This window comes from Pinus tabuliformis, chromosome 9, assembly GCF_031772625.1.
Source record: "Pinus tabuliformis cultivar Carrire ecotype Pingquan chromosome 9, CPIR1, whole genome shotgun sequence".
Classification (NCBI taxonomy): domain Eukaryota; kingdom Viridiplantae; phylum Streptophyta; class Pinopsida; order Pinales; family Pinaceae; genus Pinus; species Pinus tabuliformis.
This window is the reverse complement of record NC_142307.1, coordinates 251401705-251473793: the sequence shown is the minus strand read 5'-3', so window position 1 is coordinate 251473793 and position 72089 is coordinate 251401705.

The window sequence follows — 72089 nt, the reverse complement described above, 5'->3', positions numbered from 1 at the left end:
TGTCATGTAGAGGGGCCCTGTCTAGAGGTCGCGGCCACTGTCTTCTTCTTTCCTTGAGGGCGTATCATCAGGAAAAAAAATTTCCTGGTTTTGGAAATGAGCTTACTGCATTTTTTTGCAGTAATCAAAGAGATGGCGGTAGGTGGTGCTACCTCTGGTATCCTGTACAACTTATTTCCCAATGTAATAATAACAGCACGGGGCCTTTATTCATACATAGCGTGTCGCTTCCACAAGTATGGCTGTCCTAATAATACATCACAAACTTCAAGGGGAGAAATGTCACACAATGTTATATACATTTTTGTGCCTTGCAGCATTGAGCATGAAATTTCCATAATATAAGGGATCCAATGTCCCTAAACATGTTGTTCCTACCCCTAGAGGAACAAGGCTAAAAAACCACAACAATTCACAAAAGTTCTCCACCTGAAAATGCTCAAAAACAAGTCAATTCAGGATCATGTCAACTGCTCCACTGACCATCTGCGTTGAATGTCAATGGCTCCACTGGCTACCTGTGTTGAATGTCAACTCCAACACTGGCTACCTCTGCTGAGCGAGATTGGACAAATGGCAGACTCATTCCTCAAGGTGTCAGAACCCAGGAAGCTTCCAAAATGACACTTGCCTCAGGGAATTCGACTGGTGATGAGTAAAAGGTTCCAAATCTCCAAGTGGAAGCAAGAACCTCCAAGTGGACTCAAGAACTGATAGAGGGAGAGGACACTAGTCAGATCTCAAGCTGACTCATCCTCTCTCCAAACATCTATATATGGATCTCTCCTCCATGAGATCTAGGGGGCTAGAATTTTATTATTGCAAAGAATTGTTGTTCGTTTGAGACTGGAATCATTGGGTGCTTAATGCTTTGAAGGGGCTGAAGATAGGAATTCCATTTGCTGGGAAGGAGATGCTGGATTGGAGCCCTCTGGGTTGTATCTCTTCCTGAACCTTGTTATTCATCAATAAAGCTATCTTGGTTTCTCCTATATGCTGATGTATTTTGATGTATAAATGTATTAGTGTATTTGGTTTATTTCTAATCCTAAACTAGCTATGAATGTGAACATTTGTCTTTGTGTAGTGTTCTTCTCTTGTCTCAAGTAGTTGTTCTCTTGTGATCTTGCAGGAAGTTGTAGCTGGATAAGCAAGAAGGCAAGTAGTTGTGAACACCCAAAGAGAAGGGAGATTGGATCGAGGGACAAACGAAAGACACCGGTAAGTCTATTGATCTCTCTTCTTTAACATTTCATAAAGGAAGAAACCAGTATAGCTGTACTCGTTTGTTGCTAAGCACTGTCACACCCTAGGTGGATAGGATCATCCTGCATAGGCATTTTTCCCCACAACACACAATACCTCATCCATGAAGGGCTTGATGTTGTATGGAAGGCAACACTACTGGCGCACGCGAAGATCGCGTCCTTGGTGAAGCCACCCAATGGTGTACGGTTGTGGATGTGCTGTGGTTGGTAAGCCCAACCGCTTCACGACCTCTGCCGAAATGAGGTTCTTTTGGCTCCTGCTATCAACAATGAACTGTATCGGGGAGCCCTTTACCCACATCTAGGAGTGGAAGAGACGCTGCTCCTCCTCTGGATCTTCGAGTTCATTTTTCTGGATCTTGGTGGTAGCAACAGTGGCGTTGGGATCTGCATCAATGATCTGCTTCCCTTTGTCATTCCCCTTATTGGGTTTTGACTCAGAGTCGGAACATGCATCTGATTCTGAAACCTTTAGTTCAGCCACCAGTGACTGCTTGGCCCAACACTCACTTGTGTTGTGAGTGGAGCTCTTATGGAACTCACACCATTTTCCCGTGTCCTTTTTCGACTTCGCGGCGCTGTTCTTTGCTTGCAGCTTCGGTGAGTTGTCTTGGGCTGCCCTGCCTTGGCTTTATCCTTTGTTCTGTGGTTTAGGGGCACCTTTCCCCTGCTTTGGATTCGCAGATCCAAAGTCTCGCTTTTTTTGTTTAAACTTCTACTCGACCTTGATGGCATATCGGTATGTTGTGCCGAGCGAGGAGATGTTCAGGAATTGTATTTCTTCCTGGATATACTTGTGCAGGAAGCCACGGTATTTGAGTATCAAATGCTACTCCGAATCCTTGATACCAAACTTTGTGCGAAGGGTATGGAAAATATTGGTGAACTCCGGCATGTCTTGGTCCCTTCCCTGCCGCAGTGTGGTCCACTTTATGTATTCATCCTCATAGCTTCCGACAGGGTAGTACTGCTCCTTGATGGCATCCCAGAATGAATTCCAAGTGGGTGCAGCTGAAAATAGTGAGCCAATACTTTCATCCTTCTGCTCGCAGTAGGTTTCCCACCAGTCCTTGACGTGGGGGGCTGCTTTGAGAAGAGTGAAAACAATCTTTTCCCGACTCGAAAATTCATGAACAGAAAAATAACCCTCTAGCAGATTTAACCATTTATCTACGACATCTGCATCTATCTGACCCTCGAATATGGGGATTTCAAAATTAACTTGTACCTTAAAGGGTGTGGCATTTCCAGAGTAGCTGCTGGAAGCCGATGCGTCACTTCTGGGTAGCCGCTGAAGGATCTAGGCAAAGTTGTCCATCATCGCGTTCCGTTGTCGCTCGAGGGATTCTTCGAGCAATATTTTGATAGGATCTCCTGCCCCCTCGCCTTTCTTCTCATCCGCCATGGGAGGCCGTCGGGATTTGCGAGGCTAGCCTTGCAAAGGTTCGACCAGTTCAAACCCTAACTCCTTATATCCCGACCTTGTTAGGGACATGCAAAGAAAAACAGAGAAAAAGCAAATCGCTCTGATACCACTGATCCGGACTTAAACAGGAACGCAACAAATTACAGAGATAACCATAAACATAGATATGCAGTGGAAATAATACTTCATTTCATTAATGTAAAATACTGAAATATGCTTACAAACAATAATGGAAATAAACTAGCTAGGGCGATGGTAGCTTATCTATGAAAAGAGATGTGGTGGATACATGCCTATGAACTGTGTTACAGTGAGGCTCGAAGGCCTATTTATTGTTGAGAAACAATGGAAAACCCTTCACATTCCAAAACCTAACCCTAGAAGATGAAACACCAAATTGTGGGCCCCGTTTGGGTAAATTGGTACACCAACTTCCCGGGGTCGTAACTTTGGCATACCATCTCCGTTTGACGCGTACAATAACTCGTTAGAAAGATCTATCTAAGAACTACCACTTTGGGAGGCAACATCGGTCCATGGACCCATGTTTCCCCATATTTCCCAAAAAGCATCGTTTAGGGCCTGAAAACGTCTCCGGAAGTTCAGGACCCGATAAACTGCTAAAAATAGTAAGTTGTGATACAATTAAGCAAACTGAAAATGCTAAGAGAAACAATGGTGGGGGTCCAAGTGGACTTGGCATGTGGCCACCAATACCCACCTGGATCATAGTAACTCAACCTGGGCTGTTACAGGGCTTCCATATCATTTTTCCAACCAAGCCTTCTAGGAACTAGTAACTCAACCCAAAACCATAAGGAACATGAGAACCAAACAGAAAGAAAAAGGAAAGACACCCAAAACATCATAGATATCTAGAAAATGGAAATGCTAGGCAAAACCACTATCAATCCAGACAACCCTCCATGCCAATGAGATATCATAACCAAGAAATGACATGCATGTACCATGAATGCCAAAAATAGTAATGAAAACCTACATGCAACTTGGTACATGCAAGAAAAATCCACTGTAATTGCTGATACAAATGTCCTCTTGCAATTTCTTGCTCTTCCTTTCCTTACTGCTCCAAATCCAAAGTATGACACACTCCTCGAAGAGTGCTCCAAGAAACTCTGAGTGTTCAAAAGTATGAGAGAGAGAGAGTAAAAAATGAGAGCTCCAAAGATGAACTGACAAAAAGTTAAACTGACAAAATCTAAACTCACCAAAGCTAAACCTACCAAGGCTAAAATAACAAAAGCTAAACTAACCAAAGCTAAATTTACAAAATCTAAACTGACAAAAGCTACAAACTAATCCTCATAAGCCCTTCTATTAATGAGACCTCTATTTTTTATATTTTCCAATATTTTCCTTCGTTTTCCTCCTCACATGCAACCTATGACCTTTCACCTCCCATTTCTCCTAATTTCCGTTATTTTCATAAATAAATTGCTAATTAATTCCACTTTTCCTTTCTATATCCTTTTCCATTGCATTTTCCAATTTCCATAGCCATTAATTAATCACGAGTGATCCCAATCACTATGTTTTTTCCCAACATTTAGTTTGGAATACGTGTCCCATGACAATGGTTATTATTTTTTCCTTTATTAACTTTATTAACATGTTTTTGACCAATGATGTTAGAGTTATATTCTAGAAATCCAAAGCCATTTCAAGCCATAAATGAAACATACTTTCATTAACATTAAAAAGTATAGAATGGGACATATCTTTATATTTGTAGGGAAACTGAGTCTGTTATAAATACTTTCCACCCAACCATAGACAACTGCAACTAAGCTCACTTGCAACTGTCACCCCTAAGACATATTCCATAGGTTGAGAGGGGGCTTGCTAAAAGGGCTGAAACACCAATTACTAGCTGGAATAAGGACTCCAAAGGACCAACAAGGACTCCAAAGGAACTCTTTCCTCAATCCCACCAGTGACCTGCTCTAGGAAGCAATGCATAGGGAGTCCAAAGGTTCACCACCTCCACCCTCAAGAATAATATAATGGATTCACCTCTTTTCTAGGAAGTCCAGAATCCACTACAAATATTAATCGAAGGACTGATCTCTTTGTAAGTTATCCAGGGATCAAACGAATAATATATCAATGCATAGCCTCCAGGTAACCCACGTTGTTACAGGGCTCCATAGATTTCTTTCTCAACCAAAAACCTCAAGGGAAACCAAGTTGTTACAGGGATGCATATATTTCTATCTCAACCTAGAGTCTCTAGGGAACCCAAGATATTACATGGTTCCAGATATTTCTATCTCAACCCATAGCCTCCAGGGAACCCTAGATGTTATAGGGCTCTAAATACTTGTATACCAACCCACAACCTCTAGGGAACCAGAAGACAAATCCCCCTTCACTTCTCTTCACTTCTATTCTACGAGTTCCTACTCTACTCCATGTTAAATTTTGCTCGAATTGTTGCTTTTCCTACATGAAATAATGAGAGAGAGTCCTCAGCCAACTCTGCTCGCATCAATTTGAATCCTATTTCTTGCATGCATTTTTTTCCTTTCTTTCCCTCATTGACATATTTTTACTGACTTGCATTTACGTCTCTGCCTTGTTTCCTTGAGAGTGATATCCCAAAGCAATATGGACCTATGTACCTATTCTTGTAGCTAACTTAATTTAGGAACCAATCCATTAAAATCATGCACCAACTAGCCTTTAATGGTTGTTCAAAAAATTCATATTTTCTTGCACAAGAAACCCTCAACATCCCAAGCAACAAATCCTCCTCCTCAGCTCTAGAATTTGTGTCCCTTTGAATCAGTCCTCTAAATTTCTAAATTTTGTATCTACAAAAATATTTAGAATGCATTTTTAAGGTGGAACCATGGATGGGGATGTCACAAACCCCTCCCCCTCGAGGGAAGACTGCCCTCGATGTTATTTTTCCCATATGTAACACCAGAAATAAAATAGAAACACATACTATTTTATGGAGCTTTATATAAACAACTATATACAATATTTACAATCCTATCCACATTTTCTTCAATCAACAAAAAAAAAGGATAATTAGCCTTCATGGCATCAACCATTTTCCAAGTGGCTTCCTTTGGCCCAAAGTGCTTCCACTGTACTTTGAATTTCTCTATGGATCGATTCTGATGCATGAAACTCCTCTGATCTAGAATGCACATTGGCTCTAACTGGATCCCGCCCTCTAGTTCCACCTATAACACAAACAAATCAATCACATGATTAGAATTGTTCCAACAACTTTTAAGAAAATAGACATGGAAAGCATCATGAAATTTTACCGAAGGAGGTAAAGCCATACCATAGGACACTAGTCCAATCTTCTTAGGTTTAATTCTTTGATAAACATGCTCCCAAACATGGAACTCTTTTTGCACCCTATGCTAGTTTTCATAGGTTTTCTTCCTATCATGTGCCATTTTCAAATTTTGATTGATAATTTGGATTTTCTACTCTATTTACTTGAGCATGTCAGGCCTAATGAGGACCCTATTCAATGGATCATTCCAGCTGATAAGAGTATTACAACTCCTCCCATATAGAGCCTCAAATGGACTCATCCTTATAGATTCTTGGTATCCTTTGTTGTATGCTAACTCCACTAGTGGAAGATACTTTTCCCACTTCCTGGGTTGATGCATCACATACAACCTTAACATTTATTCAAGGATATTGTTAGTCCTCTCTATTTTACCATCTTTTTGTGGATGATATGTTGTACTAAATGCCAATTATGTTCCCAATCCTACAAAAAATTCCTTCCAAAACCTTGAAGTGAACCTAGCATTTCTATCTGACATGCTTTCTTGGGGATACCATGTAGCCTAACAATATCCTTTATGAATATTTGTGCCACACCACTAGCATAATTAGTAGGCTTGACTACTATAAAATGAGTTTCCTTTCATAGGTTATCCACCACTACCATGATTGCATCATGTTTCCTGGATGTTCTGTGCAATCCTGTAATGAAATACATAGAAATTACCTCCCATTTCCATTCTGGGATGGGAATAGGCCACAACAAGTCTTTTTGATGCTTGCACTTGGCCTTTACCTGCTGGAATTCTATGCATTTTGCAATAAAATCAACTACTTATTTGTTGAAATTCAGCCAACGATAATACTTTTTAATGGCTGTAAGGGTCTTTTGATGCCGTGGATGGCCTAAATAAATCTTAACATGGAACTCTCTCATTATCAACCTTTTTATTTCATTATTTTTTGGCACATAAATCCTATTTTAAACCCTAATTAGGCCATCATTTGTGAGGTGATATTCCTTATCCTCACCACCTTGCAATAATTTTTCTTTCACTTACTAATATTTTCTATCCTCTTGCCCAACACTTTTGACCATTTCTTCTAGGTCTATTTTGTATGAAATTACAACTTCTAAGTGATTCACTTGAATGCTTCTAATCAAAGCATCAAAAACTATGTTTTACTTGGATTTTATATACTTTATTTCAAAATCAAATTCACTGAGTGTGGCCATCCATCTTGATTGCCTAACATTCAAATTGGGTTTCCCAAACAAATACTTGAGTCCACTATGGTGGGTAATGAGTGTAAATTTTCTACCAAGGAGGTAATGCCTCCACATTTTCAAAGCATGAATAATCAAAGCCAATTCTAAATCATGGGTTACATAATTCACCTCATGTTCATTTAACTTCTCAGACTCATTGCATATTCTTGTCCTCCCTACATTATGACTCCATTAGGCCCTTCCTTGCAGGAATCTGTGCACACCACAAAATCCCTACCAGGATCTATAATTCTCAACATTGGTGCATTGGTGAGCAACTGCGTTAGCAGGTTAATTCTTTCTGTAGACTGAGCAATCCACTCAAATATATTTCCTTTTCTCTGGAAAGCTATTGATGGGATGGCCTATCTTGGATAAATTCCTAATAAATCTCTTGTAATATCCTACCAATCCCATGAATGATCTAACCTCATCCACATTATTTGGAGTTTGCCACTCCATTATGGACTTGATATTTTCAGGATCAACTTAGATCCCTTCCTTAGAGACAATGTGCCCCAAATAATGAATCCATGACTGGAAGAAATCACATTTACTGAGATTTGCATAAAGCTTGTGTTCCCTCAGCAATTGTAGCACTGCAGCGAAATGATTTTCATGATCTTACTCTATCCCTGAATACACTAATATGTCATCAATAAACACAATAAAAAAGTTGTCCAAATAGGGATGAAACACGTTGTTCTTCAGGCACAAGAATGTGGCAGGGGAATTAGTACTCCCAAAGGCACCACTCAGAACTCATAGTGCCCATATCTTGTCCTGAAAGAATTTTTATGAATGCCCTCCTCCTTGATTATTACTTGATGGTATCCTCACCTCAAGTAGATATTAGAGAAAACTAATGCTTCCCTCAACCGATCATATAGATCATCAATCCTTGGTAGTGCATACCTATTTTTTATGCTTACCTTATTTAACTGCAAGTAATCAATGCTTAATCTAAGGGTTACATATTTCTTCTTTAAAAACAAATTGGGTGCTCCCCATGGAGACACACTTGGCCTTATGTATCCTTTTTCAAGCATTTCTTTTAGCTTCAATTTAACCTTGACTAAATTCAGGGTGCTCATCTTATATGGTGCCTTGGATGTTGGTGCTTCTCTAGGTACCAACTCAATAGAGAAAGGTATCTCTCTATGAGAATTTAATCAAGGAACCTCCATTGGGAAGGCATCTGCATGGTTATGAAAGACATGGTACATATTTAACAACTTAGTTTCCACATCATCCATTACACTATTATCTTTCTCATCCTTAGAAACTTTCACTGCAAACAAAATGCATCCTTTTCTGTTGTTGCGTTTTCCTTGCATGGTCGTTATCAGTCTCACCGAGGTAGGCTTCTCTTTTCCCTACCGAAACCTACCTTATCCTTGTTCATCTAGGCATTCAATTTCCTTTTTAGAGAAATCTACCTTGGTTCTATGTAGGTACAACCAGTCCATGCCCAACAATATTCCATATGCACCTAATGGAAATACATTCAAGTGTGATGTTGCGGGCATATCATTGATCTCAAATGCACAAAACCTTACCCAATAACTGATCTTCCTTTTTGTCCTAGTTGTTATTTGTGTTAGCCATGGTTCTTCATTCTTCTCTAACTAGATTTCATTTGTGAACCAACTCTAGGATGACATAACTATAATTATAACTTGGATAAATTAAAATTGAAATAACTTGATCATGCATCTTACCTTCCATCTCAATGATGGATGTCTATTTATCTACATGGTAATTTTCCACTGTAGCATAGATTCTACAATATTATAAGCTACCTCACCCATTATACAAGCCTCTTAAGAACTGTATATATTTGGTCTGGCATTTTGCCGATGCGGACAATATCTTTTTCTATGCTTTTCACCACAAGTCTAGCAATTAAGCGGCTCTCGACCTTGAAAATTAGGTTGTACAGATTCTATTGTACATTTTTCTTTACAAAAAAATTATCTTTCTATTGATACTTCATTTTATTAGTTGGGTGCTTAACCTCTCTTATTTCTAAGATTTTCTTGGGCCAACTCTTCTTATGTCCAACACTGTTCTTTGCCTTCCAATTTATTTTTATTTTTGGCCTGCATTTTTCTTCCTAATATCAATGCTCTATATTCTTGATAGCATTATTCAGGGTTTGAGGTTCCAAAAACTAAATTTTATCTCTAAATTCCATAGGCATCAACTAATGAATCTCTGAATTTTGGATTTTTCATCGTTGAGATATGGAACATACCTCAATATTTCTAAGAACTTGGTGACATATTCATCACTAGTTAATTGACCCATCTTGAGTTCATAGAACTCTTTTTCATCACTATCATAATAATGTTCAAAAAAGTATTTTCCTCTGAAGATATTTTCAAACTCATCCCAGGTCAATTCTTTCTCAACAATTTCTCCAACGTTCTTCAAAACTTCCCACCATATATCTACTTTTTCCTTCAGGATATAGGTGGTGACTCTAGCCTTCATCTTTTCAGAATAGTAATGTATTCTGAAAATTTTCTTCATACCCAGTAGCTAAGCTTCTGCATCCTCTGCTTTGTCCATAGCCCCATCAAATGTGGGTTTCTTGGATTTCTTAAAATCCTCAGGTATGTGATCCTTTCCCTTACTTCTTAAATGATGATGACGATGATGGTGGGAATGATGGTGGTGCCTCCTAGTAGCAGGACTAGATGGTTTTCTAGAATGATGCACCTATGTGCTAGTCCCTCCTCTTGGGGTGCTCAAAGGTACATCTCTAGGAATAGTGTCCTCACTTCCTCACATGTTTCTCTTTTTGGACCTACCACCATCTGCTCCATTGGTGTTCTCTTCAGAATCATGAAGGACACTCCTATCTCTATGAATGACCCTCATCTCATATTTCTTTTGTCTTTGCAAATCTAAAAGACTATGCATGATAACTGCATTTATCTCAAGTTTCCTTTCTTGAGCTCTTAACAACCTCTTGTTGTCTACTTTGAAACTTCTAACTTTAGCCCTTAGGCTCCTCAAAGTGACCAACCAATCTAGATAATCATTCCTCCCCCCTTGGTCCAATGATATCTCTTCTTCATTAGATCTGACCTATTCACTTCCATGTTGCAATTGATCATAACTTTAATGCACCATTCTAGTCATAATCTATGTATTGCCTCTGTTTTATGTTGCTTTCAATGTGTTGTCAATCACACACATTGTTAGATTTTTATCATAATAATAAATTAAAGATCATAATGATCATGAACCTTGTGTTTGTGGAGATGTCATGAATAATTCTTCGATGACACAGGAATCATATTAGCATACTCATCAGATGCCTCAATTGCAATTCAAGCCATATAAACCATTAGTGTATCATCAATAAAATAATAAGCCAATTAAACCCAGGGTCCTACCCTTATAGGATTTCCATAATAATCTACCTACGACATAATGACCATGTTAGCATCCTAACCATACTTAAAATTCATATGCATCAATCATAGAACATGTATTTCCATTAACAGACAAGCAACAAGGTTGTGCACATATCTACAACAAACCAATCCACATTAGTGCATAATTATCAAATAAGTAGAAATTGTTAAATGTACATTCAAGTATGCCATTTCATGGCTATTATAGTTGCTAGTGTACACAATCAAGGTAGTATTTATTTATTGTTGCTTTCAAGTAGATGAAGAGATCAAACACTAATTATCTTTGCAAGTAATTTATTTACACCTAATAATTATTTCGTTAATCTTATAAAAATCATTAATCACTAATGATAGAGCCCATCTAGTCCAAGTGTTGAAGTTGGGTGTTTTGATACCACCTATAACAAGACCCCTTACCCAATACTCAAAATAGTAGGTGGCCACTGTTCAAAACCAATCTTCAAGGCACTGTTATGAAAATGGGGTATAAAAAATTCGACTTTTCCCAACCTTCTCTAGGCTCAAAATTACGATCACCATTTCTTTTGTCTCGTCAAGAAAAATTTAGTGATATAAAGTTTTGCCTCAATATGACCTTTGAATTGAGAGATATGACCTCTCAAAGAACATGCCCCTCCACATTATCCAACTTCTATGTGGAAGTCCACCATTGGTCTGCACGGAATTCAAGCTCTTGGACCCATTGAGGTCGATTCCATAACCTACCCGCTTGATTTGATTTTTGTTACACTTGAAGGGAGATCAGAGGGGCATGCTATATTGCACTGGGCTAACATACTCAACAATTAATCTGGTAGGGGGTGGTGCAATTGGGTTCCAACTTAGGTTTCTCTCTCTTGCATTGGATGGTCCTCATTAATGGAATTACATCTAATGGTATAGGGAAATTGTGCCATACTTCCCCTGCTCCTACCAACATCATTGTGGTAGGGTGTCAAAACCACATGGTTGGTGGACCTTACCTCTTCCCACCCTGACTTAGATTGTTCTACAAGGGAAATCACTTTTTCATCATGTGCGATCTCACCCGAGGGAACTATCCCAACAACTCCTTCCATTGCATCTTTTGATTAACCTAAGTGGGTCCCACTTGGTGACTTCATCTCAGTGCCCTTGTCCTGATGCTCTCCCTTGTTATTCGTGAGGATCCTCTATCGGGATTGTGTGGATAGTGAGGTTGCTCCTAGACCAATGGGAAACAAGCTGGGTTGATGCATCTCCCCACTAGGTCATGCCTATGTCACCTCGCTCATTACCACTCAACTCCTTCCTTAGTCACTCCCACTACACCTCCTGATTGGGGTCATTGAGCTTACTTGGTAGGTGGGCCTACCCCACATACCGCACCTGGGCATACATGGAGGCCCTTCTAGCTCGACCCCACCTCCATAAATTCTAACCAATGACATGATTTTTGGGTAGACATCATCCTGTTTGTTCTATCCCAATGATTTCTTTTTCACATCCTCCTTTTCTTTCAAGATAAAGCCTCTGGGCCCACTTCTAGCCAATGGTATGAATATCGGTTTCACGTCATCCCACTTGATTTCCCCAATGCATTCCTCTACCACACTCCTCATACCTCCATGTTCATTTTAATGGGATGACATGTCAGGGTGTCCATATATGGCTTACTCGGCTAATGTATCATCCATATCATCCTGATTGATGTCACCCCACCAACCATTTTATGATGAAAGCTAATTATTTTGGGATAGAGGCCTTGGGATCACTGTCTTATGGGGAATGCCTCAAACCAATGCAACAACTTCCGAACTGGTGTGTCATCTAGATCATCCTGGTTGACGTCATCCTAGTCGATCCTATTTTTATGCAAAAAAAACTTCTGGGGAAACCTTCCAGGTTTTACCTCTGGGTTAAGTCATCTTATTCCTCTCCAGTCACGTTAGAGGGAAATAAGGAATGTTGGTTTGATTTTTCCACGACTACGATTATGCTTGGTTAATGGATAAGGAAACTAAATCTATTATAAAACTAAGTCCTGGTGCTCTTCCACAACAACACTTACCTATCCTCAACCTCTGCCATGATGTGACCAGAGGAACCTTGCTAAGCATTACACAATGCACCTGATTTGGATTTTGACAAGTATCATGAGAGCTCACTTAACCTCTTTCCAATCCATTCAAGTTGGTTGTTTAGAACATGGATTTTCCATAGAGGTTTGATAAACATCAAGAATTTCATCAATGATTGGTAGAAGTGATGGAAAATGTGGCTTTCTAATGTACCCTATGGTGCTACCCCTCTTGAGCTTGGGAGAAACCATCTCCAATGCGTTCTTGGCCCTTAGGCACTCCTCATACCGGAACAAGGAGTTCCAGGTACGATAGCATAAGTGACCCTATGTACACTCCTTATTAGAGGTTTGTATTGAACTGTTGAAGTTTCACCAGCTCTCTCTCGTACATAAAATCCTTATTAGAGGTTCATATTGGACTTTTGAAGTGTCGCCTCCTATCTTGCCACAGACCAAGGGTTCTAGGCTCCAAAGCAATCCTGTAGGTAGCTCCATGGGGCTATGTAAGGTCTTTGAGTGCCCAATAAGAAGTGCTATGAATCTTGTCGAAGACCTCTAGGCTGTTGAGAATGCAAGGGTGACAAATACTTCATGCAAGGGTTTCAGGCTACCTTTACACTCAAAAGAGAAATAAAGTTCTTAGTGTTATTTCAATGCCACCTGTGTAGATTCACAAGATTGTAACTAAGTGAGTAAATGCATATATATTTATAAACATACACTAATAAGCAGGAAGTTTCTAATGTAATCATATTACATTAATAGATATTGTTTTTAAGCCCAATGCTTCCTTGTTTCAATCCATATTATCACAAATTATTCCACTGCCTAGAACATTACATAATGTTTTTGATGTTACTTACATTGTTAATAATACTATTTAATAGTTTATACAAGACATAATTGCAGTTCAGGGTTGCAACATAACCTTGGTTATCATCTAAGAATTACACATATATTATGTATATGCATGTTCTAATTAACACTAGCAATAATTTAATACAACACTTCATTTCCAGTCTAGAAGCACACTCTTTCTTAACTTATTTAACAACATTAGTCATTCGAGAGATACAATATTTTAAATAAAAGATTTCATCACAATAGTAAGTGCCATTTCCAATCAAAGATGTAGCCACATACTCATTATATTAATAGCATTGTCACATTCCAAAAATCTAGAGCCATTTCAAGCCAGAAATGCATCAACTTTCATTAACATTAAACACGTATAGAAGGATAATTAGTTTCAAATTTTCAGGGAAGCTGAATTTGAGACAAAGACTCTCCACCCAACAATAGATAGATGCAACCAATTTCACTTGCAACTGTCACCCTCAATCCATATTCCAGAGACTGAGAGGGGGCTTTCTAGAAGGATTGAAACACCAACTACAAGCTAGAATAGGTACTCCAAAGGACATCTTTCATCAATCCCACCAACTACCCATTGAAGTAAGAAATGCATAGGGAATCCAAACATTCACCACCTCCACCCTCACAAATAATACTAGGGATTCACCCCCTTTCCAGGAAGTACAAAATCCAATGGACATATTGACTCAAGCAGTGATCTCTTTCCAAGATGTATAAGGATCTAGGGATTACTATCTCAACCCATAACTTTCATGGAAGCCTGATCGTGACATCAACACATGGTATTCATCTACCCATGTTATTAACCCACCCGTGGAATTTACCATGGTATTGTAAGTGGCATCCGCCAATGATATTTATCCACCCATGGTATTGTAAGTGACATCCACCCATGGCATTCATTCACCTATGGTATTGCGACATCCACCCATGTTATTCATTCACCACTAGAATTGACCTGTGGTATTGTGACATCCAGCCATGGTATTCATTCACCCATGGAATTGACCCGTGGTATTGTAACTGAAAAATATTTTAAGTAACAAGTCGCATTTTGTAAAAGGACAGATTGCCCATCACAATTTAGTCCTTATAGATACTATCTGTTTAAAAAAAAAAAAAATTGTGGTTTTGTTTATTGGGCATTCTACTCGTTTTCTTTTGGAAATTTCAATTTTTCAGATCTTGGGGGCCTCCCTCCAAGATCCATTTCAATCTCTTAGATCTTGAGGGCCTCCCCCAAGATCCAAATCAGTGGTATTAGAGCAGGTTACAATTCCATGGGAATGAGGGTTTCATGCATATTTTAGTTTCAAATTTTTGGAGCAATATTCAATAAACTTCAGGAACATGATGTGACATCCACATAACACTTTCTTGGGCCTAGCAAGAAGAATTTTTCTCTTTTCATTTTTTTGCAGGATTTTTTTTTGCGGAGGCGAGTTTATAGATCAGATCTGAAACATTTGGTGCAATATTTACAAAAACAAAAACAGATATGGATTCCTTGGAAAAAATACCAAAATTCAAAAAAAACAATCAGCTGAATCGGAGTCTGGATGAGGGAGATATCACTAATTTAAAATCAGCTATGCTGTAGAATTTTTTTTTTGACGACAACTGGTGGATGTTGACTCTCCTATCCTTTTTGAAGTTTTTGTGCAGAATTTCATAACATGGAATGTAGATTTGAGCTCCTCTTGAAAAATCACCCAATTTAAAAAAAAATGGGTTGAATCAGAATTCAGATGTGGGAGATATCACAGATTTAAAATCAACTATTTTTTCAAAACTTTTGTGACAGCATAAAAATTGCAGCACGAATTTGAGATTTTAGAGTGTCCAGATAAGGATTTCCAACACACCCGAAGATGAAAAATGGTCCTTCTACTTCCAAAAACAGGTTATAATAAACATTCTAAGTTATATTGACCAAGTTATGTCCATTTTAATTTTGGAGCAACATTCAGAGCGGTTTCCCATTGGAGACTTGCCCTCCCACCTCACTTTAGTAGGCACCTGCTTCACATTCATCAGTTTCAGCATAGCAACCTTCAGCTTGGGTTATTTGGAGACATGCCCTCCCATCCCAGGCTATGTAGGAACCTCCTACTTCATCAACAACCAACATCACGGTTATGGGTCAACCGCACAAAATCCTTGTCATCGAAGTCCATTTTCTAGACCGTACATTGTTAGTATCATAGTTGGTCACAAGCATTATAAGGTATCTCTATCCTTGGATCTTCATTTTTCATGGTTATAGGTCATCCACAAACCCAGACTTCATCGAAGTCCATTTGCTAGGACGCACACTGGTTGGTCACAAGCATTATAGGGTATCCCTATCCTCAGATCTTCTTTCATTATGGTTATGCATCATCCACAAGCCCACACTACATAAAAGTCCATTTTCTAGGCCTCACACTGTCAGTATCACAGTTAGTCACAAGAATTACAGGGTATCTCTATCCTCAGATCTTCGTTCATCATGGTTATGGGTTAACCACATAAAACCCTTCTATTTAGTGGCTCTTCATATTCAACAAAGGCTTCGTAGGAGGGAACTTCATGCAATGGGGACCATTGGTTCTTAAGGAGGGAGGAATCATCCAAATGGAAAATGACATCAACCCATGGAATGCATCCACCCATGGAATTTACCCATGGTATTGTAAGTGGCATCCACCCATGGTATTTATACACCCATGGTATTGTAAGTGACATCCACCGATGGTATTCATTCACCCATGGTATTTTCCCATGGTATTATGACATCCACCCATGGTATTCATTCATCCTTGGAATTGCCCTATGGTATTGTGACATCCACCCATGGTATTCATTCACCCATGGAATTGACCCGTGGTATTGTAACTGAAAAATGCTATAAGTAACAAGTCACATTTTGTAAAAGGACATATTGCCCACCACAATTTAGTACTTACAGTTATTATCTGTTTTAATAAAAAAAATCTTTGTTGTTTTGTTTATTGGGCATTCTACTCTTTTTCTTATGGCAATTTCAATTTTTCAGATCTTGGGGGCCTCCCCCACAAGATCCATTTGAATCTTTTAGATCTTGAGGGCCTCCCCCCAAGATCTGAATCAAAGCCAAGCTGTTACAGGGCTCTAGAGGTTTCTATCTCAATCCACAACCTCTAGGGAACCCAAATTGTTACAGGGATCCAAAGATTTCCATCTCAATCAACAACCTCCAAGGAACCTAACCCACATCCTTGAGGGAACCCACATTGTTACAGGGCTCTATGTTAATTTTTCATAGGGAGACATTGTTCTTTACTATGATAGTGTAATTTCATCATTAATATATTATGTTCACCCCATATCATTGTTACATTATTCAATATTTCTATCTCAACCCACATCCTTGAGGGAACCCACAATGTTACAAGGCTCTATGTTAATTTTTCATAGGGAGACATTGTTCTTTGCTATGATAGTGTAATTTCATCATTAATACCACATATCATCGTTACATTATTCAAATCTACACCATTATACATCAGCATATGAAAATATATAGAAATCAACAACACCACCATTATCATCAATGCAACGGAACATAAAAGGAATAGTAGAAGAAAAGCATGCACTCACCTAGAGACACTAGGATTGGTCCAAGGCTAGGGCGAAACCCACTATGGGGAAAACCCTTGCAAATATTCTTCTTCTTAGATCATCATCAAATGATGCAACAAAAGCGAGTACAATGATCCGTAACTTTATATATGTAGCAAAATGATAATGATATCCATGAAACAGATCTAATCATGCTAGGAAGCAAAAACCTCACACTGATGGTTGTAATGTGTTGTCACAAACTGATGTCAACGGCTGTATACTAATGTCACTGTGTCGAACGGTGTTGAGCACCACTGTCACTATCAATTAACCTAATACACATGTTGGCAGCGGATACTAATAAATTAGATCTATATATCGACATATCTATATAAAAATAGAGAGAAACTTAGATCTACCTAATCCCTGAAGTAAATTGAAGCCAATATGTTAAACCTAAAATCTGAATTCTAGTCGTCCTAATCACAACTGTCTGTGTGTGACCAAAACTCCCAGGTCACTCTCTCAGATAATGTATGCAAGCGACTGTGACTACAGAGTCACTCTCAATAAGCCTTCATGCATGTGACTATGGCATAATATAGCTGAAATCTAGATTCTCTGCCTTACTATAGCTGTGTGAGCGACCGAGGCATTCTGGTCACTCCCAGGACTACTCTGTATAAGCAACCGGGGACCAAAACCTTCCGTTCTGCCTCTCAAGCCATAGTCTCTCCCATAATCCTTTGTGCCAACGTTCAAGGGTCTATAGTCACTCTCATAGGCTTATGTGCCAGCGTTCAAGGACCATAATGCCCTATTCTATGCCAATGACCGAGATCTAGAAGACCGTAACGCAGAGGGAACCTTTCGCCTATGATTTCGGACCCTTGAGAAAAATCATTATGTTGAACCTGTGTGAACTAAGACAAAAGAGAAGAGGAGATGTTTCCAAATGATCTTCAAGTCTATTCTATTTATAGGCTTTCCTGAGGGTTCAGTTGGGGTTAACACTGACCCAAGAAGTTGCTCATGTGCTTAGAACTGACCCATTCCATAATACATGTATGAATGAAATAATTCATAACTCAACTTATGCTTAACCAAATTGGGTGATATTTAGGTCGATTGTGTTCCTCTAAAAAATAGTAATATAATGAAATCATTATCTCAGTCGTTTGATCTATCTAAGGTGTAATTTTACTGCAGTTGAAAAAATTAACATTCCCTCTCAACTAGGGAGAATTCCACCTGCCAATATCTGTCCATTGAACAAATATCATCATGGATCATATTTGTCATGTAGTCATCATACCATGTCTATCAAAAATGATCATTGTACATATTGATCTATCCCTTTTGTATTCTTGTTTACCTCTTGATTGTTCCTACTCGTATGCTGAACATTCTCAGATCTAGAAGAATAAGAATTTGTTACTGGAGGGGAGCTCAAGCTACCACACTTTATCCATTAGGTTGCTATCTAGAACCTATGTCATTGGGTTTCTATCTGGAATGCTTTCATTGGAGAGCATATCATCAAGGAAAAAATCTCAACCTAGAATCACATCGGGGAGCAATAAATTCCACCCATACTGAGCAATAAGATACCTCATCACACAGGGGAGTAAACATTCGACCTTGGGATTTCATCGGGGAGTTATACCTTCAAACTATAATCATATAAGGTCATCTCAACCCACGAGTCATCTCAACCCATCCAATTTCCTACTGATCTTCCCATCAATGACCCAGAATAGTCATGTGGTAGAACACTTGCATCATAATCTCCTTGGGTTGTACACTCAGGCTATTCAGCAGGTTGTAACGAGTATGATGCCAACTGGGTTATACTTTGCAAAAACAAAGATAGGGTGAGCTACAACTCCAACCCTACGGGTAACAGATAGGGGTAACTCTGTATGGTCTGGAGACAGATAAGGTAACACCCTATTGTCTAGAGTTCCCTCAACCTCGGGAGCCCTTCCCAGCATCTCCTTCCCAGCAGAATGGACTTCCTTCTTTAGCTCCTTTCAAAGCATAACACACCCAATATTTCTAGCCACAAACCAACAACAATTCTTTGCAAATCCTAAATTCCCGCCTCTTTAGACCTCATGAGAGAGATCTATACATAGGGATATTGGAGAGACGATGAGTCAGCTTGAGACTGGTCTGAGACTGACTAGGATCCTCTCCCACTTCAGTTCTTGAGTCCACTTGGAGGTTCTTGCTTCCACTTGGAGATTTGGAACCTCTTACTCATCACTAGTCGAATTCCCTGATCCAAGTGTCATTTTGGAAGCTTCCTGGGAATTGACACCTTGAGGAATGACTGTGCCACATGTCCAAACTCGCCCAGCGCAGGTAGCCTTCTTTGCAGTTGACATTCAACGCAGGTAGGCAGTGGAGCAGTTGACATTCAGCGCAGATGCTCAGTGGAGCAGTTGACATGATCCAGAATTGCCTTGTTTTTGAGTGTTTTCAGGTGGAGAACTTTTGTTAAGTGTTGTGGTTTGCTGGCCTTGTTCCTCTAGGGGTAAGAACAACATGTTTAGGGACTTTGGATCCCTTGATTATTGACATTTCATGCTCAGTGATGAAAGGCACAAAAATGTCTATAACAGTTGCCCCCTAAAGTATGAGGCCGTTTATCGGGTGAAATGCTTTATCCAGGAGGGTCCGAAGTTCATCCATATGCTGGGAGGAGACCTGTAATAAAATACAATACAATACATTATGATTCATACTGCTTTCATGATCTAGCTGAGGCGGGCATTCCCATGCTCAGCTTTATAAATTCACTTTGGTACATAGAACAGACGATCGTCTGATGGTAGACTGATAATTTTGGCGAAAATTATCATCCTTTGAGTAGGATGATCATCTGCTGCAATGATGTACATGTCAAATGTATTTATATTTCCTGAGTATATATCGCAGCCTCGATGGATGAAAATAGATCTGGGGTCTTCAAACTCGTTCGATCTTCACTGTAAGTACAAGTCGATCTATGTGAGAATTGCGCTGAAGTCGAACATGGAAAGACATCGCTTGATTACCGGTCAATGATGTAAACCGTTAACAAGCGCGAGAGGAATCACCGATAATGATAATGACCCTCAAGGTACTGCAGTACAATTCACGTGGTGTGAATAAAGGACTTGGCGTCGAACACCACGCAAAATCTTCTGGTCGAAGGTCATTGATGTATACCTGTCGCCGGAAGTGAGAAACTTGCCATTGAGGCATGCAAGCTTCAAAGTACTGAAGGGGTTGTTCCTAGATCAACTCCTTGGATAATGAGCTGATGTCGACAAGGAGCGATCCGTCAAAGGAGGGCCTTAATGAATCCCACATCAATGACACAGAACAGAGCTAATGATTTTAATGGAGGTGAAAACAATCTGTGACATATGATTCAGGGTGGCGGTCATGAATGGATGAAGGATAATGTATGGCAGTGGATGGGACCCGGTTGACTCTTTCTGAACGACTTCTCTTGAACATATGGCGACACTGATGCGATGGATCGGTAGCATTACCCCAAATATGGATGGTATGGCAAGACCATCGTGATGTGACCGGTGAATGAAACAACCCAACCCGAATGCGATACGGAGGAAAAGTGTCATGTTCAAGAGTGACCTACTACCATCAAAGTTTTCTTGATCTTTCCCAATTTTTCCCCAGTCATTGCTGACCAGTACCTCTTTATTTTTGTCAAGCTTGAGGAGGATAACATATGCTTGTTCTATAACCTGCCCTTTGGGCAAGCCCATCGCTATGTTTTAACGAGCTTAGCGATAGAGAAACTCGTTCTCATCTAAAGACAAGTTTGTCACTATTTAATCATTTTAACGAGTCTAACGACAAGGAAAACTTGGTCCTTTTCATTTTTAGAGAGTCTGAAAAGGTACATAAAGTTAACTCCAAAATTCCTTTCTCGTCATCTAATACCTTAAGTCTGAAAAAGTATAAAACAATACAAAAGGGATGAGTTTTCGATATCTTTAACGAGCCGAACAAAACAAGCGCTCGATCTTTTTGTGCAATAATCCCTCAGGTCCAAAAAGATTAAAATCTAGAGGAGGGATAGCTCTTCCGGTCCTTTAACGAGCTGGAAAGCCAAAACTCGGCAATCTTTTCATATTTTACGAGTCAGCTGAAAAGAGCTTAAAGAAGACTCGTCTTTTGAGGAACGAGTGATAAACAGGGATAGCAACTGATTCCAGGTACAGGTTGGAATTTTCCAATCACGGCAGTGTCACAAGGATGGCTAGGTGAAATCACTCTTCGCAGCTGTTCCTCAAAATGGGTAAACAATCATATGGAGGTGAACGATCGGCCAAATGAAAGTGGAGGTGGCAAGTGCAAACACAACCAAGGCTTTTATGGCTGATAAATTTACGATCACAGCGGTTATTTACCGGGATAGGTTCATTTTTTAGTTAAAAATGAGCTTAAACTCTGGAGGAAACATTGCTCACTGCTTATATTTATTTTTTAACGAGCATGAAGACTGCGTTAAAACTGCTCGGATCTTGCGTTTATTTTTTAACGAGCATGAACTTTATGCTAAAACTGCTCGATTACCCAGTCATAAGATAAGAGTGTCTCATGAAAGATTCCATTTTTTATAGAGCTTGCGCCTTACCAAAGCTATGCTCCCTCTCATCATTTCTTTATGCAAGTTCGGAAACGGCTAACCTAAAAAACAGATAAATAACCGCTCTTTCCTTGCACTCCAAAAGTTTTGCATGCCCCCAGGTATAAAGTACAATTTCAAGGTTGCCCCTCCTCCTTCTCACCTCTGCTTTTCTTTGGGTGTTCACAGCTACTTGTCGTCTTGCTAGTCCAATTTTAACGATACTTGTCTTCTCGTTAATTTTAACGGGTCTATACGATACTTGTCTTCTCGTCAGCCCAACTTTCAACAGATTTTTCGCAAGATCGCAAGAGAACAGCTACTTGCGACAAGAGAGCAGCTACTTGCGACAAGAGAAGAACACTACTCAAAGACAAAACATTTGTGTTACTGAGGGAGGCTTACCTCTTTCTGGTTACCCAAAGATTGTCTCGTTAAATAAAACACTTCCTTGGCCTACCTTTTTCAGGTTACCTAAAGATTGTTTCGTTAAACAAAACACTTCCTCGGCGATGTCTACCGAAATAGACAAAGGTGAGTGACGACCCCCCGCCCTCTCATAACTTTGACAAGAGAATCTTATTCCAGAACAACCCCTCTTCCACCCACGGACGGGGTACGGACTAGTCATATTCTCTCACGGAAATTCTACCTTATACCCAAAGTTCCCCTGCCGAAGCAGGCCAGGATGCATGCCCCCTGGGTTCCAGTCGTATCCTCCCGGATTACTCGCGCTCATCAGGAGGACGGACTATGGGTTGAGACACTTCTTGCATGAATAGACCATTTAGGGATGGCACTTGACTATTTGCGATGTGTGATCTAGGAAACGAAAGTTGGTCCACGAGCTTGACCATTCTTCCTTCATGCGGAAAACACATTACTCTAAAGAGTGAGGAGGCTACAGCTTCCATGCAATATATATAGTCTCGTCCAAGGAGTAGGTTATAACCCAAGGGTCCTTGAACGACCATCACGTTCATTTGAACGGTCTTCCCTTTCAATGTTATAGGCACATTAGGGAGGATCCCTAAAGGTCGACTGGTTCCTTTATCAAAACCTGATAGATTTCTCATCTCAGGTAAGAGTGCTGGCGAACCAAGCGCTCTCCAAGAAATAGAAGAAAGGATACTCAGAGTTGCCCCCTCATCAATGATAGTGCCAGCCATTACCATTCTATATATTTGACAAATAATTCTGAATGGCACACTAGCTAGCAACCGGGGTCTGCCTAGTTGGTTCCAATCAAAGGACACAACCAGGTTGCTTGGTGGTGGGACCGAATATACGGCTGGATAGCGCTCTGATGAACTTCCTTCCTGCGACAAAGGAATGGTGGCATTGCCCCCTTGATCATCAGAGTCAGTGCTGATGAAGAGAACTTGGACGGTGTCGTCTGTATTCTCCTCTGTGATGGTGTCATTTGAAGGTGGAGCCTCTGAAGGCAAAACCGGGTCAACTGCCGTATCAACCTTTTGACTTTCGTCAGGCATGGATCCAGACGGTTCTTCTTCAATGACAGGTGCTTCGGCTGACCATCTAAGTGGCTCAGCCGGATTCTCAACTAGTGAGGGACTTGGCAGGAGTCTTTGATATCCAGGAGGAAGATTCGCTCGTAAAATCGGGCGATCTTCCAGAACTCTTTTTGCCTCATCTAAGAAGGGACAACAGTGGATGGCGTGATCGCCTTCACATAGTCTATAGGGAAATTGAACTTTCTCATTCTGTCCTGGAGCTTCACTCCCACTAGTTGACGGTGAGCAGTCGACATGGCTATCAAAGGTCGATGCTCCTGAATTGTGCAAACGGGGGGACCAGTCCCTTAGTATCCGTGGGATACAGGGACAATCTCTATGGAAGTGGTCTCCCCTGCATATGATGCATGGTGATTTAGGCCTTACAAGTGCGGTGTGTGGATTCTCGTTAGATGACATTTGTTTGCCCCCAGTCGCCTTAGGCTCCTTCTTCTTCTTTTCTTTCTTCTTCTTCTCCTTCTTCTCCTTAGGAACCTGATTTTTTGATCGACCAGTTCCGTCAAGTGAAGAGGAAGGAGGGGAGGAAGATGAAGTGGGAGGCTCGGAGGCAACTCTTGTCTGATCTAACTGTTGACTCGACTGTTCAGGAGTGGTGGTATTTTGAACGACATTGGTCGAAAAGAGCCAAACTGGTAGGCCAATTGTCAGTCCCGGAAGCGACAATGTGGGCATGTGGGGCGCACCAACATCTCCCCAAGAGGAGAAGGGACTAGGATTTCCACCCAAGGGAACTCCTTGGTTGGTGTGATCCATCTTTTCGACCTAAAGATCAACGCAGGATTAAAGGGTGATTGTTCCGTTTAAAATAAATTGTTAACGACGCTTTTAGACACAACTTGATTTTTCAGTTTTAAAGAGTCGAGAAAAAGCTAAAGATGACTCTAGTCTCCTTCGATGTTTTAACGAGCCCGAAGTGACAAATTCTCGGATGGACTTTTTCTGTTATAAAGTCTGAAAAAGGCCAAAAGAAACTGCTCTGGAGATCTAGGCAGAGGGTGTGCCAAACCTTTCGCAAAACCACAGAATACGTTTTACGGTACGGGTGGTCGATCTTCGTGAATGTTGTGTTCGTTGCATTGCGATCAGTAGGGCGGCCGACACGACTTCCTAAGGATAAAAGATATATGCCTATAGGGGTCTCCCAATATATACGCGACGGTACGTGGGAGCACAATCCGTATTAGTGCCACCGACTCTCAGGAGGAATCACCCACCTTCTTCGAGATCGACAGTCACTATGTTTAACGATGCCGGAACACGTCTCTAGCCTAGACCTCTATGTTGTGCGTTATGTTACAAAGCGTTGTTAGGTTCATTTAGTTTATTTTAGGTTGATCTTTTTAAAGTTTGCCTTTAAAGGTTCACCACGAGATGTATGATACAAATTCCTAAATGCAGTCTAAGATGATAAGCAAGCTTTACAATCTTTCAACTTTGAAAATCCTAGCTACTAAGGGAAAAGAGAGCGACTATATTTTCTCAAAGAGCAATCAGCACACTCTAATGCACTTTCCCTAAATCCAACATGCAAAATTATCAAATGCAAAATGCACAATGCAGGTGTTTGTTTTCACTTTCTTAGTATGAATGCCTACAAAGAAAGCTTTTTGCACAACTTTGAATTTGCTTTTACAATGATCAAAATAAACAAGTTCACTTTATTCGAAATCAACAAGGGTAGAAGATATTACAATCACTTTGCGATTTCCGAAATAAAGACTCGTTTTTGATACTTTGAAAAGAAAAAACTCAAACCAATAAGCAAAAGTAAAACTATGGTCAATCTGAACAAACAACCAATGAACTCTCTTCTAAGATCAATCTCAATTAGATCTGAAAAAAGGCTACAAAAAGACTACTTTACTCATGCAAAGGAAGACTGTAAATGACGCCACAAACACATAAAAACATTCACAATCTTTTGTACAAAAATTGGGGCAGAATTCAGGAAAAGAAAAGGGTTATCAGACCAGCACCTATACTTGGTTAAAGGCTGCAAAAACAGAGATCAAAACAGGGAAAAAAAGGACAAAGAACCCCAGTTGCACAAGGCCACAGTGGTTCACCGCAGGTAGAACACTGTCAGTTTGACATTCAGCGCAGGTAGCCCCTTCGGGACCTGCGTTGAAATGCAGACTGCCTTCACAGTGCCTGCAATGAAGAGAGAAACTCTCGTTTCTCTGGGTTTCTGGGTCACAAAATGCTAAAAAATCAACTGTTTCAGGCCAAATCAGAAACACAAGCAAGGTATAAATAGAGGGATGCTTTGATAGGGTACTAAAGACTATCACAAGGATCAATAAAATCATTTGTGGATCTAGTTTAAATCATAGACAAGTCTAACATACTGGATCAAAGCAGCAACTTTTACTTTGCATCCGGGAAAGATACAGTTCAAGAGTTGCTGTCAAGTCTATGAAGTAAACAAAGGATGGAAACACAAATGAAATGAATAAACAAGTTCTTCCCCAGTATGGTCGCCAATTTCATGTGGGGAAAAATGCCTATTTAGGATGATCCTATCCACCTAAGGTGTGATAGCGCCTTAGCAACAAACGAATGCAGCTATCATGATTTCTTCCTTTATGAAATATGAAAGAGAGGAGATCGGTAGACTTACCGTTGTCTTCCGGTTGTCCCTCGAACTAGATCCTGTTCCCTTTGTGTGTCCACAGCTGCTTGCCTCCTCGCTTGATCAAGAGAACAACTACTTGAATCCCACGAGATCACAAGAGAACAGCTACCTGTGACAAGAGCAACAAGAGAAGAACACAATACAAAGGCAAATATACATATTCATAAATGATTCAGGATTAGAAGTAAATCAAATATACTAATGCGATTACACAAAATACAACAACATATAGGAAAGAATTAAGATAGATTTATTGAAAGTAACAGTGTTCAGGAAGAGATACAACCCATGGGGTTCCAACCCAGCATCTCCTTCCCAGCAGAATGGACTTCCTTCTTTAGCTCCTTTCAAAGCATAACACACCCAATATTTCTAGCCACAAACCAACAACAATTCTTTGCAAATCCTAAATTCTCACCTCTTTAGACCTCATGAGAGAGATCTATATATAGGGATATTGGAGAGAGGATGAGTCAGCTTGAGACTGGTCTGAGACTGACTAGTGTCCTCTCCCACTTCAGTTCTTGAGTCCACTTGGAGGTTCTTGCTTCCACTTGGAGATTTGGAACCTCTTACTCATCACCAGTCGAATTCCCTGATCCAAGTGTCATTTTGGAAGCTTCCTGGGCATTGACACCTTGAGGAATGACTGTGGCACATGTCCAAACTTGCCCAGCGCAGGTAGCCTTCTTTGCAGTTGACATTCAACGCAGGTAGACAGTGGAGCAGTTGACATTCAGCGCAGATGCTCAGTGGAGCAGTTGACATGATCCAGAATTGCCTTGTTTTTTGGGTGTTTTCAGGTGGAGAACTTTTGTTAAGTGCTGTGGTTTGCTGGCCTTGTTCCTCTAGGGGTAAGAACAACATGTTTAGGGACTTTGGATCCCTTGATTATTGACATTTCATGCTCAGTGATGCAAGGCACAAAAATGTCTATAACAATACCAGGGTCTTCATGAACAATGAAATCAGGTTAGATCACTCAATAAAGCTTTATCAAAATAACAAGAGTGTCAATCATTCTTTCCATATGCTTTCATCATGTTTATCACAAGCATTATGTTGTAGTGGCTACAACCACCCTCCAAAATTTTGCCTTATTCTATTTTGGAGCTTCCCTACTAACCTTACACAACAATTTTTCTTACTTCGTCAAGTACTCAAGCTTCAGTGTTTTCCTCGCACAAAGGCTGCCTGTCAATCACAGTTCGTCCATTCCCCTCACAGGTTGCTTACACGGACTTGGTCCAACTGGAGGCTAAGAAGCTTCCCCTTGAAAATTGTGCATTCCTAGAGGGAAACTAGCCTTCCCTCCAGGAATTGTGCAATCCTCTCTAGCAGTGTGTTGGGCTCCAGGATTGCACAATCTACCAACCAACCCTCCTAGCAGGATTTGCACAACTTTTCCCAGCAGCAGGATGTTCAGCCCAGGATTTGTGCAAATCTGGGCAGCAGTTAGCTGCTTTGCCCAGAAATTGCGCAATCCCCTTAGGTAGTCAGCCCAGCTCCAAACCAAGAATGCGCATTTTTCCCGAGTAGTTGGGCACTCACATGCATGAACGGTTCGGTTCACCGGTTCCGCTCGGGACCAAGGAAACTTGAATTACATGGATGCATGACTTGATCTTCCCAGAATAGAAAGAGAAAACATGCAAAAGGCATCACACGATTCAGGGAGCTAGTTTTAACAGTCAGGGGTTACATGCAAAGTTTTTTTAGAAGTTTCCCTCTAAGTGTCACTTTTTCCTAGCTTTGTGGCATGCGCGTCATGAGACCAAAATTATTTATTCCATGAATCAGATCTAATTCATTCACATCGATCTTGGAGCTCTGACATCCCACAACACATCCAGGACTCTTTAACACATCTGGCTCAGCTATTCACAGGTAAGTGGCCTCAACTCATCTTTTTCAGCATTTCTATTTCTTTTTGTATATTCACTTGTGAGTGTTGTTTGCTTGATTTCTTTGAATGCCTACTATTGTTTACATATATTCTAGCTTGTCGTAGCTTTGTTTCAATTCTCAATGCTATCTCACTACTATCACATGCATGAAACTATTTTGCATGGACGTTCGCCCAACCGGTGAACGACCTCACCCACATGCATGTTGATATGTTTGATGAATATTCCATTCATGTTTTGCATGCATTGTTTATCACTTCTGCTATCACTTAGTCTCGCCATGCATTTGATTGACTTACCTACTTTCAGTTTCTCGTCAGCAGGTCGCGCCAACCTTGGCCCGGTCTCTACCTTCACTAAGGCTACATTGCGCAAAATGGGGAAGGAAGGCTCACTTTCCTCTCCAGATTTGTGCATTCTAGCCCAGCACTGGCCTCTCAGACTATTTTGCACATTCCTGGAGGACTGTGGCCGCTTGGACCAAGAAATTGCGCAAATATGTCCCTGGGCTAGGAGTCCTTCCGAGCTGGAATTATGCATTGCGCAATCCTAGCATCCAGCTGCCCAACTGGATTGCACATTTCGCAGATCCAGCAGCTAGTCCAACCTCCCAGACAACCCATACAGCCTTTTGCACAGTTCTGGTAGCTAATCACTTAGCCTCCTAGTGAAATTTATGCAATCTTGCTCATCAGTTTCCCAGGTATGTGTTATTCCCTTCCCTGGATTTTCTTTGTTTTCACTGACATATTTCCTGCCATGCATGCTTATTGTTTCCAGATCTTTCATGTGTTCATATGTCTCAATGGCTTCGAAGAGAATAGGATCTCAAGACACTAATGGTATGGCAGCTGGAGCAGCAGCTAAGCAGGTGTCCTCTGCTCTACCGATCTATGAATATACGAAGTTGTATCTAGACAAGGACATAAAACTGAAGTGGCAAGAGGTGAATGAACCATTCGCAGGTACTTTTTGGTAACACCTTGAAGACCTTCAGGTGTATGTGAATATTCATAAGTCCAGCTTGTACCAAATTGCATGCAGATACCCCACATTCCCATGCGCAGACATGATTCACTGGATTGTGTCTCACACTGACCCTGAGACGATGACCTTGAGTAGTGTAATTGGGAAAAATATTGCAACCTTCTAGGCATGCGATTACGATGAGATGTATCAGATGACTGAGCCCATGACTGTCATGACTCCCTTGTTCAACTTTCCAACAACAGAGGCCACTTTATAGACATTCTTAAGGATTGGGTAAAGGAGCCAGCTCGTTTTAGGATGACCCCCGATAAAATATATAAGAAAAAGATATTAAGGAAGGCATACAAATACTTAGTCATATTCTCATGTCGACTGAGTGACCAAGCGAGCATTAAGACCTTCCCTTAGAGTTGGGTGGTCACGCTGGACCAACTAGCTATAGAAGGAAGACTATGCAACTAGTCTAGCATACTAGATCACCAGCTGAAGGAGCAAGTCACGAAGGCTCAACAGTCACCCGAAGGCATGCATGCAGATATTTATACGTCCGCCTACATTCTATATGTAGTTTGTGCCCAACATGAGTTCCTGGGCTTAGAGTGGGCATGGTCACTGGTGGAGACTGTTGTAAGCATGTATTTCAGGTTATTGTCTGAGTGCAGCTTCATAGGAGTAATCATACAGTTGTCCGACCATCTTCTCACCATAGTGTACAGGTTGATATTCGAGCACGATCCACCCTACATGTCTGAAGAAGCGATGAAGGCATTGTTAAGCATTGAAAATTGGTATGCCTAACCGAATGACGCGTTCACTTGAGTTTTCAGTGCAGAGAAGCCTCCACATGTTCTGCTAAAGTTTTCTTTGGACGTGCTTGTCATGCAGGAAGTAGCGTATCATATCTCAGTAGGAATAAAATCTAGGGTGTAGCAGAAGAAGAAGGTACATTTCCCTCTCTTCCATTGTGGATCAGGTTATATGAGATCTGGAGCATCAAGAAAGTGGATGTCGAAGCTAAAAATATGAAGAAGTACTCGTTCGACCTTCGAAGATTCAACTCGTACATCCCACATTTCATTGTGAAGGATCACTGCATGAGAGTTCAGCTCAATTGGATCCATGGGGCATGTCATTGGGCCCAAGAGGACTCATGGAGGTATTGCTTCAATTCCTCCAGACTTTCACCGTAGAGTGGTTGGCACAACAACATGTAGCAGCATAACAGAGAACGCTAGTAGTAGCAATAGCAGAAGAAGAAACAGAGACAAGCATTGTTGGCATTATGATGCATATGTTGTACTTGATGGCAACACTCTCATAGAAGATCATCTCACTTATATACATTTAGATGAATCTACAGAAGAGATATCAGATGTGACATATTACAGGATAGCTCAAAGGAATCAAATGGCAAGCTCTTTGTAAGCAGAGGTTCAAATATTGTTGAAATGATGAAGGACGCAGGTACACCTTACAGAAAGTGCGTCCCCGCAGGTAATCCATGCAGAACCCGCGTCCAGAGACGCAGGCCAGCCGTTTAGGGGGTGCGTCCACCCAGTGCACACATATCAAGGCAGAGGAAAGCACGTGGGGGTTTCTTGTGTGGTATCTAGCCGACGGTTTTGCGTTTCTATGGTGTCGGCTCGTGGTATTGTTCCATGTTTTGGGGAGAAGCTTGCCTATATAAAGCAAAGGAGTTCATTTGGATTATGTACCATCTTTGTTGAATATCTTTTGGTGAGATCTAGTCCAGATCTATGAAGGCAAATCTTCTAATGGACTATGATCGCTATGGCGCACGATCAGATCTGTAGATCTGACTGTTTGGGTTAGTCTTGAAGTCTTTATATCTTTCATATCTAAAGAGACGCAGGTGCAGTAAGGGTTCAGGTGCGTCCGGGACGCAGGAGCGAACCGGTTCAGGTGCGCCGGACGCAGGCGCAGAAGGGTTCAGGTGCGCCGAGACGCAGGCAGTTCAAAAGACTCAGAGCGAGGGACGCAGGCTAGCAGTTGAGCAGAGTGCGTCCGGGACGCGGGCTAGCAGTTGAGCAGGGTGAGTCCGGGACTCAGGCTAGCAGTTGAGCAGGGTGAGTCCGGACTCAGGCTAGCAGTTGAGCAGGGTGCTTCCTTCTCTTAAAATCTTTGTTTATCATTGTTGCATCCTGGGTTTGGTCCTATTATTGTTGATCTAGTTACTACAGTTGATTGGGTGTTTCAGAAGGTTGTTTGAGCTTCAATGTTGTTGCTGGGTCCAGTATGAAAATTGGATGAAATGTGGCCTTTCAAGATTATGAGTTGTGCCTCAATGTATCCAGTATGAAAATTGATGAAACGTGGTACTTAGAGGGAGAAGATTGTAGGCCGGCGCCTACGTACTAGTATCTAAGCTAGTATAAGAGCTAAAAGAAATCTTTGGAGCATTGTAGCAGGTAGTAGCCTGCGTACTAGTAAATGGATCGGCTAGTACAAGAGCAAAGGGGGTTGTAGCTCCCGTACTGGTATAAGGCTGCACCAGTACAAATATTGTAAAAGAATTTTCTTATTAAGAAGAAGATTGAGATGACTTGCAGCAGGTGGTTTTCTCCCGCATTGGGTTTCCACCTTATATCATTGTGTTCATATGTGTGCCTTATGTGTGATGATCTACTTTATGTTACTGCATCTGTTAACTGATAATATGGTTGATAATGTCCTAATGCACTCATTGAAGATCGATTAACTTAATCTTAAGAAGTTGTGGAAGTAGCATATATGAATCTGATTATGGAATTGAAAAAGTTTTATTAATGTGATAATACTGATTCACCCCCCCCCCTCTCAGTATTATTTCCAACAATTGGTATCAGAGCAGGTCCTTCAGAAAAGCTTGATCGCTTGAAGGAGATCCGTGGAACAATGGGAAAGAAGCTTAAGAAGAAAGCTCATAAGAAAAAGAAGTCATCTCAGAAGAACTATGATAGTGGAAGAATCGATTGGGGATTAGGCATAAGAAGCTCTTCAGATTCAGAATCAGATTCAGAATCAGTATCAGGTATGAATGTGTTATCCTCTGATGTTCCAGCTATATTTCCTTGTGAAAGAGATGAAAGTGATAGCGAAACTATTGAATTTGCCCTTATGGGTGAACAAGAAAGATATCAAATAGAGGCAGAATTTAAAAAGCTGACAGACAAAATTAGAGATCAACAAGATCTATTGAACAAAAGGGAATGTGATTTCAAAGAAGAAGCTACCAAACTAAGGGCCCAACTAGAAGAAGGAAACAAGGTAAGAAAGCTACTCAAGGACAAGGAAGACCAATGTCAAAAATTGCAGCATGAAGTGACATCATTAAGAAAAGAAGTCAACGAAAGAAGCACAACCATCAAGAAACTCAAAGATAGATCCAGCTACTATGAAAATCTTGAAGCTACAATCCTCTCACTAAAAGGAGATCTTGAAGAATCAAAGAAGCAGAATACAGATCTACTCCAAGCTATTGCTAAACAAGAAAACGAAGTCACCAGCTTAAAATCTCAACTAGAATGTGCCTTCCGAGTTCGTCAAATGCAGCAGGATCTGTATGAAGAACAAGAAAAAGACATTCTCAAACTAAGGGAACAAATGAAAGCTGAAGAAGTTTTGAAAAAGAAATCTCTTGAAAAGGAAGAACAGCTTCAGGTTGAGGTAGATATCTTGAAAGGTAAACTAGAGGAAAAGGATAAGCTTTTACGATTTCAAGATAGCTCTAAAGTACTGGATGATATTCTTAGTAGTCAAAGGTCCCCTGCTATAAAGACTGGTCTTGGTTTCCATGAATCTGTTGAAGGTGAATCTAGTTCACAAGGTGAGGCAAGAAATTCTAAAGAGAAGTCTAAAGTGATCAATGAAGGAATGAAAGATCAATCTCATCATCAACCAAGGAAAGAGATTCCTCAAAGAAAATTCTTTACCTCTTCTATGAATAATGTTGAATGTTATGTATGTCATAACCTTGGACATGTTGCAGCTAGATGTAGAAGAAGAAGGGCTCAAGATCATTATGCAGAAAGATCATCACATTCAAGGTATTTTTATGGATATTGCTTTGCTTGCAATATGTTTGGTCACAAAGCTGTTGATTGTTACAGGAGGAATATGAAACATGTGAGATGTTATGCATGTAACAAGCCTGGACATATAGCTAAGGAATGTAGGAACAAAGTGTGGACACAATATCAAAAGGAGAAAATGTCATCATCACGCTTGAAGATATGGAGGAAAAAGGAAGTACAGTCAGAAAAGGAGGGCACAGCACAAGTTACAGACATACCAGAATCAGAGGGAGCTGAAAGTACAAGACGCAGTGTAGTAACAGGAGACCTACGTGGGGATGCAGGGCAGATTAAGCTCAAATGCGTCGAGGACGCAGTTCAGTAACTGGAGATCTGCGTGGGGACGCAGAGCGACTGAGGATCAGGTGCGTCCCTGCAGCAAAAGGACGCGGCGCGATAGTGTTTTTGGGTGCGTCCCTGCAGCAACAGGACGCAGCGCAGCAGAAGATGAAGTGCGTACCTGTCTCAAAGCATTTATTGGCTGATTCTTCTTGATATGCATGATCAGATTTAACAGATGGCACTGGTTCAGGGGGAGCATATGTCCTGAATGCATTGTTGGCATTATGGTCCTTGGTGACAATGCTTATGATTCATCTTGCTATGGTTATGAGTTGATCACATGATCAGATTTATGGTTGATTCTCTAATGATGCTTGCATGGAGTCTTTATTTTCCTTGGCACATACATAGATGAGGTTGGCTGATTTCATGGATGATTATTCAAAGTCGCATTTTTGAAGACATGACGATGATGAGTCACTCATATGCAGCTGTTGACATGTGCATGATGCATGATTTCTTTCTTGGCACAAATGGATGAGGATTGTTGGCTAGATACAGGGATGATTATTCATACATATGTTGATTGATGTTGATACTCTCATTTGATGACTCTTGATTCATGTAGATCTGGATGGTTGTGAGTTGATGTTGACAGATACTATGGAGCAGATTATACAGTGTTGTTGATGATGTTTGTCATTTGAAAGGTCATAGCAAAACTCATGTTGTAATGGTCTATTGTAGTCATCTCTTCAGGTCATGTAACGGCCTTTGTCCCCCCCACTATGCATGGGATGAAGATGTAATGTATTTGGTTTTCATATTTCTGATGTATTCCCACTTGGTTGGATGGATGATCCTTATTGTGATGGGTGATGGATGTATGTATTGAGTCTTTTGGTGATAGGAAGGTCATTTATGATATATAGAGTCATGTTCTTCTTGTAGAACATCTTTTTGCAGACCTTGCTTATAGTCAGGGGGAGTTTGAGCATGAACAAGCACTATACAGCAGAGCAGACATCTCAGCTTGTTCTCAGAAAGACCATTATCAGATTGGAGCACCATGACATATACAAAGGGGGAGCTCATTCAGAGACTTCAGCAGATCTGGCTCATAGTCAAAGGGAGCATGTTCTTAGGGGGAGCATACCCCTTTGCCCTTGATGTCAAAGGGGGAGAGTGATTCGGTGTTGTTGCCATCAAGTCCAAAGGGGGAGATTGTTGGCATTATGATGCATATGTTGTACTTGATGGCAACACTCTCATAGAAGATCATCTCACTTATATACATTTAGATGAATCTACAGAAGAGATATCAGATGTGACATATTACAGGATAGCTCAAAGGAATCAAATGGCAAGCTCTTTGTAAGCAGAGGTTCAAATATTGTTGAAATGATGAAGGACGCAGGTACACCTTACAGAAAGTGCGTCCCCGCAGGTAATCCATGCAGAACCCGTGTCCAGAGACGCAGGCCAGCCGTTTAGGGGGTGCGTCCACCCAGTGCACACATATCAAGGCAGAGGAAAGCACGTGGGGGTTTCTTGTGTGGTATCTAGCCGACGGTTTTGCGTTTCTATGGTGTCGGCTCGTGGTATTGTTCCATGTTTTGGGGAGAAGCTTGCCTATATAAAGCAAAGGAGTTCATTTGGATTATGTACCATCTTTGTTGAATATCTTTTGGTGAGATCTAGTCCAGATCTATGAAGGCGAATCTTCTAATGGACTATGATCGCTATGGCGCACGATCAGATCTGTAGATCTGACTGTTTGGGTTAGTCTTGAAGTCTTTATATCTTTCATATCTAAAGAGACGCAGGTGCAGTAAGGGTTCAGGTGCGTCCGGGACGCAGGAGCGAACCGGTTCAGGTGCGCCGGACGCAGGCGCAGAAGGGTTCAGGTGCGCCGAGACGCAGGCAGTTCAAAAGACTCAGAGCGAGGGACGCAGGCTAGCAGTTGAGCAGAGTGCGTCCGGGACGCGGGCTAGCAGTTGAGCAGGGTGAGTCCGGGACTCAGGCTAGCAGTTGAGCAGGGTGAGTCCGGACTCAGGCTAGCAGTTGAGCAGGGTGCTTCCTTCTCTTAAAATCTTTGTTTATCATTGTTGCATCCTGGGTTTGGTCCTATTATTGTTGATCTAGTTACTACAGTTGATTGGGTGTTTCAGAAGGTTGTTTGAACTTCAATGTTGTTGTTGGGTCCAGTATGAAAATTGGATGAAATGTGGCCTTTCAAGATTATGAGTTGTGCCTCAATGTATCCAGTATGAAAATTGATGAAACGTGGTACTTAGAGGGAGAAGATTGTAGGCCGGCGCCTACGTACTAGTATCTAAGCTAGTACAAGAGCTAAAAGAAATCTTTGGAGCATTGTAGCAGGTAGTAGCCTGCGTACTAGTAAATGGATCGGCTAGTACAAGAGCAAAGGGGGTTGTAGCTCCCGTACTGGTATAAGGCTGCACCAGTACAAATATTGTAAAAGAATTTTCTTATTAAGAAGAAGATTGAGATGACTTGCAGCAGGTGGTTTTCTCCCGCATTGGGTTTCCACCTTATATCATTGTGTTCATATGTGTGCCTTATGTGTGATGATCTACTTTATGTTACTGCATCTGTTAACTGATAATATGGTTGATAATGTCCTAATGAACTCATTGAAGATCGATTAACTTAATCTTAAGAAGTTGTGGAAGTAGCATATATGAATCTGATTATGGAATTGAAAAAGTTTTATTAATGTGATAATACTGATTCACCCCCCCCCCCCTCTCAGTATTATTTCCAACAAGCATACCTATGCACGATAAAGGGAAGAGAAATATTGTCGACCGCATGGAGGAGGAACAAAGATGCAAGTTTTGAGCAGATCCACTTGTAGAACAAGCAACTATGGAGATTAAACAAAAGAGGAAGAAATGTGACAAGTGAATCACGCAAAGGTAGAGGGATAATAAGAGAATGGAAAAAGTAGAGAAGGAGTTGCATGAGTTGAGGGAGCAACTCCAGAAAGAAAAAGAGCTGTGAAAACTAGAGAAGTAAGTGCAGTAGCAGTAGATTCAGTAGGGGGTGCATCACATGCACACAGATAAGGCAACACCCATACAAGTAGTTCATTCCTCTGAAAACTGGCATCAGGTGAACACAGTGAACCCTCACAGGAGCAAGACTTTGCTCAAGAGATAGAATAGGATCTTGAACAGTTGGATGTAGACATGGAGTAGCAGGAATTGGAACAAGACACTGAACTCATGCCTCACTAAAGAGAGGTTGACTCACCTGCTTCAATGCATCCAAACAATGAGCAAGTCTCGAATGCCCAAGGAGGCATTGATATCCTTGGTGGTCAACTAGAAGTATAGATGAGCAACATATCCTTTGACGAATCTCATCACAAAGTTGTGCAGCTTCAGAGAGTACTGACTCTAGAAGACCAAACATCTCTTGCGCATTTTGAAGAGAAAGTGATCATGACTAATGTGCATAAGCATCTAGCTACATTGGCTGATGCAATTAGAGTGTATGCCGAAGCCACTAGCTCAAGTGTTCATTTTCTCATAGCTAAGAATGAGCGAATGGAGAAGGAAATATAGGTGGCCAAGCAGGGAGGAGACTTGGTGACAATGTCTGCCCGAGCTTAACTAAAGAAGGCAATCCTGGATGAAGTATTGTCTTTGGACACAGTTATGCGAGCATTGTACTCCAATTTTGGTACCATGCATCAAGTAGTCATTCATATCCATGGATGGCAGCAGCGATGTGCAAGAAGAGTATGCATCTTGAAGAACATACATATTGTTGTTGATAACATGCAAGCATAGATGACGAAGTACAAGGGAGCCCCACTTCACTTGCCAAAGATGATGAAGGCCAATGCGGTCGAGCTGCAAGCACGTATCCGAAACTATGAAGACCTAGTGTAACTCATCACTAGCATATAGGCTTCCCATGCATGAGTATTCAAAAGCATGGAGGTTATAGTGCACATTCATGCGATCCCATCACATGGGACCCTCACCCAGGAAAAGACCAAGAAGCAGGTCCAGCAAGAGCTTGAATCGTACTTCGACGAGCTGATGTGCACTGCCACCAGCCCAGACTTTACTATCAATGTAGACATCATGCAAAAGTATGTTGCTAGTCTGGCCACACTAAATATAATTATGCGCATGCTCACAGATGAGTTGGAAAAAGGAGCTTAAGCAGTGTACCCAGATGCTATGGAGGTAAGGTTCAGGTTTCAGATGATTGTCACAGTAGAGCACACAAACACTCTCAAGGACTACCAATATTGGCATCAATATGTCACTATTGATCAGCATGAGGATGTCAAGAAGTTGGAATTTTATGGTTGTCTAAGTCCAAATGATGTCTAGTTTGGCTTGTCCAAGCCATTGTTCACATGGTACATGTGCATTGTAATGTTGAGTGATGTCAAGTGTAAGTCAAGTGTCAAGAGTGGATGTAACATTCATAAAGTAGGTGAAGAGTCATGAGGGTAGTTGAATGGTCACAAAGGGGAATGTCAAGGGTCATCCCACCCTTTGGTATAAATAGTCCCTCACAACTCATTGTATAGGCTTTTGGTTAGCCAAGCTTCTACTAAGACTATCTTGAAGAAGGCTTCAATAGTATTGTAACATCCCTTGGCTTCTCCATGGCATGAAGCTAGTACAGCTCTTTGGAGGAGCAGGCGGATGTGGCTTTAACATTCCATTGTTGGGTCTAGCAGGTTTACATGGATGTATTGTATGATTGTGACTTACACTTCTTTATATAATAAGAGGCAACACATTTTCATGCATATGTTTTTATATTAGTTGAACTGCTCTGGTTGCTTTAATGATATGTGTTTTTTAACTTACGTACTTGTGTATGAACTTTTTCACATGCAATTATATGAATCTTGTTGTTAATGTGTTGCATATGTTGTTAATGCAGTCACCTTCAATGATGACTACTCTGCTGGACATCAGACAGACCTTTCACTTGAACCTTGCTATAACAACCATCACACTCGTCTCGGACTGATCCATGAGTGTTGTACACATTATCTTACCTTGTATTATGCGACCACCACATCCAAGTGGATTTCTTTATCGGAAGCCATGCATGTCCTTTGTGTTGTGTGTTCCTAGCCGTGTTGGGATTGCTCCCTTTCAACCTAGAACTCACCTTCACCTCCATCCCCTTTCGAAGTGTTGGAAGCTCTCATACACCTTCCTTGACTTACTGCATCAGTCACACCCTTGCTGCTGACAGAGTTATTCTACTTGCCTCTGTACGACATCACGGTCAAGGCATTACCATACAACTCACTGCTGGGACTCCTACACCAAACGGTCTGAGGTCTAATTGGGACTTCTTACTGGACATTTTGGTGGGTCCAACGCCGACAACATTTTTGGTGCTAGAATGAGGGCCTGATGACAAGCAATGTCCTCTCATCTAGTTTTGAACCTTTGCATATATTTCCTAGAGTCTTGTACTATTCTTCCCATGACGATTTTTTTGAATAGTGAAGATGTCTCCATCACGAGGAAGATTTTTTATCTCTTTTCCACTCACATGTATGATGGTGAAGTCGAAGTGGCCTGGCCTGAGCACTTACATAACTTTCTTTCCATGATTCTTGGGGAAGATGAGTTTACTAACGAACAGGTCAGTTTGTTGCTTGCATTCACACTTCGCGAATCTCCATTTTGTTGGGTGCTTAGCCTACCGGCTAACACCGTCCACTCATTTAAGCACTTCTATGATCTTATTGAAGACACATTCTATCTTTTTTATCCAAACCATCTCGACCAGAAACTGTTACAACAATGGAGGGCTCCGCATGAATCCGTTATTGCTTTTTGGGAGTGCTTTCGAGACTTACAGTTTCAAGCTCCGAGGAGCCAGATGAAGTTCCCATAACTATGGTACCGGTTTGATTACTATCTTAAGAAATATGCCCGTCCCAAGAGAAAGCTTGATGTCAAGCCTCACTCTACGTTCTTTGTTGATGGAACTGCACCATCTCATGTGGAAGCAGGCACTGTCTCAACAAGCTATCCACCTCCCTCTGATTCAATAGTTCCACCATCACCCAGTGATGTTGAGGATCATGTTTTCACACCTCTTCATCCTTCACACTCTCCCAACATCACTCCAATCCATTTTCGTGCAGATTTGGTTGTGAGTCCTTCGAGTTCCCATGTGCATTGTTTTCTTTGACCTACATCTTCGCACTCAGGTTCCTCCAGATGATGTTTTCTTGTGTTCGTCCATTTTGGACTCTTGACTTGTTGTGAATTAGGAACAACCCATTGATGGAGTTGGTTTCACACAACCAACATGCATTGTCATTCCTAAAGAGCGTGAGTGAGAGTTTGGAAATCAACACTCAGCGAAGGATGACTCCCTTCATTACGAGCCCCCTCCATTCTTTCCTAGCCTCTTTGGTGAACTTGCCATCCATGATTTTGCATGTGTGTCTTCATCCATGGATGCACCCATTGTTGATCACTTGCAGGACTCACAGGATGTTATTCCATCATTCAACAATGGAGAGGATAAGTTATTCATTGAAGATCCACTTGATCCTTCATCTAACTTTTCCAGAAACACAGAGGATGAGTTCCTTCGCTTTTCATCTATGCCTCTATTTGATTCATTTGATCATGAGTGTTATAGACAATTTTGTGCCTTACAGCATAGAGCATGAAATGTCAATAATCTAAGGGATCCAAACTCCCTAAACATGTTGTTCTTACCCTTAGAGGAACAAGGTCAGCAAACCACAGCACTACAAATCAGTTCTCCACTGAAAAACACTCAAAAACAGGTCAATTTTGGATCAAAGCAGCTGCTCCACTAGGCATCTGCGCTGAAAGTCAAAAGCTCTGTGGTGTACCTGCGCTGCATAGCAAGTGCAACAAAGGCTACCTACGCTGGGCGTACTTTGACATGTGGAGGAATCTTTTTCTCAATGTGCCAGTGCCCAGGAAGCTTCCAAAAAGACACTTGATCAAAAGATTCGCCTAATGATGAGTTAAGAGCTTCTAAAACTCCAAGTGGAAGGTAGAAACTCTGAGTGAAGGACTGAAGAACAACTGGAGTTGAAGAGGACAACAAGTCACACATCAAGCTGAATTATCTTCACTCCAAAACTCTATATAAGGATCTCATCCCATGGGATCTGGGGAGGGCGGAATTTGGTGCAAAGAATTGCTGTTGGTTTACAGTCGAGAGTATTGGGTGATTTCTTGAGGGAGGTGAAGAGGAGATTTCTTTCCGTCGGGAAGGTGATGCTGGATTGGACCTCTCACGGTTGTATCACCGCCTGAACCTTACTTCCTTATATTAATAAAGAATTTGAGGTTCTTCTATCTGCATGTGTTTCAAGAGCTGAGGCATGTTTATGATTTGAAGAGCTGATCCACAAGGACTCTTTTTAGCTCTTTGTGATAGTGTTCATCTTCCTTTAATCATCCTCTAGTGTATACTTGACTGACAGCCTCTGATTTGGCCAAAAACCATTGATTTTTGAGCAAACTGTGACCCAGAATCTGAGAGAGATGAGAGTTGTCTCTTCAGTGCAGCTGCAGCAAAGGCTACCTGCGCTGCATCTCAGATTGACAGTGCGGCACCTGCGCTGATCCAGTTTTTCCTTGTGCAACTGGGATTCCCCACTGTCTGTTGCCCAGTTTTCAGTATTGTTTTTGCAGCCTGTTGTCAACCTGTATACCCAGCTGAAACTACCTTTCTTTGCCTCCTTCCCCCCTCAGTTGTATAAAGAAACCGTGATTGTTCTTATTGTATTTCTTGCTTTCATTCACAGTTTCCCGTAGCGAAAGTGAACTAGTCTTGCTATGACCTCTTGGATCTAGACCTATTAGAAAGTGTCGTTGTGATTCTAAGAGCTAGTTTATTGTTGTTCATAGCTACTTGAGCATTTTCTTTCATTATATGGTTCGAATTTCAGTATTTCTTGTGTTGAAACAAGTGAATCTTAAGGTGTTCTTTTGATTGTTGGACCAAACTTGTTTGCTTTCGCTTGAAATTGAATTCGAAATTATACAACAGCTTTCTTTTTGTAATACATCAACATTAAGGAAGAAGAAAAGAAATACTTGCATTGTGCATGTGCATTTTGATAGTTTGCATGTCGATTTAGGAAAAGTGCATCAGTGTGTGCTCTATGATCTGTTTGAAAAGATGATGTCTTTCTTTTCCTTCAGTAGTTAAGATTTTCATAAGTTGAAAGAATTGAAAAAGGTTGCTTATCATTCTTAGACTGCATTTAGGAGTTGTATCATACATCACGTGGTGATCCATAAAGGCAAACAGCTAAGCAAGATCAACCTAAAAAGAGCTGAATTTATCTAACAACGCTTTGAAACATAACGAAACACAGTAGAGGTCTAGGTAGAGACGTGAACCGGCGTCGTTAAACATAGTGACTGTCGATCTCTACGAAGGTGGGTGATTCCTCCCGAGGGACGATAGAACTAATACGGACTTGTGCCCCCGCGTACCGTCGCGTATATTGGGGGACCCCTATAGGAACAAAGCCTTTATCCATAGGAAGCCGTGTCGGCCGCCCTACTGATTGCGATGCATTGAACACAGCATTCACGAAGATCGACCACTCGTACCGTAAAACGTATTCTGTGATTTCGCGAAAGGTTTGGCACACCCTTGCCTAGAACTCCAGAGTAGTTCCTTTTGGCCTTTTTCAAACTCTATAACTGAAAAAGTCCATCCGAGCATTTGTCACTTCGGGCTCGTTAATACATCGAACGAGACTAGAGTCATCTTTAGCTTTTTCTCGACTCTTAAAAAGTGAAAAAGCAAGTTGTTTCTAAAGCGTCGTCATATAAAATTCATCTAAATGGAACATAATCGCCCCTTATTCCTACGTTGATCTTTAAGGTTGAGAACATGGAATGCACCAACCAAGGGATTCCACATGATGGGACCCCTAGCCCTTTCTCCTCTTGGGGAGAAGTTGGTGCGCCCCACATGGCCACATTGTCGCTTCCAGGACTGACAATTGGCCTGCCAGTTTGGCTATTCTCAACCGCTGTACTTCAGACCACCACGGTTCCTGAACAGTCGAGTCGACAGTTAGACCAATCTAGAGCTACCCTCCACCCTTCCACTTCTTATGAGCCTTCCTCCGATCCTTCTTCTTTGAAAGGTCAAGCCGCCAAAAGTGCAGCTCCCATAGAAAAGAAGAAGGAAAAGAAGCAGAAGGAGCCAAAGGCGCTTGGGGGCAAGCAAAAGGTATCTAACGAAAATCCACACACAGCACAGACCGGGCCCAAATCGCCATGTGTCATATGTAGAGGGAACCACTTCCACAGTGATTGTCCCAGTATTCCCCTGATACTAAGGGACTGGTCCCCTCGTTTGCACAGTTCGGAAGTGTCAACCTCTGACAACCAGGTTGAATGCCTACTGTCGACCAACGAAAGTGAAGGTCCCAGACGACGAAGGGGAATGAGATTCCCCTGCGAACTGTGTGAAGGCAATCACACCCTTCGCCGTTGACCCATTTTAGACGAAGCAAAGAGAGTTTTGGAAGATCAACCGATTGCACCGTTGCTACTTCCTCCTGGATACCAAAAACTCGCGCCAAGTCCTTCGTTGGTCGAAAATACAGCTGCCCCGCTCATAGGGCCAGCTGAAGTGTCAGTCGCTAAAAGTGAACCTACTCAATCCGGACCGGACGAAAGTCCAAAGGTCGAAACGACAGTTGACCCGGTTCTCCCTTCAGAAGTTTCATCTTCAAATACCACAGTCACTGAGGATTCATCTTCAGCTGACACCCCTACCGAAGAGAGTAAGGATGACGCCATCCAGATTCTTTTCATCAACACCGATTCTGATGAACATCAGGGCAATGTGCCCACTCCTTTATCGCAAGAAGGAGCATCGTCAGGATCATATCCGGCCGTATATTCGGTCCCACCACCAAGCAACCTGGTTGTGTCCTTTGATCGGAACCAACTAGGCAGACCCCGGTTACCAGCCAGTATACCATTTAGAATTATAGTCCAAATATACAAAATGGTGATGGCTGGAACTATCATTGATGAAGGGGCATCTGTGAGTATCCTGTCCTCTATTGCTTGGAAAGCACTGGGTTGCCCAACGCTTCTACCTGAGATAAGAAATCTCTCGGGTTTTGACAAAGTAACCAGTCGACCATTAGGGATTCTACCTAATGTGCCTATTACCTTGAAAGGGAAGGCTGTCAAGATGAATTTGATGGTCGTCCAAGGACCCTTGGATTATAACCTACTCCTTGGACGAGACTACCTATATTGCATGGAAGCAATAGTCTCCTCACTCTTTCGAATAATGTGTTTTCCATACGAAGGAAGAATGGTCAAGCTCGTAGACCAACTTTCATTTCCGGGATCACGCATCGCAAATAGTCACATACCTATCCTGAATGGTCTATTTGATCAAGAAAGGTCTCTACCTCTGGTTCTTCTTCCTGATGAGCGCGAGTGATTCAGGAAAGTAGGGCCGGAACCCAGGGGGCATGCATCCTGGTCTGCTCTCGAGGCAGAAAAAACCTTTGGTGTAAAGTAGAATTTCCGTGGGAGAATATGACTAGTCCGTACCCCATCCCCCCCTTCATCTTCGTAAAACAGAAGGGCCGGCAAGAGCTCTCATGCAGAAGAAGGGGCAGTTAGGAATGGGGTTGTTCTGGAAAATGATTCTTTTGTTAAAGTTAAGTGTGTGGCGGAGCGTCGTCATTCACCTTTGTCTAAATAAGTAGGCTCTGCCAAAGAAGGGGATCCGTTTGCGGCAGCAAGTAGTAACCATCTTTGGGTAAAAGGCAAGCCTCACCCATTAAAACAAATGTTTTAGAGGATAAGTAGGGGCAGCCTCCAAAGAAAGGGATTCAATTGCTGCAACAAATTGTAACCATCTTTGTGTAACCTAATGATAGACATCGCCGAAGAAAGTTCTGTTTGAAAGAATTAGCAGAACAATCTTTGGGTAACCCGAAAGAGGTAAGCCTCACCTGTTGGAAACAAAGGTTTTTAACGGAAAAGTAGGGGCAACCTTGAAATTAGACTTACACCTGGGGGCATGCAAACCTCTTGGAATGCAAGCTCGGGCGGCTTTTTAGTTTTAGGTAGGACTAACCCCGCTAACCCGTAGATAAGCCGATACCCGGCTTGCACAAAGAGAGGATATGGAGCAATACGTAGGGAGATGAAGCTTTTTAAAAAAAATAGCGATCTTCCATGAGACCTTACTACTTTATGACTGGTAAAAACGAGCAGTTTTGGCAAAGTTCATGCTCGCTAAAAAATAAATTCAAGATCCGAGCAGTTTTAACGCGGACTTCATGCTCGTTAAAAAATAAACATAAGCAAGTGAGCAAGCTTCCCCCTAGAGTTCAAGCTCATCCAGAAAAAATGAACCGGTAAATAACCATTTGAGACCATAAATTCATCAGCCATAAAAGCCTTGGTCGTGTTTGTGCACCGTCACCTCCACTTTTCATTTGGCCGATCATTCACATCCACTTGATTGTTTACCTATTTTGAGGAACAGCTGCGAAGAGTGATTCCACCTAGCCATCCTTGTAACTGCCGTGATTGGAAAATTCCAACCTGTACCTGGAATCTGCTGCTATCCCTGTTTATCACTCGTTCCTCAAAATACGAGCCTTCTTTGAGCTCTTTTCACTGACTCGTAAAAAATGAAAAGTTTTCCGAGTTTTGGCCTTCCAGCTCGTTAAAAGGACCGGAAAAGCTATCCCTCCTCTAGATTTTAATCTTTTTGGACCTGAGGGATTATTGCACAAAAAGATCGAGCGCTTGTCTAGTTCGGCTCGATAAAGATATCGAACATTCATCCCTTCTGTATTGTTTTATAATTTTTCGGACTTAAGGGATTAGATGATGAAAAAGGACCCCTAGAGTCCACTTTATGTACCCTTTTCAGACTCTCTAAAAATGAAAAGGACTGATTTGTCTTTGTCGCTGGGCTCGTTAAAAATGTTAGATAGCGACAAACTTGTCTGTAGACGAGAACGATTTTCCCTATCGCTAGGCTCGTTAAAACATAGCGATGGGCTTGCCCGAAGGGCAGGTTATAGAACAAGCATATGTTATCCTCCTCAAGCTTGACAAAAATAAAGAGGTACTGGTCAGAAATGACTGGGGAAAAATTGGGAGAACCTCAAAGCTTAATGGTAGCAAGTCGCTCTTGAACATGACACTTTTGCCTCCGTAAATATCGGGTTGGGTTATTATCATTCACCGGTCCCTTCACCATGGTCTCGCCATACCATCCATACATGGGGTAATGCTACCGATCCATCACATCAGTGTCGTTATATGTTCAAGAGATGTCATTCAGAAAGTGTCAACCGGGTCCCATCCACTACCATACATCATCTTTCATCCTTCCATGACCGCCACCCTGAATCATATTTCACAGATCGTTTTCACCATCATCACTAGCTCCGTTCCGTGTCACTGATGTGGGATTCATTAAGGCCCTCCTTTGACGGATTGCTTCTTGTCGACATCAGCTCATTATCCAAGAAGTTGATCTAGGAACACCCCCTCAGTACTTTGAAGCTTGCATGCCTCAATGGTAAGTTTCTCACTTCCGGCGATAGGTATACATTAATGACCTTCGACCGAGAGACTTTGCGTGGTGTTCGACGTCAGATCATATATTCACGCCACGTGAATTGTGCTGCAGTACCTTGAGGGTCATCATCATTATCGGTGATTCCTCTCGCGCTTGTTAACAGTTTACATTATTGACTGGTAATCAAGCGATGTCTTTCCATGTTCGACTTCAAGAAATTCTCACATGGATCGACGTGTACTAGAGTGAAGATCGGACAAGTTTGAAGACCCCGGATCTAGTTTCATCCATCCGGGCTGCGATATATATTCAGGAGATAAAAACATAGACATGTGCAGCAGATGATCATCCTACTAAAAGGATGATAATTAAAAGTAGAGAATTATCAGTCTATTATCAGACGATCGTCTGTTTATGTACAACAAATGTATTTATAAAGCTGAGCATGGGAAATGCCCGCATCAGCTAGATCATGAAAAGAAAGTATGAAAAGATAATGTATTGTATTGTATTTTGTTATAGGTCACCTCCCGATGATTGAATGAACTTCGGATCCTCCTAATAAAGCATTTCACCCGATAAACGACCTCATACTTTAGGGGGCAATTGTTATAGACATTTTTGTGCCTTACAGCATAGAGCATGAAATGTCAATAATCTAAGGGATCCAAAGTCCCTAAACATGTTGTTCTTACCCTTAGAGGAACAAGGTCAGCAAACCACAGCACTGCAAATCAGTTCTCCACTGGAAAACACTCAAAAACAGGTCAATTTTGGATCAAAGCAGCTGCTCCACTAGGCATCTGCGCTGAAAGTCAAAAGCTCTGTGGTGTACCTACGCTGCATAGCAAGTGCAACAAAGGCTACCTGCGTTGGGCGTACTTTGACACGTGGAGGAATATTTTTCTCAATGTGCCAGTGCCCAGGAAGCTTCCAAAAAGACACTTGATCGAAAGATTCGCCTAATGATGAGTTAAGAGCTTCTAAAACTCCAAGTGGAAGGTAGAAACTCCGAGTGAAGGACTGAAGAACAACTGGAGTTGAAGAGGACAACAAGTCACACATCAAGCTGACTTATCTTCACTCCAAAACTCTATATAAGGATATCATCCCATGGGATCTGGGGGGCGGAATTCGGTGCAAAGAATTGCTGTTGGTTTACAGTTAAGAGTATTGGGTGATTGCTTGAGGGAGGTGAAGAAGAGATTTCTCTCCGTCGGGAAGGTGATGCTGGATTGGACCTCTCATGGTTGTATCACCACCTGAACCTTACTTCCATATATTAATAAAGCATTTGAGGTTCTTCTATTCGCATGTGTTTCAATGGTGTATTGTCTTACTTGCGTCTTTGATTTATGCTAATCCTTGAATCGATTATGAATGCATGCTTCTTGTAGTTTCCTTTTCTTGTCTTATTTGCAGGATCTCGTGTAGCTGGGCCCGTGAAAAGACTTGGAGCTGGGAGTAAGCGGCAAACAAAGGAGATTGGATCGACCATTTGCACAAGACATTGGTAAGTGGATCTCTCCCTTTTATCTCTTGCATGTCATAAATAAGTAACTTTAGATAGCTTTGCTTTCAGCTGTTGCTAAGGAACTGCCACCCTTAGAGTGGGTTAGGGTCATTCCGAGTTGGATACTTTCCCCCACAACAATGAGGATGTCGTAGAATTCATTGATTTTTCTAATCGTGGTTGTCGTGATCCGTTTTCTTCCAATGTTGATCATGATCAAGAATCTATTGCAATTGATCTTTCGAAGCCTTCGGTGTATGATGATCTACCTAATGATGAAGTTGAGACACCCAAGACTCTCGAGGCACTTCAGCCAAAGTTGATGGTTATTTCAGGCCCTCGCTCTCTTGAGGTTAGTCTCACTTCCGATCTAGAAATCGTTCAATCGCCCAAGGCTCCTCATCACTCATCTATATGCATTAAACATCCATCTCACACACAGATCAAACTTCCTCCACTTGAACTACACAATCCTATTTCTCATGCTTTGGAGGAGTCTTACATTGTAAACACTCAATTGCGATGCACGCTGTCTTTGTTTCTTTCATTTCCTTACATATCACAGTCAAGAGTGTGCTTATGCTTCAATGTTGCATGTAGTGTCACACAACACCATGAGAAGTCCATTGACAATGCGTCATGCACTTGCACTCACTTATGTCACGTGGGCACTTTAAAACATGAAGTGTGGTTGTCTTCAATTTTGTATCTTTCTTGCTTTTTTTTTCGCACCACTGGGTTGCTCGCAGACTAAGCCTTCACCAACATGGTTCTACCAATGCGCTGGTGGCTGCACTGGAAGTATCACTTCACATGATCAGGCCCATGCATGTTAGTGTAGGAGTAGGAGTAGTGTTTGCTTTCAGTTGTTTGCTTGCATGCTTGTTTGCTTACATGCCTTATTCACTTGATTGTTTGCTTTCTTGTTTGTTTGTTTTCTTTGCTTTCACTTTTTCTTCTTCTTTTCCTTGGTTTTGTTGTTAGGATAGTTTGCATGAAACCATGTGTGACTCATGAAATGAGCTGGGTAAAGTACAAGAGAGATTTTACAGCTATTTCTACTTGGTTATCTATCATCTTTCCTCTGTATGATGAACTCGTTACTCTTAGTCCATGATATGTCGAAGGAAAATATGTACTCTTCGAAGTGAACCTTGGTGTAAACACAACACTTGCATGCTAACCAGTGTTACCTTCTCTAGTCGATTATTTTTTAGGTTAACCCTTGTCAGCTCAGTCAAGTAGACTAAGGTGAGGGGGAAAACCTTAACAAGAACGTCAGATATTTATGTAGATTATCTTCTGGATACATCGCATTAGGTTTCTTTCTGATTGATGTTTCGAACCAGCATCGGTGGTTCATCTTCAGGATGTGAAATATTATTGAAAGACTGTTCTCATTTTTCCAAATATATAGAGATGAGATGCTTAGTCGACAGATATTGGAATTTAAAAATTTTTAATTTATTCTATTTTGTTTTAATTAAAACAAAATGGAATAAATTAAAAAAATTTAAATTCCAATATTTGTCGGCTAAGCATCTCATCTCTATATATTTGGAAAAATGAGAACAATCTTTCAATAATATTTCACATCCTGAAGATGAACCACCGTTGCTGGTTCGAAACCTAATGCGATGTATCCGGAAGATAATCTGCATAATCATGAAACATGAAGAAACCTCAAAGACATGTTAGATATATAATGAACTAATTCTCTACTAGAAAAACGTCCTCTACTCTCAATAAGTCGGGATCCCTCTTCCGCCTTTGAAATGAATAAGTGCTATGCACAGTGAAAATGAAAAATGGAAAGTCAAAAAAATCAAAATGAAAAATAAATAAGGCGAAAGAAGAGAAAGGCTTCTTGTGCTAGGCGGTGATGCAAGTAATTCCATCGGGGTACTGACCAGGCTCACTGGTAGCGGAGCCATGCTTGTGTTCCTATGTGACTCCATCGAGGTACTGTCCAGGCTTGTTGGCAGTGGAGAAACACCAGAGATGAAACTAAGACTTTGATGACTATATTGCTTGTGCATCTATATACCCCTCAACCCCAATAGAAACAAATGTGTTGCCTTGGCTTGGAATGTGTGTCAATCGACGAAGGGCTTGGAAGATGCTACATCTTACAATCGAGTGAGTGTGAAACCAAGATGAGCTAAGAGCTAAACAATACTTCCGGAGGTGTTAGAATTGCTTTTCACGAACAAGGTCTATGCAGAGAGCTAGAGTTCTACCAGTATGTCGCCAAGTGTTGTAGCGGCTACAACCACCCTCCAAAATTTTGCCTTAGCCTATTTCGGAGCCTCCCTACCAACCTTATACAACACTTTTTCTTGCTTCATCAAGTACTCAAGCTTCAATGTTTTCCTCACACAAATGCCGCCTATAAATCACAGTCGATCCATTCCCCTCATAGGCTACTTACCTAGACTTGGTCCAGCTGCAGGTTGAGTAGCTTCCCCTTCAAAATTGTGCGTTCCTGAAGGGAAACCAACCTTCCCTCCATGAATTGCACAATCCTCTCTGACAGCCTGCTGGGCTCCAGGATTGCGCAATCCTGTCAGCCAAGCTTCCCAGCATGATTTGCGCAATTTTTCCCAGCAGTAGGCTGTTCAGCCCAGGATTTGTGCAAATTTGGGTAGCAGTCAGTTGCTCTTCCCAGAAATTGCGCAATCCCCTTGGGTATTTAGCCCAACTCCAAGCCAAGAATGCACGTTTTTCCCAAGAAGTTGAGCACTCGCATGCATGAACAGTCCGGTTGACCAGTTCCACCCGAGACCGAGGAAACTTGACTTGTATGCATGCATGACTTAATCTTCCCAGAATAGCAAGAGACAACATGGAAAAGACATCCCATAATTCAGGGAGATATTTTTAGCAGTCAAGGGGTACATGCAAAGTTTTTTTTGAAGTTTCCCTCCAAGTGTCGCTTTTTCCTAGATTTTTAGCATGCGCGTCATGAGACCAAAATTATTTATTCAATGCATCAGAGCTTATTCATTCACATTGATATTGGATTTATGACATCCCACAGCACATCCAGGACTCTTCGACACGTCTGGCTCAGCTATTCACGGGTAAGTGGCCTCAACTCGTCTTTTTCATCATTTCTGTCAATTTTTCTATATTCGCTAATGTGAGTGCTATTTGCTTGATTTGTTTGAATGCCTACTATTGTTTATATACATTCTAGCTTGTCCTAGGTCTTTTTCAATTTTCGTTGCTATCTCGCTGTTATCGCATGCATGAAACTGTTTTGCATAGACGTTCGCCCAAGTGGTGAATGACCTCACCCACATGCATGTTGATCTGTTTGTTGAATCTTCCATTCATGTTTTTCATGCATTGTTTATTGCTTCTGCTATCACTTATTGTCGCCATGCATTTCATTGACTTACTTGCTTTCATTTGCCCATCGGTGAGTCGGGCCAACCTTGGCCCGATCTCTGCCTTCACCAAGGCTGCATTGCGTAATCTGGGGAAGGAAGGCTCAACTTCCTCTCAATATTTGTACATTCTAGCCCAGCACTAGCCTCCTGGACTTTTTTGCACATTCTTCGAGGACAGTGGCTACTTGGCCCAGGAAATTGCGCAAATCTGTCCTTGGGCCAGTAGTCCTTCCCAGCTGGAATTGCAGATTGCGCAACCCCAGGAGCTACCTGGCCAACTGGATTATGCATTTTTCAGATCCAGCAGCCAGTCCAGCCTCCTAGACAACCCAAATTTCCTTTTGCATAGTTTTGGTGGCCATTCACTTAGCCTCCGAGTGAAATTTGTGCAACCTTTGTCATAAGTTTCCCAGGTATGTGTTGTGTCCTTCCCCGAATTTGCTTTGTTTTCACTGACATATTTCTTGCCATGCATCTTGCTTGTTTCCAGATCTTTCAGGTGTTCATCTATCTCAATGGCTTCCAAGAGAACAGGATCTCAAGACACTGATGGTATGGCAGCTCGAGCAACAGCTGAATAGGTGTCCTCTGTTCTGTTGATCTATGAATATACGAAGATGTATCTAGACAAGGACATCAAACTGAAGTGGAAAGAGGTGAGTGAAAAATTCACAAGTACTTTTTGGGAAGACCTTGAAGACCATTAGGTGTACATGAACATTCATAAGTCTGACTTGTACTAGATTTCTTGCAAATACCCTACGTTCCCATGCACGGACATGATTCACTAGATCGCCTCTCACACTAACCTCGAGATGATGACCTTGAGCAGTGTCAGTGGGATGAAGATTGCAACCTTCTAGGAATGAGATTATGATGAGATGTATCAGATGACCGAAGCCATGACTATCATGACTGCCCTGTTCATCTTACCCAATAGCAAAGGCCACTTCGGAGACATTATGAAGGATTAGGTAAACGAGCTAACTCGTTTCAGGATGACCGCCAATCATATCTATAAGACGAATATATTGAGGAAGGCATACAAATACTTGGTCATATTCACATGTCAACTAAGTGACCAAGTGAGCATTGAGACCTTCCCCTAGAGTTTGGTGGTCGCACTGGACCAACTAGCTAGAGAACGAAGACCATGCAACTGGTCCTTCATACTAGCTCATCAGCTGAAGGAGTAAGTCATGAAGGCTCGACAGTCACCCAAAGGCATGTATGCAAATATTTACATGTCTACCCCCATTATAGATGTAATCTATGCCTAGCATGAGTTCTTGGGCTTAGAGTGGGCATGGTCACTCGCAGAGACTGTTCTGAGCATGTATTTCAAGCTATTGTCTGAGTGCAGCTTTAGAGGAGTAATCATACAGCTGTCCGACCATGTTGTCACCCCATTGTACAGGTTGATATTCGAACAAGATCCACCCTGCATGTCAGAAGAACTGATGAAGGCATCGTCAGGCATTTTAGACAGGTGTGCCTCACCAGACGACACTTTCATCCGATTGTTTAGTGCAAAGAAGCCTCTGCATGTTCTACCAAATTTTTCTTTGGACGTTCTTTTCATGTAGGAAGTAGCGTATCATATCTCAGCAGGATTAACAACGAGGCTGCAGTGGAAGAAGCATGCACCTTGGCCCACTCTTCCATTGCAGATCAGGTTATATGAGATCCAAAGAATTAAGCAAGTCGATGTCAAAGCTGAACAGAAGAAGAAGTACCCGTTCAACCTCCGAAGCTTCAACCCTTATGACCCACATTGCATTGTGAAGGATCACTAAATGAGAGGTCAGTTCAATTGGATCCATGGGGCATGTCATTGGGTCGAGGAGGACTCACGGAGGTATTGCTTCAATTCCTCTAGACCCAATGAACAGGTTAGTTTCACCATAGAGTGGTTAGCATAGCAGCATGAAGCAACATCACGAAGAACACCAGTAGTAGTAGCAGGAACAGAAGTAGCAGAGCCAAGCATACCTATGCGCGATAAAGGGAAGAGAAATATTCTTGACCACATGGAGGAGGAGCAAAGCTGCGAGTTTCGAGCAGATCTACTTGTAGAACAAGAATCTATGACAATTCAATAGAAGAGATAGCAGTAGGACAAGTGAATCGCACGAAGGAAGAGGGATAAGAAGAGAATGGAAGAAGTAAAAAAGGAGTTGCATCAGCTGAGGGAGCAACCTCAGAAAGAACAAGAGCTGCACCAACTAGAGAAGGAATCGCAGTAGCAATAGATTTAGTAGGGGCGCATCATGTGTAGACAGATGAGGCAATGCCCATACAAGTAGTTGATTCTTCTAGACAGCTAGCATTAGGTGAATAGGGTGAACCCTCGCAGGGGCAAGAATTTTTGGATAACATAGAAGAGGCTCTTGAACAATTGGATGTAGACATGGAGCAGAAATAATTGGAACAGGACACTAACCTCATGCCCCACCAAAGAGAGGTCGACTGATCTACTTCAATGCATCCAGACAATGAGCAAGTCTCGGATGACCAACGAGGCACTGAGATCCTTGGTGGTTGAGCGGAAGCAGATACGCACAACATATCCTTTGATGAATCTCATCACAGAGTTGTACACTCTCAGAGAACACCGACTCTGGAAGACCAAACATCCCCTGCGCAATTTGAAGAGAAAGTGATCGTGACCAAACAAGTATCCAGCTGTGTTGGACGATTAAACTAGAGTGTATGCTAAAGCCACTATCTCAAGCGTTCATTTTCTCATAGCTGAGAATGAGCAAATGGCGAAGGAACTATAGATGGCCAAGCAGGGAGGTGACTTGGTGACAATTTCCACCCGATCTGAACTAAAGAAGGAAATTATGGATGCAGTATTATCCTTGGACACAGTTATGCAAGCATTATATTCCAAGTTTGGTACTGTGCATCAAGTAGTCGTTCATCTCCATGGATGGAAGCAGCGATGTGCAAGAAGAGTACACATCTTGAAGAACATACATACTGTTGTTGATAACATGTGACCATGGATGATCAAGTACAAAGGAGCCCTGCTTCACTTGCGAAAGATGATTAAGGAAAATTCGATTGAGCTACAAGCACGTATCCGGAACTATGAAGACCTACCGCAACTCATCACTAGCATACAGGTTTCCCATGCACGAGTATTCAAAAGCATGGAGGCTATAGTGCACACTCATTCAATCCCATCACTTGGGACCCTCACATAGGGGAAGACCAAGAAGTAGGTCCAACAAGAGCTTGACTCGTACTTCGATGAGATGATGCGCACCTCCACCAGCCCAGACTTGCCTATCAATGCAGACATCATGCGCAAGTACATTTCTGATCTGTCCACAGTAAAGAAAATGATGAGCAATCTCATAGATGAGTTGGACATAGGAGCCTGAATAGTGTACCCAGATGCTATGGAGGCAAAGTTCACGTTTCAGATGAATGTCACAGTAGAGCACACAGACACTCTCAAGGACTACCAATCTTGGCATCAATATGTCACTGTTGATTAGGAAGAGGATGTCGAACAATTGTACTTCCATGGTTCTCTAAGTCCGAATGATGTCTAGTTTTGCTTGTCCAAGCCATTGTTCACATGGGTACATGTGCATTGTAATGGTGAGTCATGTAAAGTGTAAGTCAAGTGTCAAGAGTGGATGTAACAGTCATAGAGTAGGTGAAGAGCCAAGAGGGTAGTTGAATGGTCACAAAGGGGAATTTGAAGGGTCACCCCACCCTTTGCTATAAATAGTCCCTCATAAATCATTGTATAGGCTTTTGGTCAGCGAAGCTTCTACTAAGACTATTTTGAAGAAGGCTTGGAAAATATTGTAATGTGCCTTGGCTTCTCCATTGCATGAAGCTAGTACATCTCTTTGAAGGATCAGGCAGATGTGGCTATAACGTTCCAATATTGTGGCTAGTAGGTTTACCTGGATGTATTGTATGATTATGACTTACACTTATTTATATAATAAGAGCCAACACATTTTCATGCATATGTTGTTATTGTAGTTGGACTGCTTCGATTTCTATAATGATATGTGTTGTTTAACTAATGTACTTGTGTATGAACTGATTCACGTGAAATTATATGAATCTTTTTGTTAATGTGTTGCATATGTTGTTAATGTTCTCACCATCCATGTCGACTACTCTACTAGACATCAGACAGACCTTTCACTTGAACCTTTCTGTTATAGACATTTTTGTGCCTTACAGCTATAAGCATGAAATATCCATAAGCTAAGGGATCCAAAGTCCCTAAACATGTTGTTCCTACCCCTAGAGGAACAAGGCTAACAAACCACAGCAATTCATGAAAGTTCTCCACCAGAAACTGCTCAAAAACAAGTCAATTCGGGATCAATTCAGAGGCTCCACTAGCTGTCTGCGCTGAAATGCAAAGTCTGCACTGGCTACCTGCACTGCAACGTAGGTAGAAGCACTACCAGGGTGCGCTGAGCAGGAATTGACAAATGGCAAGTTCATTCAACAAGGTGTCAAGACCCTGGAAGCTTCCAGAATCTTCCTCAATGACACTTGCCTCAGTGAATTCGACTAGTGATGAGTAAGAGGTTTTCAATCTCCAAGTGGAAGCAAGAACCTCCAAGTGGAAGCAAGAAATGACAAAGGGAGAGGACACTAGTCAGATCTCAAGATGACTCATCCTCTCTCCAAACATCTATATATGGATCTGTCCTCCATGAGAACTGGGGGCTGGAATTTTGTGATTGCAAAGAATTGTTGTTGGTTTGAGACTGGAATCATTGGGTGCTTAATGCTTTGAAGGAAAGTGAAGATAGGAATTTCATTTGCTGGGAAGGAGATGCTGGATTGGAGCCCTCTGGGTTGTATCTCTTCCTGAACCTTGTTATTCATCAATAAAGCTATCTTGGTTTCTCCTATATACTGATGTATCTTTGATGTATGATTGCATTAGTATGTTTAGTTTATTTATAATCCTGAACTAGTTATGAATATGAATCTATGTCTTTGTGTAGTGTTCTCTTCTTGTGATCTTGCAGAAACTTGTTGAAGCTGGGCGAGCGAGAAGGCAAGTAGCTGGAGACTCCCAAAGAGAAGAGAAACCGGATCGAGGGACAAACGGAAGACACCGGTTAGTCCATCCATCTCTCTTCATTCTTAATTCATAAAGGAAGAATACTAGAATAGTTGTTTTTGTTTGTTGCTAAGGCACTGTCACACCTTAGGTGGATAGGCTCGTCCTGCATAGGCATTTTTCCCCACAACAAATTGGCGACTCCGCTGGGGAGATCTGTTTAGTCATTTTATTTGTGTTTCTATCATTTTTTGTTTCATAGACTCAACAACAACAATCGAACTGCATCTGCTATTCTCAGATGCAAAGTAGATAGCTGCTGCTTTGATCCAATCATTGGATTTGTCTATGATCTGAACAATGGACTCACAAATGATTTGATGATCCTTTGTGATAGATCTTAGCCCTTCCTCAAAGAATCCCTTTGATTGTACCTTGCTTGTTGCTTTTATTTGTCCTGAAACCGTAGATTAAATAGCAAACTGTGACCCAGAACCCAATGAGGAACTCTCGTTTCTCCTTCAGTGCAGACCCTGTGAAGAGGTTCTGCATTTCAACGCAGGTCCCGTGAAGGCTACCTGCGCTGAATGTCAAAACCTCTGTGTTGAGGGTGCGTTGATCCAGTTAGGCCTTGTGCAGCTAGGGTTCTCTGCTTTGTTTTGCCCTGTTTTGATCTCTCTTTTTTTTTGTAGCCTGTAACCAGCATAGGTACCTGTCTGATAACTCCTTTTCTCTACTTAAATTCCGCCTCCTTTTGTACAAAAAGACTGTGAGTGTTTTCATGTGTTTGTGGCGTCATTTACAGTTTTCTGTTGCAAGAGTGAAATATTCATCCTATAGCCCTTGATTCAGATCTGTTGATTGTGATCTTAGGAGAGATTTCATCGGCTGTTTACAGTTGGTTATACATTTACTTTTGCTTTTGGTTTGAGTTTGTCTCTTTTAAGTGTCAAAACAAATATTCATTTCGAAAATCGTTAAGTGTTGTAATCTCTTCTACCCTTTCTGATTTCGAAAAAGTAAACTTGTTTGTATTTGTCATTTAAAAGAAAATTCAAAGTTGTACAAAAGCTTTCTTTTAGGCATCAATATTAAGAGAGCAGAAAACAAACACCTGCATTGTGCATTTGCGTCTTGATAGTTTGCATGTTTGATTTAGGAAAAGTGCATTAGATTGTGTTGATTGCTCTTTGAGAAAAGATGGTGTCTTTCTTTTCCCTTTGTAGCTAGGATTTTTATGGTTGAAAAGATATAAAAAGCTTGCTTATCATCTTTAGACTGCATTTAGGAATTGTATCATACATCTCGTGGTGAACCTCAAAAGGCAAACTTCTAAAAAGATCAACCTAAAATAAATTGAATGAACTTAACAACGCTTTGTAACTTAACACACAACATAGAGGTCTAGGCTAGAGACGTGTTCCGGCGTCATAAAGCCTGGTGACTGTCGATCTCGTTGATGGTGGGTGATTCCTCCTGAGGGACGATAGCGCTAGTACAGATTGTGCTCCCACGTACCATCGAGTATAAATTGGGAGACCCCTATAGGCATAAAACCTTTATCCTTAGGAAGCCGTGTCGGCCGCCCTACTGATCGCAATGCACTGAACACAGCATTCAGGAAGATCGACCGCCCGTACCTTAAAAAGTATTTTGCGGTTTTGCAAAAATTTTGGCACACCCTCTACCTAGAACTCTAGAGCAGTTCCTTTTGGCCTTTTTCAGACTCTATAACGGAAAAAGTCCATCCGAGCATTTGTCACTTCGGGCTCGTTAAAACATCAAAGGAGACTAGAGTCATCTTTAGCTTTTTCTCGACTCTTTAAAATTGAAAAAGCAAGTTGTGTCTAAAGCGTCGTTAAAATTTATTTTAAACGGAACAATCACCCCTTCTTCCTGCGTTGATCTTTAGGTTGAGAAAATGGAGCACACCAACCAAGGAATTCCCCTTGGTGGAAATCCTAGTCCCCTCTCCTCTTGGGGAGATGTTGGTGCGCCCCACATGGCCACATTGTCGCTTCCAGGACTGACAATTGGCTTGCCGGTCTGGCTCTTCTCAACTAATGTCGTTCAGAACACCAATATTCCTGAACAGACGAATCAACAGTTAGACCAGACCAGAGTTACCCACCAGCCTTCTACTTCATCTAACTCTTCCTCTCCTCCTTCCTCTTCGCTTGACGGAACTGGTAAAACAAAAAACCAAGTTCCTAAGGAGAAGAAGGAAAAGAAGAAGAAAGAGAATAAGAAGAAGGAGCCAAAAGCGACTGGGGGCAAACAAGTGGCATCTGACAGAAATCCACACACAACACAGACTAGGCCTAAATCGCCATGTGTCATATGCAAGGGAGACCACTTCCACAAAGATTGTCCCTGCATCCCTCGGATACTAAGGGACTGGTCTCCCCATTTGCACAATTCAGTAGCGTCAACCTCTGATAGCCATGTTGACAGCACACCGTCAACTAGTGAAAGTGAAGCCACAGGACAGAGAGGGAAAGCTAGATTTCCCTGCAAACTGTGTGAAGGCGACCATGCCATCCACCGTTGTCCCTTCTTAGACGAGGCTAAAAGAGTTTTGGGAGATCGCCCGGTTTTACCAGTGCAACTTCCTCCTGGATATCAAAAACTCCTGCCAAGTCCTTCACCAGTTGAGAACCTGGCTGGCCCGCTCAGGTGTTCAGCCGAAGCACCTATCATTGAGGATGAACCGTCTGAATCCATGCCTGACGAAAGTCAAAAGGTTGAGGCGGCAGTTGACCCGGTTTTACCTTCAGAGGCTCTATCTTCGAATGATACCATCACAGAGGAGAATAAAGACGACACTGTCCAAATTCTCTTCATCAACACAGACTCCGACGAACAAGGGGGAAATTTGCCCATTCCTTTATCGCAGGAAGGAACTTCGTCAAAGTCATACCCGGCCGTCTATTCGGTCCCACCACAAAGCAACCTAGTTGTCTCATTCGACTGGAACCAACTAGGAAGACCCCGTTTGCCAGCAAGCATACCATTCAAAATTATCGTTCAAATATACAGAATGGTAATGGCTGGCACTATCATTGATGAGGGGGCATCTGTGAGTATCCTTTCCTCTATTGCTTGGAAAGCGCTTGGTTCGCCAGCGCTTTTTCCTGAAATGAGAAATCTGACAGGCTTTGATAAAGGAACCAGTCGACCTTTAGGGATCCTCCCCAATGTGCCCATAACATTGAAAGGGAAGACCGTTCAAATGAACGTGATGGTCGTTCAAGGACCCTTGGATTATAACCTACTCCTTGGACAAGACTATATATATTGCATGGGAGCCATCGTCTCCTCACTCTATAGAGTAATGTGTTTTCTGCACGAAGGAAGAGTGGTCAAGCTCATGGACCAGCTTTCATTTCCCGGATCACGCATCACAAATAGTCATATACCATCCCTAAATGGTCTCTTCACACAAGAAATGTCTCAACCCACGGTCCGTTCTCCTGATGAGCACGAGTAATCCGGGAGGATATGACTGGACCCCAGGGGGCATGCGTCCCGGTCTGCTTCGACAGGAAAACGTTGGGTATAGGGTAGGTTTCCGCGGGAGAATATGACTAGTCTGTACCCCATCCGTCTTGGAAGAGGGGTTATTCTAGAATAAGATTCTTTTGTCAAAGTTACGTGTTTGGCACTAAGGTCATTCACCTTTGTCTATCTCGGTAGATATTGCCGAAGGAGTGTTTTGTTTGAAAGATTAATGAAACAATCTTTGAGTAGCCTGAAAGAGGTAGGCCTTTCCTGCTTAAACAAATGTTTTGGTGAACAAAGTAAGGGTAACCTTGAAATCATATTTTATACCTGGGGGCATGCAAACCTTTTGGAGTGCAAGCAAGGGGCGGTTATTTATTTTTTAAATTTTTAGGTCCTCCCTTTAAACATGTAGGTCTAACCCTTTAAACTCATAGGATTAGTCGTTTCCAAACTTGCATAACGAAAGGATCCGGAGCAAAGCTTTTTAAGATGAAGCTCCATAAAAAATATAATCTTAATGAGACATTCTTATCATATGACTGGGTAATCGAGCAGTTTTAGCACACAGTTCATGCTCGTTAAAAAATAAACGCAAGATCCGAGCAGTTTTATCGTATAGTTCATGCTCGTTAAAAAATAAACATAAGATCGAGCAAGTGTTTCAATCCGCGTTTAAGCTCGTTAAAAATGAACTACCTGGTAAATAACCACTGCGAACGTAAATTATCAACCATTAAAGCCTTGGTCGTGTTTGCACCGTCACCTCCACTTTTCCATTGGCCAATCATTCACCTCCATTTGATTGTTTACCCATTTTGAGGAACAGCTGCGAAGAGTGATTTCACTTAGCCATCCTTGTGACACTGCCGTGATTGGAAAATTCCAAGCCTTACCTAGAATCAGCTGCCGTTTCATCACTCGTTCCTCAAAAGACGAGTCTTCTTTAAGCTCTTTTCATCTGACTCGTAAAATATGAAAAGATTGCCGAGTTTTGGCCTTCCAGCTCGTTAAAGCGACCAGGAGTGCTATCCCTCCTCTAGATTTTAATCTTTTTGGACCTGAGGGATTATTGCACAAAAATATCGAGCACTTGTTTTTTTCGGCTCGTTAAAACTATCGAAAACTCATCCCTTTTGTATTGTTTTATACTTTTTTGGACTTAAGGGATTAGATGACGGAAAAGGACTTTCGGAGTTGACTTTACGTACCTTTTCAGACTCTCTAAAAATGAAAAGGACCGAGTTATCTTTGTCGCTAGACTTGTTAAAATCATTAAATAGCGACAAACTTGTCTTTAGACGAGAACGAGTTTCACTATCGCTAGGCTCGTTAAAACATAGCGATGGGCTTGCCCGAAGGGAAAGTTATAGAACAAGCATATGTTATCCTCCTCAAGCTTGAAAAAAATAAAGAGGTACTGGTTAGCAATGACTGGGGAAAAATTGGGAGAAACTCAAGAAAACTTTGATGGTAGCAGGTCGCTCTTGAACATGACACTTTTCCTCCATACCACAATCGGGTTGGGTTGTTTCATTCACCAGTCACATCACCATGGTCTCGCCATACCATCCATACTTGGGGTAATGCTACCGATCCATTGCATAAGTGTCGGCATATGTTCAAGAGAAGTCGTTCAGAGAAGTCAACCGTGTCCCATCCACTGCCATACATTATCCTTCATCCTTTCATGACCGCCACCCTGAATCATATGTCATCAGATCGTTTTCACCTCCATCAAAATCATTTGCTCCGTTCCGTGTCACTGATGTAGGATTCATTAAGGCCCTCCTTTAATGGATCGCCTCTTTTCGACATCAGCTCATTATCCAAGAAGTTGATCTAGGAACAACCCCTTCAGTACTTTGAAGCTTGCATGCCTCAATGGCAAGTTTCTCACTTCCGGCGACAGGTATACATCAATGACCTTCGACTGAAAGATTTTGCATGGTGTTCGATGCCAAGTCCTTTATTCACACCATGTGAACTGTACTGCAGTACCTTGAGGGTCATTATCATTATCGGTGATTCCTCTCGCGCTTGTTAACAGTTTACCTCATTGACTGGTAATCAAGCGATGTCTTTCCATGTTCGACTTCAGAACATTTCTCACATGGATCAACTTGTACTTAAAGCGAAGATCGAATGAGTTTGAAGACCCCGGATCTAGTTTCATCCATCCCGGCTGCGATATATATTCAAGAAAGATAAAGACATTGACATGTACATCATTGCAACAGATAATCATCCTACCCCAAACGATGATAATTTCATCAAAATTATCAGTCTACCATCAGACGATTATCTGTTCTATGTACAGAAAAATGAATTTATAAAGTTGAGCATGGGAATGCCTGCCTCAGCTACATCATGAAAGCAGTATGAAAAATAATGTACTGTATTATATCTTATTACAGGTCTCCTCCCAGCATTGGATGAACTTCGGATCCTCCTGATAAAGCATTTCACCCGATAAATGGCCTCATACTTTAGGGGGCAACTGTTATAGACATTTTTGTGCCTTACAACTATAAGCATGAAATGTCCATAATCTAAGGGATCCGAAGTCCCTAAACATGTTGTTCCTACCCCTAGAGGAACAAGGCTAAAAAACCACAACAATTCACAAAAGTTCTCCACCAGAAACTGCTCAAAAACAAGTCAATTCAGGATCAATTCAGAGGCTCCACTAGCTTTCTGCGCTGAAATGCAAAGTCTGCACTGGCTACCTGCACTTCAACGCAGGTAGAAGCACTACCAGGGTGCGCTGAGCGGGAATTGACAAATGGCAAGTTCATTCAACAAGGTGTCAAGACCCTGGAAGCTTCCAGAATCTTCCTCAATGACACTTGCCTCAGTGAATTCGACTAGTGATGAGTAAGAAGTTCTCAATCTCCAAGTGGAAGCAAGAACCTCCAAGTGGAATCAAGAACTGACAGAGGGAGAGGACACTAGTCAAATCTCAAGCTGACTCATCCTCTCTCCAGACATCTATATATGGATCTCTCCTCCATGAGATCTGGGGGCTGGAATTTTGTTATTGCAAAGAATTGTTGTTGGTTTCAGACTGGAATCATTGGGTGCTTAATGCTTTGAAGGAAAGTGAAGATAGGAATTTCATTTGCTGGGAAGGAGATGCTGGATTGGAGCCCTCTGGGTTGTATCTCTCCCTGAACCTTGTTATTCATCAATAAAACTATCTTGGTTTCTCCTATTTACTGATGTATCTTTGATGTATGATTGCATTAGTATGTTTAGTTTATTTCTAATCCTGAACAAGTTATGAATATTAATCTATGTCTTTGTGTAGTGTTCTCTTCTTGTGATCTTGCAGAAACCTGTTGAAGCTGGGCGAGCGAGAAGGCAAGTAGCTGGGGACTCCCAAAGAGACGAGAAACCGGATCGAGGGACAAACGGAAGACACCGGTTAGTCCATCCATCTCTCTTCATTCTTAATTCATAAAGGAATAATACTAGAATAGTTGTTTTTGTTTGATGCTAAGGCACTGTCACACCTTAGGTGGATAGGATCGTCCTGCATAGGCATTTTTCCCCACAACACTTTCTATAACAACGTCACACTTGTCTCAAACTGATCTATGAGTGTTGTACGTGTTATCTTACCTTGTATGATGTGAATGCCACATCTGAGTGGAATGCTCCATCGAAAGCCATGAATTTCCTTTGTGTTCTGTGTTCATAGTTGAGTTGGGACTACTCCATTTCAACACGGAACTCACCTTCACCTCCTTCCCCTTTCAAAGTGTTGGAACCTCTCATACACCTTCCTTGACTCATTATATCAATCACACCCTTGCTCCTAATAGAGTTATTCTACCTGCCTCTGTGCGACATCGTGGTCAAGGCATTACCTTGTGACCCACTCTTGGGACTTCTACACGAAATAGTTTCAAGTCTAATTGGGACTTCTTATCGGTATATCCCCTTTACATGTTGGTGGGTTTAGCACCATCAACACATTACTAGCAAACTCACGTATAGGAGTCAATGAACTATCCTTCTATATGAGTATCAATAGTATCATTTTCTAGAACCAAGGTGCTAACCTTCTTTATAGGATCAAGATATCCAACGGATTGATCATAAATATTAGAAAAACATCAAGTGTATCAATGTATCAACATTAGATAGCCTCATAGAATTCAAGAAGATCAAAAGTTCAACACTAGGAGAAACATTTCATTTTAGGAGACATAGATCCAAGTCACATGTATGAGCCATTAAAGAAAGAGACATTCTAATCATACCTTAGGGATTATTAAGCCAATAGCTGAAACATATCATGCATATCTTGTGGTATTACGTGTGAACCTTTTCATTAGACATAGGTCACTTGAATCACTTTGTCATCTTTTAATCAAGTACCTCTTTGTCTCTTTCCAGATCTGCACCTCAAAATGATCATTAAGAAAGAGCTACTCATCCTATCTCATCAAGGAGATTAGAAACATCCATATACTCAAATACATATGCAGGAAGTACAAGCAATAAACATAATCATCAAATATATAAGTCTAACAAGTAAGAAGCATCATAAGTCAAGAAATACTTATCTTCAATGATAGGTGATCTTCTTCTCCCTCTTGAACCAATCTTCAAGAGCCATCAATGTCCATGGTCCATATATCAATGTTTCCTTCAAGTATCCAACCAATCTTGCTAGGGATTATTCCATCTAGGCCTTCATCAAATCTTCGTCAAGTTCTTGAGCATATTTACATAGATCTTGCTATAGTTTCATACATCAAATCTCAAGATTTTGACATAAACCAGGGTTTTCTCTCCAACCCTAACCTCATATAATCCATCAAACCATAATCATCAAAATGCCTAGGGTTATCTTCAATCCCTAGAATTCTTTTAGGTCTCCACCATCCTCTTCTTGCTTCCAACAAAGGTGTCATCATTGGGGTGATATCCATGACTTTTCTTCCGCCCAACTCTGGTACCATGTTAATTTTTCATAGGGAGACATTGTTCTTTGTTATGATAGTTTCATTTCATCATTAATATATTAAGTTCATCCCATATCATCATTTCATTATTCAGATCTACACCATTATACATCAGCATATGGAAATATATAGAAATAAACAACATCACCATAATCATCAACACAATAGAACATAAAAGGAAGAGTAGAAGAAAAGCATGCACTCACATAGAGACACCAAGACTGGTCTAAGACCAGGGAAAAACCCAGTCTTGAAAAAACCCTTGAACATCTTCTTCTTCTTAGACAGTTATAAAATGATACAACAACAAAGAGTACAATGATCCATAACTTTATCTATGTAGAAAAACAATAATGATATCCATGAAACATATCAAATAATGCTAGGAATAAGAACCCTCATACTGATGGTTGTAATGTGCTTTCAAAAACTGATGTCCACTATTGTATACTGTTGTCATTTTCCCGAACACTACTAAGCACTGTTGTCATTGTCAATGAACCCAATACATATGTTTCAATGGATACTAACAAATCAGATCTACAGATATACAGAACTGTATAATAGTAGAGACTAAACTAGATCTTACATATCAATGAATTCAATTGATGCCAAGATGTTAAACCTGAGATCTGAATTATGGTCGCCCTCATCACAACTGTCTGTGTGTGACCGAAAATCTCGAGTCGCTCTCTTAGATACTATATGCAAGCGCTTGTGACTGAAAATTCATTCTCAAGAAGCCTTCATGTGTGCGAATGTGGCATAATATAGCTAAAACCTAGAGTCTCTCTCTTACTATAGCTGTGCTAGAGACCGAGAAATCCTGGTCGCTCACAAGACTACTTTGTGCAAGCGACTGGGGACCGAAACCTTCTGTTCTACCTCTGAAGCCATAGTCACTCCCATAAGCCTTTGTTCCAACATACAAGGGTCTATAGTCACTCTCATAGACTTATGTGCCAGCGTTCAGGGACCAGAATGCCCTGTTCTATGCCAATGACCGAGATCTAGAAGACCCTAACCCAGAGTGAACCTTTTGCCTAAGATATCAAACCCTTGAGAAAAATCCTTCCATCGAACCTTTGTGAACTAAAACAAAAGAGAAGACGAGATGTTTCCAAATGATCTTGAGGTCTATTCTATTTATAGGCTTTCCTGAGGGTTCAGTTGGGGTTAAGACTGACCCAAGCAGTTACACATGTGGTTAGAACTGACCTGTTCCATAATACATGTATGAATAAAATAGTTCATAACTCATTCCACTTAACCAAATTGGGTGATCTTTAGGTCGATGTTGGTCCTCTCAAAAGAGGAACCTAATGCAATCATTGTCTCAGTCGTTTGATCTATCCAAGGTGGAATTTTATTGCAGTTGCAAAAATTAACACTCTAGAGACTAGTACCGCAATCCACAACCTCCACGGAACAAAAAGACAAATCCCCATTCACTTCTCTTCACTTCTCTTCTTCGATTTCCTGCTATGCTCCCCACTAAATTCTTCTAAAATGATTGATTTTCTTGAATGAATGAATGATAGAGATTACTCATCCAACTCCGCTAGTAGTAATGTGAATCCCCTTTCATTCCTGCCTTTTTTTTTCTTTCCTTCCCTCCTTGACTTGTTTCTTTGGATTTTAATTTAGTTCTCATCCTTCCTACCTTGAGAGTGATCCTCCAAGAAATATGGGCCTATGTACCTCTTCTTGTAGCACATTTGATTTAGGAACCAGTCCATTAAAATCATGCACCAATTAGCCTCTAATGGTTGTCCAAAAAATTCAGATTTTTCTACACGAGAAACCCTCAACATCTCAAACAAGTAATCCTCCTCCTTCACTATAGAATCCATGTACCTTTGACTCAGTCCCATTTTCTAAATTTTATATCTATAAAAATATTTACAATGTGTTTTTATGGGAGAACCATGGATGGGGCTATCACAAACCCCTCCCCCTTGAGGGAACATGGCCTCAGTGTTCTTTTGCACATCTGTAACACCAAAAGATAAAATCAAAACACATATTATTTTATGGATATTTATACACAAAAATATATACAATATTTAGAATCATATCCAAATTCTCTTTACTCAAAAAACAAAGAAGGATACTTAACCTTTATGGCATCAACGATTTCCCAAGTGGCTTCCTCTGGCCCAAAGTGATTGCACTGCAGTTTTAATTATTCTATGAATCTACTCTGGAGTGTGAGACTCCTCTGTTCTAGAATGCATGTTGGCTCTAGTTGGAACTCTCCCTTTGGTTCCACTTATAGCACAGACCAATTAATCACATGATTAGAATATTTCACATATCTTTTGTAGGAATTTACAGGGTAAGTTCCTCAGAAAGAATACCAAAAGGACACCGCTCACAACCAGATCTCAAATCAATACAACAGTATTTTTGACGTGGTTAAAACCCTCAAAGTGCAAGGAGGGAAACAGTCCACGGCCTATCCCAACATGGGTACTACAGGCAATTTATTAATCAAAGAATGAAAATTTACATAAGCTTCTCTCATGCACGGATTACCCGAACAATGACCCTCCATGCGCTTTAGATAGAACTCATGGACCAATCGGGTGTCAAGCCACGGATCAAGTGTCGGTAATACCGAGGTGAGAGTGAACCGTCGGATCACTACATATCATGACCGTCGGATTGTAAGTTACAAAATGTACAACGGTAAAGAAACACACTTTACCTAACTCTAACCTAACTCTATACTAGACCAAGTTGAACTTAACTATATCCTATGTGTCGGAATATCCTAACATCCCCCCTTAAGAACAACCTGGGATAGGATTGAAGGATTTACAAATATGACACAATAGGAGAAGGAAGGAGGCACTAGAGCCTATCCCCCCTTAGTAACAACTTCCTGAACTCCAAGCATATATCGAAGTTTAGTGAACTTCGCCTCTGTGAGAGCCTTTGTGAAGATGTCTGCAACCTGATCATCTGTTGGACAATATTGCACTTCAAGAACATGGTCATGAATGAGCTTTCTGATGAAGTGAATGTGTAGTTCAATGTGTTTGTTGCACTGATGCTGGACTGGATCTTTGCATAGCTGAATGGCACTTTGATTATCACACCAAAGTGTGGTTGGATGCTGCTGCTCAAAGCCAAACTCTGATAGGATCTGACGAAGCCACAAGGCTTCCTTACTAGCTTCCACGGCACCACGATACTCTGCTTCTGCAGACGAAAGAGAAATGGCAGCCTGTTTCTTACAAGCCCATGTAATAGGTCCTGAACCAAGAGTGAAGACATAACCGGCAGTAGACTTCCGATCATCAGGGTCACCAGCCCAATCAGAATCAGTGAAACCAACTAACAGAGGAGCTACTTTGGCACTGTAATGAATCCCAAACTGTACTGTACCTCGAACATAACGAAGTATTCTTTTAGTTTCTTTCCAATGACTTTCACGGGGGTTTTGCATAAAACGAGCAACAAGGCCAACAGCAAAGGAAAGATCAGGACGAGTATGGGTTAAATACAAGAGTTTTCCAACAAGTTGACGGTATAAGGTAGCATCAACTTCAGGAGAAGTACAAGAGACTGAAAGTTTGACTCCAGACTGAAAGGGAGAAGGGGCTGGCTTACAGTCTTCCATGTGAAAATGATGAAGAATATCACAAGCATACTTGGACTGGGAAAGGAAAATACCCTCTTGGGATTGCAAGACTTGAAGACCGAGAAAATAGTGTAAGTGTCCTAAGTCTGTCATTTCAAATTTTTTTTTAAGGCTGGACTTAACATGGTTTATAAGGTTGGGATCACTACCAGTAAGAATAAGATCATCAACATAAAGAACAAGGATGATAAGATAGTTTCCCACTTTCTTGGTGTAGACAGTATTGTCAGAATGACACCTAGAAAAGCCAAATTCTAAAAGAAAGCTATCCATTTTGGCATACCAAGCCCGAGGAGCTTGCTTGAGGCCATAAAGGGATTTCTTAAGTCGACAAACAAGGCTGGAGTATGTTTGTATGAAGCTAATGGGTTGTTCCATATAGATTTCTTCCTGCAAGTCCCCATGCAAGAAGGCAGATTTAACATCCATCTGATGGACTTCCCATTTTAAAGAGGCAGCAAGGGAAAGAACAAGGCGAATAGAGTTCATTTTGGCAACAGGGGAGAAGGTTTCAGTGTAGTCAATGCCTTCAACCTATGAAAAGCCCTTAGCAACGAGACGAGCTTTATGTTTATCAACTTTCCCATCTGGTCCATACTTGGTTCTGTAAACCCATTTACATCTAACAAGTTTGCGTCCCTTTGGTAGAGGAACAAGATCCCATGTATCATTTGTCATCAATGAATGATATTCTTCATTCATAGCTGCTTCCCAATGTGGATGGCCTGAAGCTTCTGCAAAAGTGTCAGGATCATGATTTACTGGAGCTTGAGCCAGTAAAGAAGAGGCTCTTTCAAACTGAGAACGTGTACGTCGCTGATCTGTAGGATCACCGGCAAGATCACCTGCTGCATCCCGAGTAGCACGGACCCATCGTGGAAGTTGAGGATCCTGACAAGGTGGGGGAGGATTATCATCCACGCTTTCATCATCTGAAGAAGAAATGTTTTCAAAAGTAGAAGAGATAGGAAGAGGTGGCACATCCGCCGGACTAGGCTTGCAGGACGATTTATTTTCATCAAACTTTACATCTCTTCTAATGATAACATTTTTGGACTTAAATGGAATAAGTCTATAACCTTTTACATCTTCAGAATATCCAACAAAAGTACATTTCTCACTCTTAGGTTCTAAAGCTTTATGCTTTTCATCTGGAATATGGGCCCATGCTTCACTTCCAAACACACGAAAGTGACTTACATCTGGTTTAATGGAACTCCAAGCTTCTTCTGGAGTGATATTCTCTAGAACCTTAGTAGGAGTGCGATTGATTATATAATTTGCACAATTAATTGCTTCGGCCCAAAAACTAAGACTGAGTCCTTTAGATTGCAGCATACAATTAGCTATTTCCTTTAAGGTGCGATTTTTCCTTTCAGCTAGACCATTTTGTTATGGAGTGTATGCAACAGTATGTTGCATTTGAATTCCATTTTTGGTGCAAAAGTTGATGAATGTGTTTTTAACATATTCTCCACCATTATCAGTTCTTAGCTTAAGAATTTGATGTCCAGATTGTTTTTCAACAAAGGCTTTGAAGGCCAAAAAGGTGTTAAATACTTCGCTCTTGAGTTTTAATAAGTATACCCAAGTGCGTCTGGAGAAATCATCAATGAAAGTTAAGAAGTACTTGCAGCCAGAGAATGAAGCAATAGGAAGAGGACCACATAAATCACTGTGCACAAGCTGTAAAGGGGCTGAGGCGTGCCAAGAGGCACGTTTGTCAAAACTGTCCCGATGATGTTTTCCGAGTACACATCTGGAACAAACACCATCTCTGCAAGATACCATAGGAAGACCTATCACCATATTTTCTTTACATAGATGCTGAAGGGAGCGATAGTTTAAGTGACCAAATCGCTCATGCCAAAGTTTGCTCACTTCATCATTATGAGAAATAAATACTGAGGGAAGATTTGATGACCCAAAGTTGTGAAACTTATACAACCTTTTGGAATCATCAGCAAGACCAGTAGCTAGAATCTGTTTAGGATCTTTTAGATCCTTGATTACAACATCATGAGGTGAAAATTCAACAATTTTACCTTCACCTGAATTAGTTATCTGATAGACAGATAGAAGGTTGCAGGATAAGGTTGGAACACATAATACATCATTAAACTGACCATTGTCTAGATGAACAGTTCCAGTCCCTACAACATTAAGAGATCTATCAACACCAACATATATATTTTTGGTGTTACAATCATTTAAAGAAGAAAACATGGCTTGGTTTTTGGCCATGTGACAAGAGGCTCCAGAATCAATGAGCCACTCATGAGAATGAGAAGAAGAAGAAGATACATTTAATGCATAACCAGACTGAGATGATTGACAATGACATGCAGAAAGTGCCATTCCGGAAGTTGAAGTTGAAGTAGGCTCCACATGGATGTTATGTTTCTTCATTGCGGCTTCCAAGGCTTCCATCTTCTTAAAGCATTTAGATTCTAAGTGGCCATCTCGATTACAAAAGTTACAATGTCTATCAGTCTTCTTCCATTTGTTTTTATTGGTCTTACCATTTTACTGAAATGATCTTTCATTTTGAGGCTGAGATGGTTTAGGACCATTCTTTTGAGGATATGACTTCTTAGGATTCTTTGAATTTGGTTGCTGCTGGGCGGCTAACGCTTTCGTGGAAGAGTTTCCAAGATTAAGAAGACCAAGGTGTAAGAGTTTTTCTTGTTCTCTTATTGAGGAATCACAAAAGGAGTTAAAGGAAGGGGCCTTGTAGTCTTTTCCTTGACAAATGAAAGCTTCCCTTGTAGAATGGAAAGTGGAAACAAATACAGAGTAGGCTGGTCCCAACTTAGTAAGGATGGAATAAATAAGGTTACCATCTTCTTTCTTAACTTTAACAGCTTCCAAGAGATATCTAAGGGTCTTGAATTTGGACAAGAAATCTTCAATGCAAGAAAAATTATTAGGATCCAAAGTAAGCAGCTCATTTTCAAGTTGATGGGCTCTAATTTCATTTTTAATCCTAAAAACTTTAGCGAGTTTTTCTAATGCTTCATGAGGAGTCTCAAGATCTGCAATGTGGAATCTAAGATCAGAGAAATAGACATCCCTAGCAAACCACGTGCTTGATCTTGTCTATTTTCCCATTTTTCAACCTTGTCTTCATCTTTTGGTTTCTTCTCTTGGTCTGTGGCTATTCTGAAGAGACCTTTACTTCTAAGTAAATCTTCCATGTAGGCTACCCATTGGAAGTAGTTAGTGCTGTCAAGAATGACTTGGCATGGACTTTCCATTTTTTTTTTAAACTGAAGCTGAAGATGCTGAAAGTAAGTGTTCCAATGGATAGATCTCGAAAAAATAGGCGGTTTTAAAAAAAACGGCTCTGAAAAAGGCTTCCAGATGAAGAAGTTATGGCTTTTTGAAAAAAAATTGTTGACGTTGCTGGCAAAGTGCGCGAATGTGTGGGAATGAAAAAAATCCCCCCCCACAAAATGGAGACTTGAACCCAAGACCTCTACTCTCTTAAAATAGCTTTGAACCAATTGATCTATACAAAAAATTAGAGAGAGAGAGAGAGAGAGAGAGAGAGAGAGAGAGAGGCTTGGTTTGCGTGCTTGCCTTGAGAAAGCTCTTTTTCCCTACAAAACACAAAACACAAAACCCAATACGAATATGCAAAGAAAAATGAACCTTGCGGCTCGAAGTTAGCTTTAGCCAAAAAACTAGAAATTTTAAAAAAAATCTCAAAGTTAGCTTTAGCCAAAAAACTAAATATTTTTCTCAATGTTTCTGATTTTCCGAGATCACACTAAGGTGCAGGGAAAAGAGCATACACATGAGAAAAATCCTTCCTTTCTGTTTCTGATTTTCCCAGATCGCACAAAGTCGCGGGGCAAAGAGCATACGCAGAAATGAAAGGTATAGATCTGGTTAAAAAAAAGGCTAAATAAACTGAGACCGAAATAAGCAGAGAGAAAATAACAGTAAACTGCAAAAAACAATGTATACCTCCCGATCTGAAAAATGAGGCAGCTAGGGCTACCGGAAACCTTTTCGCGTGAAATGAAAGGGGTTCCTCACTGGAACAGATGCTTCGAACGCAACAGAGCAGTCCTCTCGGCCCGAAAGCAGTCAGAAACAGCAGATC